Source organism: Papio anubis, chromosome 9 (assembly GCF_008728515.1).
Source record: "Papio anubis isolate 15944 chromosome 9, Panubis1.0, whole genome shotgun sequence".
NCBI lineage: Eukaryota > Metazoa > Chordata > Mammalia > Primates > Cercopithecidae > Papio > Papio anubis.
The window spans coordinates 6,742,797-6,811,963 of NC_044984.1; the positions used below are offsets into that span (position 1 = coordinate 6,742,797).

General features: G+C 48.6%; 3 protein-coding genes and 1 non-coding gene across 33 annotated transcripts; 2 read left to right on the top strand and 2 right to left on the bottom strand.

The window, feature by feature from the left end:
• Positions 1-558: 558 nt before the first annotated feature.
• On the bottom strand, positions 559-27,642 carry ZNF384 (zinc finger protein 384). Of its 22 annotated transcripts, none has more exons than XM_017945609.3 (13): positions 27,439-27,572; positions 26,198-26,257; positions 15,909-16,000; positions 15,588-15,658; positions 15,081-15,318; positions 14,798-14,845; positions 14,263-14,596; positions 13,305-13,397; positions 8,764-8,988; positions 7,901-8,083; positions 6,299-6,377; positions 4,594-4,752; positions 2,049-3,690 (listed from the first exon to the last, which is right to left on the bottom strand). In XM_017945609.3, exons 4-13 carry the CDS (start codon positions 15,651-15,653, stop codon positions 3,283-3,285), a joined length of 1,833 nt encoding a protein of 610 aa, XP_017801098.1. In that variant the 5' UTR covers positions 15,654-15,658; positions 15,909-16,000; positions 26,198-26,257; positions 27,439-27,572; the 3' UTR covers positions 2,049-3,282. The 22 variants fall into 22 exon arrangements, with proteins under 22 accessions (XP_021777654.1, XP_017801098.1, XP_009178326.1 ...); XM_009180062.2 differs by lacking the exon at positions 15,909-16,000 and adding an exon at positions 27,170-27,231; XM_009180059.2 differs by lacking the exon at positions 15,909-16,000 and adding an exon at positions 27,170-27,231 and having other exon boundaries at positions 26,198-26,630.
• Positions 27,643-30,167: 2,525 nt separating this feature from the next.
• On the bottom strand, positions 30,168-39,031 carry PIANP (PILR alpha associated neural protein). Of its 6 annotated transcripts, none has more exons than XM_009180075.4 (6): positions 38,693-39,031; positions 36,143-36,202; positions 35,384-35,889; positions 34,554-34,635; positions 33,523-33,744; positions 30,168-30,552 (listed from the first exon to the last, which is right to left on the bottom strand). In XM_009180075.4, exons 2-6 carry the CDS (start codon positions 36,157-36,159, stop codon positions 30,531-30,533), a joined length of 849 nt encoding a protein of 282 aa, XP_009178339.1. In that variant the 5' UTR covers positions 36,160-36,202; positions 38,693-39,031; the 3' UTR covers positions 30,168-30,530. The 6 variants fall into 6 exon arrangements, with proteins under 6 accessions (XP_009178339.1, XP_003905927.1, XP_003905928.1 ...); XM_003905878.4 differs by lacking the exon at positions 30,168-30,552 and adding an exon at positions 31,882-33,150 and having other exon boundaries at positions 38,693-39,030; XM_003905879.4 differs by lacking the exons at positions 30,168-30,552; positions 38,693-39,031 and adding exons at positions 31,882-33,150; positions 38,214-38,668.
• A 6,007-nt stretch (positions 39,032-45,038) lies between these two features.
• Positions 45,039-45,140, top strand: LOC116269015. The gene has a single exon (XR_004176341.1). It is a non-coding gene; the product is annotated as a U6 spliceosomal RNA (small nuclear RNA).
• A 12,238-nt stretch (positions 45,141-57,378) lies between these two features.
• COPS7A (COP9 signalosome subunit 7A) lies at positions 57,379-65,966 on the top strand. 4 transcript variants are annotated; one of them, XM_009180076.3, is made up of 8 exons: positions 57,379-58,317; positions 58,753-58,957; positions 62,009-62,084; positions 62,307-62,395; positions 63,338-63,540; positions 64,496-64,601; positions 64,763-64,914; positions 65,093-65,966. In XM_009180076.3, the coding sequence occupies exons 2-8, from the start codon at positions 58,796-58,798 to the stop codon at positions 65,130-65,132; spliced, it is 828 nt and encodes a 275-aa protein (XP_009178340.1). In that variant the 5' UTR covers positions 57,379-58,317; positions 58,753-58,795; the 3' UTR covers positions 65,133-65,966. The 4 variants fall into 4 exon arrangements, with proteins under 4 accessions (XP_009178340.1, XP_003905921.1, XP_003905922.1 ...); XM_003905872.3 differs by having other exon boundaries at positions 57,379-58,290; XM_003905873.3 differs by having other exon boundaries at positions 58,164-58,388.
• The last annotated feature ends 3,201 nt before the right edge of the window (positions 65,967-69,167 follow it).

A 69,167-nucleotide genomic window follows, 5' to 3' on the forward strand; every position in this document is an offset into this window, starting at 1 on the left:
ATCACTACAGGGCTAGTTGGCTAGCTAGTTGCCAGCCATCACTCTAGTTAGCTATGGTAGAGTGATTTCTATGGTTTTCATCAGAATGGAAAGCAGTCAAGGGTATGAGAGGCTGCCAACACACTAGGCAAATAGAACTCAAAGGCCATAACTTAATAGTGGTGTTAGTAAGATAGCATCTTAGAGATAGCTGCCATCCCTCACGCCTTTCATACCCTCACACATCCTTCATAAGAATTATCAATGTCTTATGTCAAGTTTTTAATGAGACAGACTTTCAGCTATATAATTTCTACCAAATACATGAAGAAGAGGAACTTCCAACCCGGGGCGGATTGGAAGTTGCTTTGTTTTGCTTTGAGATGGCTGCAGGAATGTATTTGAAACATTATCTGGACAGTAATAGCAGGCTAGAGAAAGGGGTCAGGGGCTGTAGAGTGGTGGGGGTATCAGGGCTGAGAGGATCTGTAGTCCGTAAACCCCAGGTTTACTAGTGTGCAGGTAGTAAGATACAGCAATAGAATCCAGGAAATTTTGCTCTCATTACAAGAGTCATGCTTTTCGGTAAGTAATTTAATCTCTGTGCCTGTTTTACTATACAGTGAGAATACTACCTACCTCATAGGGTTGTTGCAATAAGTTTTAATACTGGTGAAGTTAGGGCCATTAGAGCCTTTTCAAGAGCTGTTGAGAGTGGGAGGAAAAACAAGTAAATATCCAGGGAGCTAAGAAACACTGGCATATTTGGTCATATGTGATACATTCATTGGTATTACACAACATATTGATAGACCACCTTAGGTGCCCACACAGGATATCTAGCACTAAATTAAGTGCGCTTTATTTATCCCAGCCCAACTAGGTAACAAGTACTATTGGCCAGCAGTCCCAGAGAACCACCAGTTCTCGGGATGTGGGAGCTTGGTCACAACTTTCACGACTTTTTCAGTGCTTAAAGCAAGGTTTTCTTTTTTTTTTTTTTTTTCCAGACAGAATCTCACTCTGTGGCCCGGCCTGGAGTGCAGTGGTGCGATCCCAGATCACTGCAACCTCTGCCTCCCAGGTTCAAGTGATTCTTCTGCCTCAGCCTGTAGCTGGGACTACAGGCGTGTGCCACCACACCTGGCTAATTTTTGTATTTTTATTTTTTTGAGACAGTCTCACTCTGTCGCCCAGGCTGGAGTGCAGTAGCATGATCTTGGCTCACTGCAACCTCTGCCTCCTGGGTTCAAAAGATCCTCCTGCTTCAGCCTGAGTAGCTGAGATTGTAGATGCCCACCACTATGCCCAGATCATTTTTTTTTTTGTATTTTTAGTAGAGATGGGGTTTCACCATAACGGCCAGGCTGGTCTTGAACTCCTGACCTCAAGTGATCTGCCTGCCTCGGCCTTCCAAAATGCTGGGATTACAGGTGTGAGCCACCGCACCCAGCCTTAAAGCAAGCTTCTTAATTCTCAAAAAAGGTATCTTGAGAGTTATCTAGTCCAATCCCTTCACTAACAGTTGAAGAAGCACCCTGGTCAACACTGGTTGATGGTAGGCAAAGGGCTTAAGTCCAGGTTTCATGATCACATTCTACTCCACGGTACTACAGCTCTCCTGCATAAACCAATCTTGCACCCCTTAACCGGTTATGATTTCCACAAGTCAATAAACATACATATGGATACACTGCCAACTGCAAGCCCCTACTCCAGACTCAGGCAGGAGTGTGGATCCTTCCAAGAGGCTTCCATTTTTCTTCCATAGGGAGCTGAGCTGTTGGGTTAACACACAACCAAAGCCTTGCTCTCACCTATTTAGGAAATGCAATCCCCCGTGACAGAATGTGTATGTAGAAGTCCTCATCAACCAGGATTCACGGGAGACGTCATGAAACTGTACCCTTCCATGACTGGAGAACTGCACACATGGGACATCATCACACAGGCACTTGTTCATCACACACACACTCTGCTATTAATCAGTTTATAAATACTATTCTTGGACATTTCCCCAAATGCCTTTTCCGCATGCTCGCTCACATCAGTAGCTCCACTGCCTCTGATCCTTTTACATGAATTTATTTCTATACAATGTTCTAAAAACACCCCTTGGTTTGTACATAAGGTTTTTTCTTTTTTTTTTCTTCATTTTTAGATTGCTTTATAACAACTGGTTTTCCTGATTTTTTTTTAAAATTTCCTTTTCTCTGAAATCTGCCATGATTTAAAAAAAAAAAAAAAAAAGACAAAAAAAAAATGCTGTGGCTGGTGGACAGGGGTGGAGGGAGGGAAAAAAAGGACAAAAATAAACAAAACATCAAATATGAAAATTCTCAGAGATAATGCATTTATAAACACAGAAATGGTTACAACAAAGATGGCCGTGATGAGTGGGTATAATATATTTATATATATATATTTATATATAAATCCGTGTCCGGCATCTGACCGTGGCACCTAGGGAGCTAAGTCCAGTCCTTGTGTTTGCCTTGAACTCTCCCTTCTCCGCAACACCCCTGTTTTGGAGTTTCACAGATAACACAAAGCCTCCCACAGCTCCTTGGGGGGTGGGTTGGGGAGACTGAGAGTATAGGGTCTGTGTAGGCAGAGAAGGAGAGAGGCTCCAAGGAAATCCCTAAAACCATAACCCACACTTCTAAGCCACCTGTGACCAACTTGGGAATTTCTGGCCCCTTGGGGACCACATCTCAGCCCTTGCCCCCTTCAAATAAAAGGAGGTCTGTCCCCTACCCCAAATCTTCTACCAGCAGTCAACAGGAAGTGAAGTGAGACGATGCAGGGGAAGAAATGGCTCTCAGGGACTGAGGCAACTGAGAAACCTCTGTTCTTTTGCAGGCAAGAATAGAACAAGAGGCTGGTTGCATTTGGGGCTCCCTTTTCTCTGTTATCGGGGAGGGCCAGCCTCTAGTCTTCTATCAACCCAAACTTTGAGGATGAGGAGGGTAAGGATAGGGTAAGTGACCACACTGGACAAGCTTCTATGAGGTCATAGCAAATCCTTCCCTTGAGCACCAACCCCCAATTTTAAAAGCTTTGCTTGGGAGGGGAGGCTGCTGGATGACACCATCAGCTCAGTATTCCTTTGCAATCAGGAGGGCTGATGTTCCTTTTGAAGAGTTCAGAAAAAGGATGGTATCCTGTGAAGGAAAGCTGTGTCTGAGGCCCAAGGAGATGGAGCCAAGGCCTGTGAAGAGGACTTTTCCCACCAAGAGGAGTTGGAGAAAGAAGAAACCAGGACTACTTCTTCCTCTTCCCAGTGGGTGGCAGCACGGATCTCTAAGAGCTGGCCAGGTGCTCCACCTGGATGGTGCTGGTGGTGACAGTGAGGCAGATGTCCTTATGATGCTCCGCCGTCTTATAGGGGGTCAGGTCAAAGGAACACTGGGGTGGAGGGTTGGGGTTGCTGTCCCCACCACCCCCACCCTGGGGAGCTGCCCCAGGAGACTGGAAGTGTGGTGGTGGCTGTTGCTGCTGCTGCTGCTGCTGCTGCTGTGATGCCTGGGAGGCCTGGGCCTGGGCCTGGGCCTGGGCCTGAGCCTGAGCCTGAGCCTGGGCTTGCGCTTGAGCTTGAGCCTGGGCCTGCGCCTGGGCCTGGGCCACTGCTGCCGCCGCCGCTGCTGCCTGCACTTGTTGCTGAAGATCAGGAGGGTTGTGTTTGCGCATATGTTTCATAAGGTATGTTTCCTGAGGGAGATGGTAAAAAGAAGTTGAGGGATGAAGAAGAAGGAAAAGAGATTACTTGTAACTAGCACCCTAGGCTCTGATTCTGCTAGAGTTAAGGTTTATACTGGTTTTCTGGAGCCAAGACTGAGCAAAACTCAAGTAAGACTTTCAGTGGCTCACTACTGAGAAAAAAAAGAGAGGGGAACCTTTAGAAGTCAGTGAACATTCAACTGGCAAAGGAATGAGCTGCTATTTTTTTCGAAGATCCCTGAATGAAACAACCTTACAACCTTTCCTGGAGTCTCATAGAAAATATCTAACTGGGCCAGGTGTGGTGGCTCATGCCTGTAATCCCAGCACTTTGGGAGGCCAAGGCAGGTGGATCACTTGAGGTCAGGAGTTTGAGACCAGCCTGGGCAACATGGTGAAACCCCGTCTCTACTAAAAATACAAAAATTTACTGGGCGAGGGGACATGCACCTGTAATCCCAGCTACTCAGGAGGCTGAGGCAGGAGAATCGCTTGAACCCAGGAGGTGGAGGCTGCAGTGAGCCGAGATCACACCACTGCACTCCAGCCTGAGTGACAAGGCGAGACTCTGTCTCAAAAAAAAAAAAAAAAAAGAAGAAAATACCTAACTGAAATCTTGCTCCCCTCAAAATTTCAAGTGGCTTTATTTTGCCTTATGTTTAAGTAAAATGAAGAATTACAGTTTATCAATCTCTATAGGATTAGGGGATCAGGCATCCCCTAAATTCCTCGGCTATGGGTCTAATTAATTTCTGAACATTTACTTGTTCTGCTAAGTTGGAGCTAGGGAGGCAGGGTATTCGCTGCAACAGATCTCTACCCAGAAAATGGGATGAAGTGGACTGTACTCTTAGAGGACTATCAGGAAGGAAAGAGAAGAAATGGAGCACTCACTGATGTGTATGCCCGACTGCAGATAGTGCAGGTGTACACCTTGGCATGCTTCACTGTGTGCGTAGACAGGTGCACCTCTAGTGAGGCTGCATCCGTGTACGCCCGATGACAGTTGTGGCACTTGAAGGGTTTATCTTTGTTGTGTTGCCGTCTGTGGGACTGAGAAAATTGGGAGAAACCAGAATGAATACATTGTCCTCTTCCCTCCTGCCCCCTTGACCTTGATGGAAAGCAAAAAGGTAGGTGTCAGGCCTCCCAGCTTCTCTCTCCATCTGAAGAAAGTAGAAATTGTTTCAAATGAAACTTGAGAAGCTACAGGCTAAGGGTGGAAGCATACCTCATGTAGCACATACCAGGATCCCAAGACAGCTTATGCCCGTCTCACCAGTCCAGTAGTTCTTAAAGTGAGGCACGGGGATCTTTAGGGAACACTAAGATCTTCGCAGGGGGCCCACAGGATCAAAACTCTTTTTTCTTTTTTTTTAGATGGAGTCTCACTTTGTCGTTCAGGCTGGAGTGCAGTGGTGCAATCTTGGTTCACTGCAACCTCTGCTTCCTGGGTTCAAGCGATTCTCCTGCCTCACCCTGCAAGTAGCTGGGACTACAGGCACATGCCACCATGCCCGGCTAATTTTTTTTTTTGTATTTTTAGTAGAGACGAAGTTTCACCGTGTTGGCCAGGCTGGTCTCGAACTCCTGAGCTCAGGTGATCCGCCCGCCTCGGCCTCCCAAAGTGTTGAGATTGCAGGTGTGAGCCACTGCGCCCAGCCAAATCTTTTCAAAATAATAAGACAATGTTTGCCTTTGTCTCTCTTGAACCCGAGAAGTGGAAGCTGCAGTGAGCTGAGATCGTATCATTGCACTCCAGTCTAGGTGACAGAGCGAGCCTGTCTCAAACACACACACACACACACACACAAAATGAAAAACCTAACTGAAATCTTGCTTCCCTCAAAATTTCAAGTGGCTTCACTTTGCCATATGTTTTACATGTAACCTTTACAGAGGTTACATGATGTGTGACAACACAATAGGCCAGATGCAGCAGATATGAGAATCTACTCATCTTCTAGCTTAAGACATTAAAGATCCCTGTGCCAGGTGTGATGACTCATGCCTGCAATCCCAGCATTTTGGGGAGGCTGAGGCGGGAGGATGGCCTCTGTCCAGGAGTTCGAGACCAACCTAGGCAAGACAGCAAGACCCCCATCTCTACAAAAATTAAAAAACCAGCCAGGTGTGGTGGTGCATGCCTATAATCCCAGCTACTTGGGAGGCTGAGGTGAAAGGATCACTTGAGACCGGGAGGCTGAGGCTGCAGTGGGCCGTGATCACACCACTGCACTCAGCCTGGGTGACAGAGCAAGGTCCTGTCCCCAAAATTAAAAATAGACACCTGCAAAAACGTATAATCATGCCATTCTTCTCACTCAGTTGTTTTTGGAGGGTCTTGGAATATGTTATTCATGTTAACACACAATGGGTTTTTGTTCTTTCTAAACAAATTACCATTATAAATATTTTTCAGGTTTTTCAGTTTTACAGCCTCTATGTAGATAGCTATTATCCACATAAACAAAAACTCTTTGGGTCCCTTGATAATTTTTGAGTGTAAAAGAGTCCTGAAAACATTTGAGAACCACTATACTATTCAAATGGCCCCAAGTCTCAGACTCAAGGTCTGTGTGGAGGGTGGAACATTTACCTGCAGATTGGAGAGTTGTGTGAAGGCTTTCTCACAGCCTGGGTGTGCACATTTGTATGGTCTATCACCAGTGTGGATTCTGCACAGGATGAGAAGAAAGGGAAAGAATGTCAGCAAGACCACTTAGGAACTGGCTCAACAAGTTTTCTCCAGGTCAATCCTGCTCTCCTAAGGAGGCACATCAGATGGGCCTCCAAGAGGCACCAGCTTTCCTCTCTGATGTGGATCAGGTACTAACGCTTTGCTTCTGGTCAATGCCTGCATCACTCAGCTCAAGCTGAGGCTCCTCTCTGCTGGGGGAGGAGAGACTGAGGACTTGGCACCCAAGGGACAGGCAGCCCACAATTTGGCATACAACTCAGCTCCTACAGTAACTGTCCTAATGAACATTCAAGAACATAAGAAAAACACAATGGCAAGGAAAAAGAAAAGCCCAACGCGTCTTCCTTGGTCCCACCTTATAGCCAGAAACAGTCCCCTCAGCCTTGAGCATCACTTCCAGAGAATGTTATGGTATCAAAGAAAAGCAGAGTTACACTGATTGTGGAGAGTAGTAGTGATATGAATGGAAACTCATTAAAACTTCTAAGTGCTTTTTGCAGTCCAGCCCCCTAATGGCAGGAAATGCCTAGTTTAGTACCAATGTGACCTCTTTCCCCAACACCACAGGGCCCTCTGCTAAGATGAGCCAAGGACTTAAGGGTGCAGTGACACCTGCTCCTCATCAGCAACTTCAGAACCATCTCCATGACCAGGTGCTTTTCTGGACCTCTGGTATAAAATCTCAAAAACGTCACAGGACACGTCTCTTCTTTGTGAAGAATGCCTGATTCCTCCCCTCCTCTTCTCAAAGCAAGATGCCTGATCACTTTGAGATCATCACATCCACAAGAAGCCGGGTGAGACGGTCTATGGCCTGTAAGTCTGGACTCCAACTTGAGATAGCACCGAAGGAGATCATCACCTCTTCTAGTTGGCAGGTTCACTTCTTCCTAGTCACTCCAGATTCACGGGATAAACACTGGGCGGGCATCTTTACGAAGCATGAGGTTTTTCATTTTCTGTTTGCTGATTCTCTCTGAACACTTAGTACATGTTTTCTTTTGTTCTCTACTCTTGGCATCCCTCGGAGCCTTGCTTGTTGCTATGGGTGTCACCAGGCTGGTGCCCAGCTAATGTCTGATTTTATCTTCTGTTCATAATTGGTGCCCTAAGGGCTAGAGGTACGGTCTTCTCCACTCAAATGACTCTGTTTTGGCATCAAGGGGCAAATCTTGCAAGACGGGTACATGAGTATTTTCAGGGAGGAAAATAAGAGAAAAGTTGTTTCCACTCCAGGTACGTGTCTGTCTCCCATGGACCAGTGAATATCATACAGTCACTGCAGCTCCCCGATGTAGCTCTTGCCCCAGAGAGGCTCTCTCTGTGTCCACTTGAATCTCCAGTGGTGTTTGGTCTTCCTTCTCCCAGATGCCAGCCAGGTCTCTCCTCCAGCCAGGTCTCTCCCCCGCCCCCCGCATGCGGGTTGTTGTGTGTGTCCGGGGCGGGGGTGGGGAGGGCATGCCAGCGGGGCGGGGTCAGTAGCCCGCCACTCTCCCTTACCGTGTGTGCTGCTGGAGGTGGGAGAGCTGGCGGAAGGCCTTCTGGCAGTAGGAACAGTTGTAGGGCTTGGCCCCCGAGTGGATACGGAGGTGCTGGGCCAGGTAGGAGGTGTTGGCGAAGGTCTTGGAGCAGTGCGGGCACTTGTGGGGCTTGATGGTCTCCGTGTGCATCTTGGAGTGGATCCTGCCGGAGAGGAGAGGAGGGAAGGGGGGAGGAGGAAGCAGTTCGACACCAGGGGCTCAGCTCTCTGCTGGGTGAAATGATGTTGCTTGACGGATGAGAGCACCCCCTTCCTCCCTCCTCCCAAAAGCACTCCAGCCTGGATAGGCAAATGAAGAGGACACCCAGATCTAGGTTGTTGCTGATCGTAAGTCGGTGGCTAGAATGGCAGTGAGATGATGAAGAGCTGCAACCCATGGCTCCTGGTAACCTTAAAGTAGTCAATCTCATCAACCCTCCGCTTTTTCCTAAGGTTAACACACTCACCACAGATACCCTGCTTCCAAATAGTAATTTGAACAAAGACCAATACCGCCTGTTCCCCATGGACCTGAAGTTGAATGCACACCTTGGCTCTGAACTGAAGCATATAGTAAAAGCAGGCCTGCTCTGCAGAAGATTTCCAAACACAGACACAGAGAGAAACCACAAAAATTGTTCCAGACTTTGGAATTGGAGACCACAATTTTCAAGGCCCCCCAAAGAGCTAGGATATATAATTTCCACAGACAGTAATAGGAGGTTGAGGCTACCAATGGGCAAAGGTGAAAGGGAAAAAAAAAATACATGTGGAGGAGTAGGTGCAGGTAACATGGCCTTAGGGTTCACGGCCAGGTGGTGGGGTAAACCAAGAGCAGCCTTACCGGGTGTGCTGCTGAAGGTGGGAGAGCTGGCGGAAGGATTTCTCACAGAAGTTACAACTGTAGGGCTTAGCCCCTGAGTGTATACGGATGTGCTGGGCCAGGTAGGAGCTGTTGGCGAAGGTCTTGGAGCAATGTGGGCACTTGTGGGGCTTGGTCTCGGTGTGTGACTTGGAGTGGATCTGCATCTCCGACTTGGAGTAGAATGTCAGTGAGCACATCCGGCACCTGAGCCAAGTGAGGGCAATGGTTAGAACCCTTCCCATCAAGAAGGTGTGGCTGAACCCTCCCCTCTACGTCCAAGAGAAGCCCACCTATCTGAGCTCTCTCCTACTCCAACCTGAGAGTAGGGCTCTATGTATTCATCTTCATGGCCTAAGCGTCTAACATGGTGCCCAGCACATTATAAATATTCAATGAATGTTTGCTGAATGACTGGACTGCCTCGATGTGCAAAAATGTATTTCAACCAGATAAAAGAGAGTAACAGTATGAACTCCGGGCAGAAGCAAATTTTTTTTTTTTTTTTTTTTGAGACGGAGTCTCGCTGTGTCGCGTAGGCTGGAGTGCAGTGGCCGGATCTCAGCTCACTGCAAGCTCTGCCTCCAGGATTTACGTCATTCTCCTGCCTCAGCCTCCCGAGTAGCTGGGACTACAGGCGCCCGCCACCTCGCCCAGCGAGTTTTTTTGTACTTTTTAGTAGAGACGGGGTTTCACTGTGTTCGCCAGGATGGTCTCGATCTCCTGACCTCGTGATCCGCACGTCTCGGCCTCCCAAAGTGCTGGGATTACAGGCTTGAGCCACCGCGCCCGGCCTAGATGCAAATTTCAATGGGCCAGGAATATCAGTTAACTTGTTTTCCTTCTGCCTACAGCTTGATTTCAAACATTTAAGAATTCCTTTCTCTAATGTTCCTGTGTATGAAGTACATGCCTCTGTATTCCTCAAGACCCCTAGATGATAATGAGGAACAACTAACTAGATCCTCTCTTGCCTCCACAGATAATTTTCTTCCCTCAGATTGTCCCCTACTTCCTTTTTGGCAGTGATTTCTAGAGGGATGGGGGTGAGGAAGTATCAGAATTATTTGGAGGGGCTTTTTCAAACCATGTATGTCTGCTCTCCATCCTCTTATCTGATGTTCCATCCATCATCTACCCACCCCTTGCCCATAGCCCCTTGACAATCAAGTGAAAACCACTTTTGCAATGACCAAGGTAGCTGCTAGGGGAAGGTGCCATCCCTCAAGCATTTGGGAGAAAAATGTTTACAGAACACCTATCTTCGAAGCTAAACCTTTCCTCTTCCCTAGCACATGCAGCCAGTGTCAGCACTCTGGGTTGACATCAGCAGCACCCGATCATACTTTCACTCATCCCACGTTGGCAATCCTTTCCACTCTGGTATTGTCCACCAAATATCAAATAAGGAGGCCTCTGAGCAAGTTAAGCCACGACTATCCAAACTTTACTGAGGAAAAGCCATCTTTCATTTTCGTAAGCAATTCACCAGTGTAAAATGGGAGCTAGTAGAAAAGGCAGGCCGGGCGCGGTGGCTCACGCCTGTAATCCCAGCACTTTGGGAGGCCGAGGTGGGCGGATCACAAGGTCAGGAGATCGAGACCACGGTGAAACCTCGTCTCTACTAAAAATACAAAAAATTAGCCGGGCGCGGTTGTGGGCACCTGTAGTCCCAGCTACTCGGGAGGCTGAGGCAGGAGAATGGCGGGAACCCGGGAGGCGGAGCTTGCAGTGAGCTGAGATCCGGCCACTGCACTCCAGCCTGGGCGACAGAGCGAGACTCCGTCTCAAAAAAAAAAAAAAAAAAGAAAAGGCAATGGCAATTAGCACAAGTCCCTCTTCTTTGGGTTCTCCCTAACTTATCTTCTTAAGAGAGGCTTCAGGTGGTGTGGGGTGATGATTTCTGCACTTTTTTCACCTCAGGAGAATTTTTTAGTTACCAGATTATTGATCCCTGGCAGTTGTCTGAGATGCCCAATCATTGCAGGAGACGAGGAGGCTCTGTTTATAGTGAGCATAACCCAAAGGACACAAGCAGTGGGAATCGGGATGCCTGGCTTCTACTCGGGGTTCAGTTACAAACTTGCTCATTAATACACCTCAATTTTCCGGTGTGTAAAATGGAGAACTAAACTTTTGCCCCCAGAAGGGCCAGCAAACACCTAGGACAGTCAAAGGTAAGCCAAGTATTCTCCAGTAATAAAACTGCATTCATCTTAAGCCTTAGTGCTGACGGACGAGCTCATGCTAGTAAATATTTCACTAAGACTGAGGTTAGAAGCTGGACACATTGTCACTTGAAGGGCAACTGTACTAAAGTTGCAAACTAATTTCCTTTGATGCTACAATTTCTCAGACAGGTAAAACATATTTATTTTAACCCAAATAAAATCTCATCAATTTGTGTGTGAGGGTGTTCAATAAACAATTCTGCCCTTAACATTAAGGTTAATTTTAAAAAATAATAATAATAACCCACTTAATCAAAGTTCCCAATAAGAGAACTTACAAAACTTAAATTCATTTATAATGTGCTGGCAAGGGAATGAGCAATCTCAGAATACACTAGGTATAATAATGATGATGAGCACAATGATAATAGTTGCCATTTGTTGTTAGGCCTGACAGTGCCAGGCACTAGGTTAGGCACTTCAGACACACAGTTTCTACTTCTCACAACCTGGCAAGTCTTACCCATGTTTTACAGAAAGGAACACAAAGACTCAGTAATTTGCCAAAGGGCAGTTATTCACTACAAAGCCATGATGCCAGCCTACTTTAAGATTCCTAACACCAGAGGTATTCAAGCAGAGATTGGAATCATCTGCCAGGAAGGGACTGACCAAGGAGATCATTAAAATATTTCCAAGTTGAAAATCCTATGACGTCAAATAAGAGCGTCCTCTAATGCAAGGTGCTGGGTGGTTGGAAAGAAATTTAATTTCGGAGAGTTGTGGCAGTCAGCAGAGGATAGAAAAGCCAGCATCCATATCACTGGGTGCATTCCTCCAGGGGCACCATTCACATCCAGCACAATGAGAACGGGGCCCCTCGGAAGCATACAATGCAATGGCCTTATTATAATGATTACAATGGCCACTGAATTATCACCCATGCTTCCTAAAATGCTCAAAACAATTTCAGATATTCTGACTTTGCCTCAAAACATTTCTACAAGGTAGATGAAGGCATGGTTGATCTTCCCATTTTATATATGGGAATGAAGAGTGGGAGATATGTTGACTTGCCCAGAGTAACAGAACCCAATTCCCCCAATACCCAGTCAAATGCTACTGACCACTGAAATGTATATGGCTGACCCACACATGCATCAAAATAGAAATTCATTGTGATTAAAAAGATTTCTTTTGCCAGGCACAGTGGCTCACGCCTGTAATCCCAGTACTTTGGGAGGCCGAGGCAGGCAGATCACCTGAGGTCAGGAGTCTGAGACCAGCCTGGCCAACATGGTGAAACCCTGTTTCTACTAAAAATACAAAAGAATTAGCTGGGCATGGTGGCGACCCTGTAGTCCCAGCTACTTGGGAGGCTGAGGCACAAGAATCACTTGAACCCGGGTGGTGGAAGTTAGAGTGAGTTGAGATTGTGCCACGGCACTCTAGCCTGGGCGACAGAGTGAGACTCCGTCTCAAAAAAAAAAAAAAAATTCTTTGGAACGTCAAGAGTTCTGAGTTTCTGAAGAAATTCTGTTTACCTAGGATACAGTAAGTCTCCCTTCAATTTCAGAGTTCTTTGTAGTCACCTGGGTGGAGGGTCATTCAGGAATTTCAAAAATACTGAATGTGTGGAAAGTCCTATGAGGCTTTCTTCCAACTGTATATTCACATTTCTTTTAATGTACGCAGTTTGGAAAGTCCAGAGATAGCTTTAATGTGGGTCCCAGTGGAGAAAGGGCAGAAGGAGAGGACCCTGGATCCATTAGAAGGGCTCTCTCTATAGGATGTTAAAGGATCCTTCCACTACTTCTACAAATTGTATATAGATGTATCTCCATGTCACAATGGCCTCACTTTAAACAAACACATAAGAATCCAGATTTCTATATGATAACTTAAAAGGGATTTTAATTTTATGAACTGATATATAAAAGAATGCCTTTAAATGAATCAAACTTGTCAGGTACCTTTATAATATGATATGATGGAAACATTTTCCAGGAACACTTTTATTGTATAAAGTGGGGTACACCTGTAATAATAAAGCTGCAATGAACTTTTGGATTATGAGCTGGAATTCTGCAGTGCTCAATTCTGCATAGCAACACTCCTCTCATTTTCACTTATAAAGAGCGATTTAAACACTCTGTAGGCTACTCTCCACAGTAGAACTATACAACACAAATAAAAATAAATGCTAAGTAACTATTTCTTAACTTTCTTTTGAAGTTCCCAACATTTCAAATCTTATCTGATATATACTCCCAACAAATGGGAGGCATAAACAGAATTATCCCCATTTTACAGATGAGGAAACTGAGGCCCAGAGAGGGGAAAAGGACTTGCCCAGGGTCACACAGCAAATTCGTGGTGGAGCCGGGAACTGAATCCATGAGCCCAAGGCTCTGTCCATTTCCTGTGCCGCAGTTCCCTTCGCTCCTAAAATGGGAACAACATTGCCCATCTGGGTACACTAAGGAACTAAGGACAGACCCAGACTCCCAGCCATGCACATCTGCCCGTCTATATCAAAGCTGTGACAGTAGTTATCCCACTCTATACAGTGCTACCAAACTCCCCAAACCCACTAGGGCATGTGACAGTTCTCAAAGGGATTAAAAGATATTCAACTTTCAAAGGGCAAGGAGTTTACTTACGTAATTATTTTTATATAGTATCACATGCAAATATGCATATAATGCTTTTTGATAAAGGCAAACTTAGAGGAAGTGGAGAATCAAAATGACTTTCATAAATCAGAAAGCGAGCAAAGTCATTCTATAAGTATACACTCCAAAGGGGGAGGCATCCTATTCCTCCTGCCTTCTTATGAAAGCCCCTCCCATCATCCCAACCATGCAGGGTGAGGCAGGCTCAGTGTTCAAATATGACCCAGGAACTGGTGAATGGCACATAGGTTAGGTGCTTACCAGAAAAGATTCTTAGAAAAATAGGAATGAAATATGTAGAAAGCAAAAAGGAGCTACAGACAAGAGTCTCAAACCCAGCATAAAGCCGCATTACAAGAGAGAGATTCTACTTTGTTACTAAAAAATAAGTCAGTGTTAACGACCCCCAAAACAAGGGTTAAAAAAAGGAAAGGGTGAAATGGGTCTCTGCATCCTAACAGGATGCTAGCAGCTCTGCCTCCTATCCTATGACGGGACACCTGACATGCAAGTGGCTCAGAGCTGGGAAGCTGTCAGAGTGTAGCACCTGACTGGGGCAGAACACAATGAGGGTACAGGGAGAATCACCAAGCTAGGCATCCTTGCCTCATCCTGCCCCTGGCTCTGAGTCTTACCTGTAGGTCTTGCCGTCTTTCTGATGGTCATCATCATCCTCAGGGGAGAGGACATAAGGGTCATTCATCTCAGGCAGCCCTGATTCCAGCATCCGCTTCTTCTTCCGGCCCCGGGGCGGCTTAGGAGCCACACTGCCACCTCCACCACCACCTCCACCTCCTTCCTCGGTTAGGGTCGATGCTACCTTCTTGGAGAGGTCAGGGACAACCTGCAGGGCTTGTGAGCCAGGGGGAAGAGCTGAGACAATCATGGGAGCCGAAATGGGGAAGGTCTGAGCTGATGATGCTGTGGTCACAAGAGAGCCTGAGGGGGACGTGATTACCAAACCCGGACCTAGGATTGGGAGAAAAAGGAGATGGCGTCATGTTGTTCAGTTCTGATCCTAACCCTATTTCATTTCCCCCACATCATTGTCTAATTAACCCCTCACCCCCCGCCAACCCAACCCAGAGTACATAGGAAACCCCAAACCCTGTAGAAAAATAATGGTCTCCTAACCCTTGTCCCCACCCCCCTGGTAACAGTGAGATTTACCCCTTGATTGACTCCCTTCTCTTCTCCACCTCTGAGAACAGGAGACTCCTTGATTCAGAGAAGGAAAGAATGTCACCTCCTCAAAGGCAGGGACCGCATCTTCTACTTCTTTGTATCCCCCACAATGCCTAGCACATTGCTAGGCACACAGTAGGCACTTAATAAAAATGTGATTGAGTAATCAAACACATATCCCACTCCCCATGTCCGTGGAGCCCCCCAGCCTGGGGTACTGATCATGGAGGATCAACACCTCAGATTGGAGAATAGCAGAGTTGCTCACCAGCAGTCATCAGTCCTGTAGACGGCACAGGGACCACCGTGATATTCTGGGTAACGGATGCTTGGCTGTGTGGGGTCAGCTGGTCTGACTTGGACTCTGTGTCCATACTGATGCCCGAGGGCAGGGACACTGAGGCAGGCACTGTCAGCAAGGTGGGGTAGTGAGGTGGAGCCAGACCACAGCCCTTCTCTGGCAACAGCTGATCCTTCATCTTGTTGATGAACATTGTGTTCTCAATCTAAGAGAAAAGGAAGGGGAAGGGAGCACCCTCTTCAGACTGAGCTTGATTCTGCTTGCTGGTGAGCACATTTCAGTGTCCGTCCGCCTTAGGGATCAAGGATGAGTACTTCATACCTTTGGCCTTCTAGAGAGAAGCCAAGGCAGAAACACTAGATAATGCTCAGCGGTGGGGGACGAAGGAAAACAGCACGTGGTGGACCTTCAGTCTCCACAGTAACAGAACTTGCTACTGAGAGTTGGGGAGAGCAAGAAAGCAACACCACTTACCTGACCTGAGACTGTGGGGATAGAAGGCCAGAAGTATGGGTTAGAATTGAAGTGAGATTCTTCCATTCTACCTGAAGAAAAAATGAGAGAACACATCACATTCCGGAATTACTCTGAAAAAGCTAAGCAATGGAGAAGGGGAACTGAAAGGTTCCTGGTCTCCTCTGGCACCTGATCACATGGTTGGGGACTGGCAGTCAAAACCTTAGTGTCTAGCACATTAGTCCCTTGGTCAGAGCCACTTGTCACTGTATCCCCATCCAACAGAGGCTATCCTACTTAATGACTGTGAAAGAACTTATACGTATCGCATTTACTCACACAATGTTATTCATGCCCCCTGAAGAAAAACTGGTATTACTCTCCTTTGCCGGCAAAAAGAAACTGAGGTCATGAGAGGGGAGATGATGTACCTAAGGTCACAGAAAACAAATCACTGACTGACTTGAAAACGGCCAGGTACTAGTACCTATCATTATTCCTTTCTCTTATTCTTCAAAACTATACTCCTTAAAATAAAAATTTTATGTTTTATTTTTCCTGTTTTTGAGACAGGGTCTTACTGTCACCTAGGCTACGCTGTAGGGGCACAATCATAGCTCACTCCAGCCTCAATCTCCCGGGCTCAGCCTCCTAGGGAGCTGGGACTACAGGCCGTGTAACGCTATGCCGGACTAATTTCTTTTCTTTCTTTTTTTTTTTTTAAAGTAGTGACAGGGTTTTTCCATGTTGCCCAGGCTGGTCTTGAACTCCTAGGCTCAAGGGATCAGCCCACCTTGGCCTCCCAAAGTGCTGGGATTACCGGAATGAACCACTGTGCCCAGCCAATAAAAATTTCAAGAGTTCCGGCCAGGCGCGGTGGCTCACGCCTGTAATCCCAGTACTCTGGGAGGCTGAGGCAAGCAGATCATGAGGTCAGAAGATTGAGACCATCCTGGCTGACACAGTAAAACCCCGTCTCTACTAAAAATACAAAAAATTAGCCAGGCGTGGTGGTGGGCGCCTGTAGTCCCAGCTACTCAGGAGGCTGAGGCAGGAGAATAGTGTGAACCCGGGAGGCAGAGCTTGCAGTGAGCCGAGATCGCACCACTGCACTCCAGCCTGGGTGACTGAGTAAGACTCCGTCTCAAAAAAAAAAGAAAACATTTTTCAAGAGTTCCAACCAATACGTCTACAGTTCTATGTGGTCTGAAAAGGTTCTAGGCCAGAACATAAAATGACTAAGAAAATTAAAAGATGAAGACTGGGTGTAGTGGCTCACACCTGTAATCCCAGCACTCCGGAAGGCTGAGGTAGGTGGATCATTTGATGTCAGGAGTTTGAGACCAGGTTGACCAACCTGGTGAAACCCCATTTCTACTAAAAATAAAAAATTAGCTGGGTGTGGTGGTGCATGCCTGTGATCCCAGTTATTTGGGGAGGCTGAGGCAGGAGAATCGCTTGAACTGGGAGGCGGAGGTTTCAGTGAGCTGAGATCGTGCCACTGCACTCCAGCCTGGGGAACAAGAGCGAAACCCCATTTAAAAAAAAAAAAATCAGAATCAAAGCATATTTTGAGTACCACCTACTATCAAGATCACACCCCACCAATCCCACTAAGGTCTAAGAACATCCATGGTGCGACACTGGGTACCACACATGCAGTGCTGAGCAGTGAGAATCAAAGAATTACTAGTTTTAAAAGTGTTCTGGCACTAGCAGTATCCCAGGTTTCCAAAGCGTTTCAGAATAGGCATAATAGAGGGCCTGTTTTGTAAATATAGTGTATATTTTGGTCAAAACTCACCAAACTACACAGTTAAAAGCTTTGTGTTTTATTGTATGTAAATTATATATGCATAAAATATAAAACATATAAATCTCACTAATATTCTTCAGTTTACTAACCTCAATTCCTAATGTGAAATTGAAGTTCTAGGAGTGAATTGGGTTAAATATTTTAACAAAAACACATTTCAAAAATTAATTTTGTGTTTTGTGTTTTTATATTTAAATTTGACTATACTTGAATAGACATTCTATTGGCTTTGTATTTTTTTCACCCTTCACTATTCTCAAGTCAAAATATTTTTAGTAACACTCACTACACCATATAGCAAGAGTGCTAGACTCCTGCTTTATATTTCTCAAAAACTATGCTTCCGGCCGGGCGCAGTGACTAACGCCTGTAATCCTAGCATTTTGGGAGGCCAAGGCGGGCTGATTCCCCTGAGGTCAGGAGTTCAAGACCAGCCTGGCCAACATGGTGAAACCCCATCTCTACTAAAAGTACAAAAAATTAGCCAGGCATGGTGGCGGGTGCCTGTAATCCCAGCTACTCGGGAGGCTAAGGCAAGAGAATTGCTTGAACCCAGGAGGCAGAGGTTGCAGTGAGCCAAGACTACGCCACTGCCTGGGCAACAAGAGTGAAACACCATCTCAAAAAAAAAAAAAAGGAAAAGAAACCTTTGTGAGAAATAAACAGCAAGAAAAGTAACCCCTCAGAATCATGCCAACAAGCAACAGATAGGTACAGAACACAGGCATCCCACCACCCAGTTTCACAGTCTGATCACTTCACCTACCAAGGTTTAACTGGCAGTATGTTGGTCAAGAGTAGCTTCCCAAAATCCTGAACCAGCAAAGACAGAGCCCCACAAAAAGCAAAGAAGAGAGTGTGAGACTGATGAAATGGAGAAATGAGGAACAACAACAAAAAAAAAACAGTATTACCAGGCTGCTACTCTGAGCAAAGCACAACTAAGGTGCAGGTGGGGAAGACCCGTGACAGGCAAGTTAGACCCACTGAGGATACACTGGAGGCAGACACTAGAGATACTGAGAGCTAAAAGGAAGGCTGGCACAGAAACTCAGTTTTAAATACTAAGGAAACAGGGAAGGATCTTCAACAAAGGCGCTGAAACTGAAAATCACTCTAACATAACTCTGTTCCTTATTCTTTTATAGAAAACATCACTTTTTTTGTTCTATTAAACAACACCCTCAATTTTCATAAAATCTATAAAGGAAAAAACTGAATTTCAGCCTTTTTAAAAAGTAGCAAGGGTGTAATGTACCAAATCTGTGACTACAACAGTTTCACATAAATAGGCTCACTATTAATAAGGACCAAAGATCAAGTATACATCAATTCTGTTTTCTGAGTTATAAAACACAATAAAATTAATCAGTCTCTGATACAGGTACTAACTTGGCCCTTCCAGCCATAGCTTTATAAAGGGGTCTTATAGCTGGGTGTGGTGGCTCATGCTTGTAATCCCAACACTTTGGGAGGCCTAGGCAGGAGGATCACTTGAGGTCTGGAGTTTGAGACCAGCGTGAGCAATATATTTGAGACCGTGTCTCTAAAAAAAAATTGAAAAAAAAAAAAAAAAGTGGATGTGGTTGTGTATACCCATAATCCTAGGTATTTAGAAGGCTGAGGTGGGAAAACTGCTTGAGCCCAGGAGTTCAAGACTGCAGTGAGCTATGAACACACTACCGTACTCCAACCTGGGTAACAGAGCAACACCCCATCTCTTAAAAAACATGCAAGCTGGCTGGGCACGGTGGCTCAAGCCTGTAATCCCAGCACTTTGGGAGGCCGAGACATGCGGATCACAAGGTCAGGAGATCGAGACCATCCAGGCTAACACGGTGAAACCCCGTCTCTACTAAAAAATACAAAAAACTAGTCGGGCGTGGTGGCGATCGCCTGTAGTCTCAGCTACTCGGGAGGCTGAGGCAAGAGAATGGCGTAAACCCGGGAGGCGGAGCTTGCAGTGAGCTGAGATCTGGCCACTGCACTCCAGCCTGGGCAACAGAGTGAGACTCTGTCTCAAAAAAAAAAAAAAAAAAAAAAAACATGCAAGTTGCGGTGGCTCACATCTGTAATCCCAGCACTTTGGGAGGCTGAGGTGGACAGATTGCTTGAGTCCACCCGCATGGGCAACATGGTGAAACCCTATCTCTACAAAAAATACAAACATTAGCCAGGCATGGTGGCGGGTGCATGTAATCCCAGCTACTTGGGAGGCTAAGGCAGGAGAATCATTTAAGCCCGAGAAGCAGAGGCTGCAGTCAGCAGAGATTGAGCCACTGCACTCCAGCCTGGGAAACAGAGAGAAACCCTGTCTCAAAAACAAACAAACAAACAACAAAACAAAGCAAAGATGGGGGTCTCAGGTTATCTTCAGCCAACAGAATCAAGATAACAATCGGATCACAGTTTAAGAGAATCCAATCTTGCCAAACTTTTTGGAAAGCAGCAATCACATCTTTTACATCTGTATCTTATAAACATCCCCAACATATGACTTTATCACCCAAGACACAATTACATATTTAATGAATTGAACAACAGTAGACTACATACATATAGATTTTGCAGACAATGCTAGGGGTTCAAGTCTTATCCACAATCCATGTCTAACCTTCTAGTGGAGGGAAATGAAACAGACCAGAACTAAGAGTGGTGATAAATGGTGGGAATGAAGTAGAGAATTAGGATGGAGAGAATGGGTGCGGTGGCTCATGCCTGTAATTCCAGCACTTTGGGAGGTCGAGGCGGGTGGATCACTTGAGGTCAGGACTTTGAGACCAGCCTGGCCAACATGATGAAACCCCATCTCTACTAAAAATACAAAAATTAGCCAGGCATGGTGGCACACGTCTGTAATCCCAGCTACTCAGGAGGCTGAGGCAGGAGACTTGCTTGAACCTGGGAGGTGGAGGCTGCAGCAAGCTGAGATCTCACCACTGCACTGTAGCCTGGGCAACAGAGCAAGACTCTGTCTCAAAAAAAAAAAAAAAAAAAAAAAAAAAAGATCAAAAATAATAATTAAGAGAGAGAGTAAAAGAAACAAAGGGCCAATGTATAATTTTCCCCAGAGAATCAAGGAAGTTGGCTGGGTGTGGTGGCTCGTGCCTGTAATACTAACACTTCGGGAGGGCAGGGTAGGTAGGTCACCTGAGCTCAGGAGTTCAAGACTAGCCTGGCCAACATGGCAAAACCCCATCTCTAATAAAAATACAAAAATTAGCAAGGTGTGGTGGCAGGCACCTCTAGTCCCAGCTACTTGGGAGGCTGAGGCAGGAGAATCACCTGAGTGCAGTAAGTTGCGATTGCACCACCACAGTCCAGCCTGGGTGACAGATCAAGAACCTGTCTCAAAGGGAAAAAAAAAAAAGAACCAAGGAAGTAAATGCACTACGGATGTGAAAACATAGGAAGGAGGAGGCTCAGCACGGTTACTTATGCCTGTAATCCCAGCACTTCGGGAGGCCAAGGCGGGTGGATCACGAGGTCAGGAGTTCAAGACCAGTCTGGCCAATATGGTGAAACCTTGTCTCTACTGAAAGTACAAATATCAGCCAGGCATGGTGGCAGACGCCTGTAGTCCCAGCTACTCAAGAGGCTGAGACGGGAGAATAGCTTGAACCTGGGAGGTGGAGGTTGCAATGAGCCAAGATCGCACCACTGCACTCCAGCCTGGGCAACAGAACAAGACTCTGTCTCAAAAAAAAAAAAAAAAGTGGTGGACAGTATCACCACTATCATTATCATTAAAACTTATTAAGCACTCTATTGTGCTCCAAGGCAGCCGCTTCTTTTTTTTTGTGAGACGGAGTCTCTTCGTCGCCCAGCCTGGAGTGCAGGGTATCGATCTCAGCTCACTGCAAGCTCCGGCCTGGGTTTACATTTTCATTCTTTCCCTGCCTCAGCCTCCCGAAAGTAGCTGGGACTTTACAGGGCACTCAGCTGACCTCTACCAAGCGGTTTTGTATTTTTAGTAGAGATCGGGTTTCCACCGTGGTGCTAGCCAGGATGTCTCGGGATCTCCTGACTCGCGGATCCCACTGCCTCGCCTCCCAAAGTGCTGGGATTACAGGCTTGAGCCAATCGCTACCGGCTCTTTTTTTTGAGACGGAGTCTCGCTTGTCACCAGCTGAGTGCAGTGGCTGATCTCAGCTCACTGCAAGCTCCTGGTTCACGCTTATTCTTCTGCCTCTAGCCTCCCGAGTAGTTAGGACTATAGGCCTCCCCACCCCACCGCCAGTTTTGCATTTTTTTTAGTAGAGACGTGGGTTTCACTGCAGCTAGCCAGATGGTCTCGATCTCCTGACCTCGTGATCCGCCTGTCTTGGCCTCCCAAAGTGCTGGGATTACAGGCGTGAGCCACCGCGCCCGGCCTCAAGGCAGCGTTCTAAGCACTTTACAACTATTACATCATTTAGTCCCTGCAACAATGAGGTAGGTACTGTAATTCCCATTTGAAATGAGGAAACTGGAGGCACAGAGTCCAACAGTAAATAGCAAAGCAGGAATGTGAATCCAGGCACCAAAGAGCAAGTTAAGGAAAGGGGTTCTACAAGGAACCAAAACCATACAACTGTAGTACACACTTTCTGATGTTATGGCTTGATTCAGGAAATAAAATTTAGAATATTTCCAGGAATGAACTATGTATTTTCCAGCTAGTTCTCAAAAAATGTTTTCAAAATTGAAGTTTCTGATAACAGCAAAATGACATGCGGTTCAAGGTCATATTCCCTATTCTGTGAAACCTGCCTTAGCTACCAAGATAACTTATTTTAAGATGACAGAGCCTGAATGAAGAGGCCAGACGTCACAAAGGGAAATAAATAAAAAGCCCCTCCACTTCCTTGGATACCTAGTTGATTGCTCTGCTTTGGTTCTTAAGAGAACCACAGTTGGTCCAAGGACAAGACAAGACACTACATATGCGTTACGGGCTTCTGAGAAATAGGTCAGTCCAAAAGGGGGACCACAGAGAGTACTGCTCATCCAACTAGAAGCCACCTTTACCAGCAAAATGACACCTGAGAAATGCCATGCCACTGTGCCACTGATGAGGCTGACTTAATCATCTGTGTACTCCTGAAATGAGATCAATGGAGAGCTAAGAATCAAAACTATTGCCAGAATACAAGGTAAATGGCGCCCACTAGAGTTGTGTAACAGGGCGCTCTGGTGCCAGACCTGCTTACTGTCTGTTTTACCACTTTATCTTTTGTGGAGGAAATTTCTCCAATCCATCCCAACATCCAAGCAGGCACATATCAACATTCTTATCACCCAAAGAAGCCCCCTGATGTTACACAGAAAACTCATGTCTACACAGTGCCAGTTTTCATGATTATGCCAATATATTTAAAGAAAGCACTTTGGGAGGCCAAAGTAGGAGGATCACTTGAGCCCAGGAATTCAAGAACAGTCTGGGCAAAATAGGGAGACCTTGTATCTACAAAAAATCAAACGTCTCTACAAAAAATTTAAAAAGCAGCTGGGCATGGTGGCTCACGCCTGTAATCCCAGCTACTTGGGAGGCTGAGGCAGGAGGATAGCTTGAGCCCAGGAGGTCGAGGCTGCAGTGAGCCATTATCACGCATTGCACTCCCGTCTGGCCAACAGAGTGAGACCCTGTCTCAAAAAAAAAGAAGAAAAAAAGAAAAAGAGAATAAAAAGAAAAAACAAAAGAGAAGGAAAGATATAACTGGTAGAAAGAAAAATGCTGGCAGGTTGAAAATCTGGGTTCTCATATCAACTTTACTATTGCACCAAGCCTCAACTGTTCTGTTAATAAGAAGGGACATTTACTGCTGGGCGAGGTGGCTCATGCCTGTAATCCTAGCACTTTGGGAGGCCAAGGCGGGTGGATTGCCTGAGCTTAGGAGTTCAAGACCAGCCTGGGCAACACGGTGAAATCCTGTCTCTACTAAAATACAAAAAATTAGCCGGGCGTGGTGGCGTGCGCCTGTAATCCCAGCTACTCAGGAGGCTGAGACAGGAAAATCGCCTGAACCTGGGAGGAGGAGGGGTTGTAGTGAGCAGAGATCACACCATTGCACTGCAGCCTGGGCGACAGAGCGAGACTCAGTCTCAAAAAAAAAAAAAAAAAAAGGCCGAGCTTGGTGGCTCATGCCTGTAATCCCAGCACCCCAGCACTCTGGGAGGTTGAGGTAGGCAGATCACGAGGTCAGGAGATCGAGACCATCCTGGCTAACACTGTGAAACCTCGTCTCTACTAAAAATATAAAAAATTAGCCAGGTGAAGTGGTGGGCGCCTGTAGTCCCAGCTACTCGGGAGGCTGAGGCAGAAGAATGGCGTGAACCTGGGAGGTAGAGTTTGCAGTGAGCCGAGATTGCGCCACTGTACTCCAGCCTGGGTGACAGAGCGAGACTCCGTCTCAAAAAAAAAAAAGAAGGGAGGTTTACTATAAGTTGGAGGATAATTTTCTCTTCAGAGACACAAGAACTGCATATTCCTTCTCCAATCTCAAAAGAAATCTCAGAAACCTTCAGGAGATACAGAAGACAGACATTATCAAGTATTAATAACAGTCATGAAACACAGCAGGACTTGAACTCTCAGACCAGAGCTTTGTCTGTCTGACCACATCCTTCCATAATGCTACCAACCAGCCAGGGATAAAGATGACACGGCTTCCAGCAGGTGTTTTTGGCAGATAGGGAAAAGACCACCATCTCTTTCCCAGAACCCACTAATTGTTTTTTACTGTTGTTTTTTCAAATAAAGCATGACTTCCTTTTCCCAAGAAAATAGCATTCCCTTAACACAACCAACTCTTAGAAAATCATGAAATACATTCATCAACTTCAGTAGCTAGAGCATGGCCTTGGGAATCAAGATTTGTGAATTCATTTTTTTTTTTTTTTTTGAGACGGAGTTTCACTTTGTTGCCCAGGCTGGAGTGCGCAGTGGCACAATCTCAGCTCACTGCAACCTCCACCTCCTAGGTTCAAGCAATTCTCCTGCCTCAGTCTCCCGAGTAGCTGGGATTACAGGCACTTGCCAACACACCTGGCTAATTTTTGTATTTCTAGTAGAGATGGGATTTTGCCATGTTGGCCAGGCTGGTCTCGAACTCCTGACGTCAGGTGATTCAGTCTCCTCAGCCTCCCAAAGTGCTGGGATTACAGGCATAAGCCACTGTGACCGGCCAAGACTTGTGAATTCGAATTCTAGGTCCTATATCAGTGGATGACTCTTAACTATTTAAGTGGAAGAATTAACCATTTCACGAGGTTTCTATTAGGATGGAGAATGGAAGAGGATGAGGCCTTTATAAGTAAGTTTGTAAGGCATATGGTGATGGGATAAAGGCAGCACAAAAAAGAAAGAATTAAATACCCCAAGTGCTTCTGAAAGGAAGAGTTACAGAAATACTTTCACAAGATGAGGACTATTAGCGCCAATTAGTGAAAATTATATGAGGACTACATAATTACAAAGGATCTACCCAAAAGTAACAAATCTATAGCCTCCAGTTTAGTAATCATCTACAAGTAACATCAACAAGATGGAAAAAAAAGAACTTGAATTCAACTACAGAAAGAACTTAGACACTATTGAGAAACCATTCCAAAACCATACAACTGCAAAAAGTTACCTTAGTTCAAGACTTGAAATGAAGAAACACAGAGAAAGTTTTTTTTTTTTTTTCTTTTTTCCTCAATAAGGAAACAAAATCTCTTTCTCTCAGGTTCTAAAGACATTCAAGAAGGGCCATCCCAGTAAGATGTGTGAGGCTTTCCTGCTACTATCCATAAACTCTTCCAAGTACAAGTAACTCAGAACAAATGCACCCCAATGTTACTGGGAAACACCATCACACCATGCACAGACTAAACAGGGCTGCTACCACCACACAGCTGGCAACCTGGGCCAACAGCTTCTACCCTAGGCACCACTGGACCACTATACCCTGCATTCCGTGGGAGGAACAGCACTGCGGTTCTCCTTGCCCTGTCTGTTCCACTATAAATGATGGATCTGGGGAATGTGAGGTCACAATAAATAAGACTGGAGAAGAGATATGTACCCAATATTTAATCAACAACTTGGCTCAGAAACCCACAGGGCATTTTATCAATCAACCTGGAACTGGTTTTTAAAAGATACCTCTGGGATCATAAGCTCCGAACTCAAACTCTTTAGGTTGACTCACTGCCATTTTCAGGCCACCCAAAACTCTTCCAGACCTACTTCTGGAGTCTACTCCATACAGTTTTATCCACTTCACTCCAAACTACCCATGAAGCAGTTTGTTTTCTTGTTTTGTTTTGTTTTTCCCTGAAAATTTCATCTTGCCACACCAAACTCAAATAATCCTGTGTCACAGATTCTAATCACTCCACAGACCCACTTCTAACACTCCACTGGAGTATTGGTGATAGGAGCTCCATTCTAAACTCTGCCCTGCTTGTTCCAGATACAGGAAAGCAATTCCATAAGGACTATATTGGCACTTAGGGTCTTTGTGTCCCAAAGCAGAATAAAAATCTCTCCTTTGGACACAAGGGAACATTATTCAGTGGCTTCACCTGAGCATTTCACATTTCATTCCTGATGAGCATTAGAGGGAATGGAAAGTGATATGGTACAGTACCAACTTTTTACACAAAAACTTCCTGGGGACCCTCAAGAGATAATAGAAGCTGATTTTTCTCCCACAACAAACCTCAGCATTACAATTGCTATTACTTTAAGTATTCCATCACATTGTGAAACACACACACGCCCCATTTGGTTGTGATCCCTTCTCCCCCAAAACCAGAAAAGCCATTAACCCAAAAATTATCTTACCCTCTCTCTCTCTTCCTCCTGCCGTCTTATTCCTTCTCCTTTCCAGGGCTCCTGAACTTTCTGTAAACAAATTGTCTAGGTTACAGGGGCCAGGCAGGGTGCAGCCAACACAGAACTGTGGAGAACCTCAGGAATTATTTGTCAGCAGTCAGTCTGGAAGGCAGGCAGACCCCCCAACCAGCAATCCAAAGATGGGTGGATATAATAACAGGAGTGTAGTGCAACCCTCTATGTGGATACGAGGGAAATAAATCCAATTCCCAGAAACTAAGACGAACTCTTATCACCAGCGTGTGGATTCCACTCCTAGGCTCAGAGACTGGTCCTCGTTCGTTCCCAGGCCACAGGTAACCAGGGGTCAGAGAACAGAAGAGATGGAGGAGGAGGAGGGTCTCTGCCCCAGAGGAGTGGCTTCAGAAGGCAAAGCTGAGGGCTGGGGGATGCACAAGCCCTTGTGTCAGGCACAGTGCCAGTTCAGGCCCAGTCACTTCCTCTAGCCTTCCCCCCACTTCTTCGAGGACTTCGCCCCCTGCCTACCCAAGGCCTTGTGCCAAAAAGTACCTCCCACAGCCTGCACCGTGGTCTATCTACTGGAGACCCCAGCTGTCCCCCCAAAACCTTCGCTCCCCTGAGACAGTTCCTGGGAGCCTTCTCCTGATGTCGTCCCCTACCCCTTTCTCAAAGACCCTTCCTTGGGACGTCCCTCCTTCCCCTCCAGGGAGCTGAACTCTGCCACCCACCAGACAGGCACCCGCCCCCTAAACCCCCCCATTCCTCCCCATCGCCCGCTCCTCCACAACCACTTCCGGTTCCGGGACGGACACCACACACACACACACACACACACACACACACACACACACACACACAGAGTCACATCGTGGACCCCCCCTTCCCCGCCCGCCCAGGGAAAAGGGGAGGGGGAGGAGCAGGGAGCTTGGCGCGCGCCGGCTGCAGCGGCGCGAGACTCACCCGGCGGCGACGGCTGCGGCGGCGCCAGAGCCTGAGCCAGAGCGCGGGAGGGGCGGCGTTTGCTGGGAAAGGAGGGAGCCGAGTTGGGTGGGAGGACCAGGAGGGGGCGAGGGAGGGGAGAAAGCGCGAGGCGCAGAGCGCGGGCACGCACTTCTGGCGCGAGACAGACCCACACACTCACACGCAGGGAACGCGCGCGAGACACCCGCAGGGCGGGGGCGCGAGGCAGTGGGTGGCCCCCCGCCCCGCCGCCCTCCCCTTGCACTCACCCGGAAGTGGTGCTGCAGCTCGTGCTCCCGCGAACCCCAATTCCTCCACGCCCCCCTCCCTCCCTCCCCCCAACAGGCTCAGAGAAGAGCTCTGCGGAGAGAAGGCGGGAGCGCCGGAAACGAAAAGGGGGGAGGGAGGGAAATAGCAATGTAGGGGGGGCGCTAATGGAGAAAGAGGGGCGTGCAAAAGCCGAGTCACTTCCGGGAGTGGCTGGAACACATCCGGCGCCGCTAGTCTGCGAGATATTCAGGGCAGAAGTTACGGTAACTCGGGGCGGAAGTAGCTTCTGCCCCGCGACCGGGTAGAGGGGATGTGACGCTATAGCGGAAGTGAAGGCGGGTTCCGCTAAGGGCAAAAGCTGAAACCGGAGGATTGCGGCCCTCGGCTTCCGGAAGGGACTTCTGGGGAAGTTGGGGGCCGAGGGTGGGGGGGTGGAAACGCGACAGGTTCATCAATTATCCATCAAGGTAGGAGAGGAGGTGTGGGTTCTTCAGATGCTAGGACTCCGTTTCTCTTCCCTCTGGGTGGAATAAGCTGATGTAGGAAATTACCATTATTTTTTCTGATACCCCCAAGAATGTCTCCATGCTTTGAATATGCGGGAAAGGACTAGGACATGTCTATATTTTTCTGAGGTCCCTACTTAGGTCCAGTTAGAACCTCTCCCAGCCATCAAAATCTCCCTCTCTGACACTCCCTTACTCTCTTTACTTTGGTCTTTTCTTGTTGCCCATACCCACATCTCTATCCCCTTACCCTCTTTTACTTTTAAATATAGCACTCATTATTGCCTGATTGTTTGCTGTCCACCTCTCCCCACTAAAATATCGGCTATAGGACAGCAAGGACCGAATTGTTCGTTGCTGTATCCTCACATCGTGGCAGTTAAGTGGTCTGTAAACTCTTGTTGTATAAATGTACTGTAGTTCATTATGAATCCCCAATATGAATCCTTTCAGGAAGCCTTCCCTGATTGCTCCACCCTGTAATGATCCCCTGAATTCCCATAGCATTTAATACGTACCTTTTATTGATATTTTAACTATTTCATACATGTTCCCAGCAAGATTGTCAGCTCTTCATGGAAGGAAATACGTTGCTTTGCTAAGCACGTAGTCAATGCTGAATATGTTGTTTGAATAAGTGAATGCTGTTACAAGCGTGCACCCTGACTTGGCCAGAATCCCTCTGGGCTCAGCTCTAAGCAGAACTGAGGTATGTCTACTAACGGTAAGAGCCCCTTGCTGAGAAAAATAATTTTTTTTTTTTTTTTTTTTTTTTTTTTTTTAAGAGAGTCTCACCCTATCACCCAGGCTGGATTGCATTGCTGCCATCTCAGTTCACTGCAACCTCTGCCTCCTGGGTTCAAGCGATTCTCCTGCCTCAGCCTCCCGAGCAGCTGGGATGACAGTCGCCCATCACCACGCCTGGCTAATTTTTTTTATCTTTAGTGGAGACAGGGTTTCACCATATTGGCCAGGCTGGTCTCGAACTCCTTACCTCAACTGATATACCTGCCTCGGCCTCCCAAAGTGCTGGGATTACAGGCATGAGCCACCACGTGCAGCAAAAAATAACTTTAACGGAAATAATTATAATGCCCATTTTACAAATGATGAAAATTATCCTCTAAAGGTAAGTGATTTTTTTCCCCCAAGGTCAAAGCAAGAAGGTAACAAAGTACACCTTTAAATATTTAAATGTTTAAATAGATGATGCATTTCTTTGTTTGTAATTGTAGTTTGTATCTTTTTTAAAGTGTCTTCCCTTTATCACATTTTTGGGCTCACCACTCAGTCTCTGTTGATGGAGAGTAAGGATTTTAAGGGCTCAGATGTGACCAGACCTATTGCTGTGTGGGTCAGAGATTGCTGATTCAAGAAACCTTGACATCAGGGGCTCGTATTGAAAGGTGGGAACAGGAAATCATAGTAATAGCTATACGTCCTGGTTCTCCTCCTGCTCTTTTCCTATTTACGTTAACTGGGCACTTCCTAGGCCTCAGTGTCTCCGTCAGCCCTGTTCTTGCCCTTGCTATAAGAAGAAAGTTTCCCAGCTACTTGGAAGGTTGAGACAGGAGAATCACTTGAACCTGGGAGGCGGAGGTCGCGGTGAGCCAAGATCATGCCATTGCACTCCAGCCTGGGCAACAAGAACTGAACTCCATCTCAAAAAAAAAAAAAAAAAAAAAAAAAAAAAAAAAGCAAGTTTCAAGTGCTCTAAACTCCTTAGGGAAAAGCTTTAGAACAATAAATGTGGGGCGTAGGGGGAGGAGGGCTGTTAATTTTAGCCTGGGGTTCTCCAGCTGGCATACTGTTCCCATCTTGAATCACTTCCACACCCTGAGCTGTGCCTGGGAGATCCCTCCCTCCTCCTGGGGGCTTCCCCATTCCCTGGTTTGGTCTGAGCCACAATGGCAAGCATTCCAGAAAAATGCTAAGAGAAGCCTGGCTGAGTCATTTGATGCACAGCTTAGGAGGCAAAGAAAGGATGGTGATGAGAGACACTGGTTCCAGTGGTGCCTGTGATGTGTGACCTCGAAGAACCTTCCAGTTCCCAAAAGGGCAGCATGGCCATTGTTTTGTTCTTGGTTAGCGACTCTGCTGCAGGTTTCTGAGGACCTCCCAAAGCCCCACAGTCTCTGTTTCAACTACAGGAGAGAGAAAAGTTAGGGTTTGTTCCTCAGGGCCTCATGACTCTTCATGGCTAACATGACAGTGCAATATCGTTTGGGAGAATTATTTTAATACAGTTCAGTGTCTGGAACAGTCTCCTTCCTCCTCTGTCTCTCCTGCCATCTGACTTTCCATGGGGAAAGGAGGACATTTAGGGAGAGGGAACAGGTGAGGATTTCCAGTATCTTGCTGGTGTATTTTAATTTATTTAAATTTAGAGAAACAGCGGTCTAATCAGGCAGTAATTAATTCCCTCTTCATTAGGGGCCTTCATGTGTGCCTTTTGCATATGGATGAGCCACGGGTCACACTGTCCCTTTGAAGAGAGATCCTTGCTGAAGGTGAGAGCCCAGTGTGCTCTCCGGCACTTGAGCTCCTTCCCCTTCTGTGCCAATGCTTCTCTTTTCTCCCCACCCTCACCTGACAAGGACTAGATTCCTGTGGGGAAAGAAGGAAAGGTTAATGAAGCTTCCTATCCCACCCTCCTTGGATCTGGATCCCTCCCTCACGGCCCACAGCATGTACCATCCATGCCTCATCCTGTACCCTCAGGTTTCATCCAGCCCGCTCCCTCCCATCAGCCGCCTGCTGGGATATCTTCATGCCCCAATGAGTTGACTCCTCAGAAGCTTGTTTGCCTGGCACCTCTGCTTTGAGTTGGTTCATCAATCCTTGGCCCCGCTCTGCTTCTTTCCTCTGTAGCAGTCCTTTCCTTAGGGAGTGTGACGCCCTGAATGCACACACTGCTGTAGTCCTGACAGATACGCTGCCTCCTCCTGGCACTCACCATTCTGTGCTGCACAGGCTCAGCTCCACTTCCCTCAGCTCACAGTACAGCTCCCAACACCTAAAGCACACGCCTACCAACACAGACATTCCTAGCCTGGCTTGAAAGACAAACGCATGGGGCATATCCAGTCTAGGGCAGCCCGGGCCACCCTTTTGTACACTACAACATCCCTGTCCTCCCTGAGGCCACCCCATTTCCAGGGAGCAAGTGGGGCACAGATTGGGGGAGGGGGGAGAGATGGGACCTGGGTGGTTACCATAGCAATAGAGCCTAGCAACAGCTGAGAGGCTGATGTGTGGGTTTTCACAGGGCTGTTACAAGAGCCAAACCTAGAATTGGGGACTCAGAGGTGACTGATCTCAACTGGGCAGCCTGCATTCCCTCCCCAAACACACCCCTTGATCCCACCCCCACACCCCTGCAGTGCCTCTCTCTGAGAGGGCAGAGTAGGGAAAGCTAATGAGTTAACCACAGGGCTTCTGATTCTGCACAGCTTTTGGGGGGCAGCTGTGGGTGGGGGCAGGTTAGGGAGCAAAGCTGAAAATAAACCAAGCAGGGCAGCTTCTTTCAGATGGCTCCCGCTCATCTTTTCTGCATTGCTCCATTTTTCTCTTCTCTTCCCCATTCTCCCTCCATCTGTCTTATCAGCTCTCTCTTCCACCTTGATCCACCTCCTATCCTTCCATGTAACTTTCCTTTTCTTCTGTCTCCCTTCTTTTGGTCTTTCTTGACCCTCCCTGGCAAGGAACAAGTGAGCCACGATTTCTATTCTAGTTTCTCTTGTGCGACTGCCCATCAGGACGGCTCCCTTCCATTTTGTCCCGAGTTAAAGCCCCAGTTGGCCCCCAGCTCCAGGTCAGAGGAGGGCAGGTGACTTAGGTCTAGAGGGGGTCCCCACCTCATCCTGTACCTCCTCCTGGCTGTCCACCCCCTCTCCTCCTCTCTACGGGGGTCAGAAGGCAGAACCAGGGGACTTGAGTATCTTGCAAAGGCTTTATTTGAAAATTTTGAAACTTACATCCCACAGTAATTCAAGATGATCAACCACAAGAAGAAGGAGATAATACAAAAATATATATCACAGCATAGGAGCCAGGGAAGAGGGGAAGAAGGAAGGTGGAAAACCAGTGAGAAGGAGGGAAGAACCTGAGGAGGGGGAAAGGGCAGGGAGGCAAAAGGAAGGAGAGTGGAAGGAAGGAGGGAAGAAAGGAGGGGATAGGAGGGAGTCTGGGAAGAGAAGGGGTAGATTTGGAGGCAGAGCTCCTGATGGCCTTGAACCAGCTGACTCCGGTCCCTGGCAGCCTCGGTGGAGTTAGGGAGGCCCAAAGGCAGACTGGGAAGGGAGGACTGGCTCAGGGGGCTCTGAAGTCCAGAAAACGGCACACACACAGACAGCCAGGACAGACAAGACAAAAGGGACTGTAGGAGAAAGGGAAGGGCAAACGGGAGTCCCTTTCTCATGTAGTGCAGCAGGCGACTCCCCAAAACCCATCTGTCAGAAAACAGATTTTAGCAGTGGGGTGGGGGTGAAGTCTGGGGCCTCACTACCCCCATTCCCAAGGGGGAGCCCTCAGGGTGATGCCGGCACCCTTGGAGTGGGATGGGGAGACAGAGAAACAAATGGTGAGGAATGGGACGAGACCATGACAGATGAGGGCACAAAGAGCCCCCAGCTCACCTCCCACCCACCTCTGGAGCAGCATGCAGGGGCTGCGGAAACGAGGTGAGTGGGTGTTCATGAAGGAGAGTGTGAGCACGCCACACAACACCACAACATCAGGCCGGGAAGTGCATGAGAGGTAAAGTGTGCAGGAAACACTGACCACCGAGTGAGCTGAGCACAGAATGTGGGAAGGAAAAGTGCAAATGTGAGACAAGAGAGAACATGAGAGTCAGCTGAGCGGAGCAGTGTGGACAGGGAGAGGGTGCAGGAGCATGTGCAAATGGCCTGTGAAGGTGGAGGTGAGTGCACAAGGCTTTCATGTGAGTGCACAAGGGTGGGGACAGGGACCCAAAGTCACAGATATGTGAGGCCCCCACCTGCAGGAGGGCGAGCAGATAGGATTGCCTGTGGGGCTGGGGAGTGTTCCGGGGTGGTGTGCAAGGGCAGGAGCCAGGAGCCCCCGTGGCCCCAGCTCCCCACAGCTGCCCCACCCTCAGTGGGGATGGGGGCTGTGCCGGCCCCTTGGCCTCCTGCTTGGCTGCACCCCAACATTGGGGGGCATCACAGATTCACCAGGGGAATCCTGAGAGGAAGAGGGAAAGGGCACAGTCAGGAACCAAGGGGTAGGCCAGACTAGAAGGGGAAGTTCAAGACAAAGAGAGGGAATCGGGGTTAAGAGGGCAGAGTTGTCTTAGACAAGGTGACACGAGAAAAAACCAAAGAGGGCAGAGTTGGAGTTATGGGCAGCAGAGAATAGGACACAGATCCTGAGAGACTGGGAGAAGGACGGCTGCCTCCCAGAGAGGAGCTGGTCCAGCCCCCTTGGGAGGGCCAGGAGCTGTGGGAGGCCACGCCTGCCTCCTCACCACCCACCCAGAGGGCACCCCCACCCCAGCTCTGAAGACCTAAGTTGCCTTCCCTCTTTGCCCTCCCATCCCATTGCCCCTGCCCTCACCGGTTCAACTGGAAGGCTGGAGCCCCCTTGGGGTGGGGCATCCCAGGCCGGGGTCCCCCTCGGGGCTCCTCATGGTCAGGGGTGGGGGTAGGCGAGTCCCCGAAGGCCCCCAGCACAGTGACTCCGGCTGGGGACAGGTCTGTCAGCGGCTGTTGGCTCTCCTCTTGCCTCAGGGCACCTTGCTGCCCTGAGGGTCTGCGCCGCTTCTGGCTGCGGTCCCAGCTGGGGCACAGAGGGAAAGAGGTTCTCTTGCACACTCAAGTAGCCCCCATCCTGGGCCTGCACCAGTGGTCACCCCTAGCCTTGCCCAGTCACTCCCAACATCTTACAGCAGAGAAACTGGCCAAAACAGTTCCCTCTACTAAATCCCCTTGGACTCTGTGCCCATAAAACCACTTCCCCTGCCCTCTGGGGGGGGCTTGGAAATCTAAACCTCCTTACCCTCTAAACCTGATCCAGATCCACAGAATTAGTATCCCCTCCCCACCACCACAGTGTCCTCCCCTCTGCATGCCCAGAAGAGTCATTTCTCTCCTCGGCAGACAACTAGCAGGTTTAGTTCTAGTTCAAAGCAAGCTAATGACTTGGACACCTGAGTCTAATGATTCAGTAAAGTGTGAAGGACTGAGTGATGCATTATTAAATGTGTGCAAAGAAAGCTCTGGATTTTCTCACTCCCCCCAGGCAACCCTAAGAAGGGCTCTGCAGACTGGATCAGCTTTCTCTGTGTTGGAGGAAATAGGGGCAAGGGAGGCCTACCAAAGCCCCAAATGCACAGAAATAATTCCCCTGTCTTCTCTTATCCTTGTATTTCCCTGGGAGACAGAATCTGCCCTGATTTCTCACCAGAAATTTGTCTTCCCCCAGCCAAATCCTTATTATCTTTTCCCAAGTTCTTGTCTTCATCCAACATTTCCCACCATTTCCCACCCACCCCCCAGCAAAAGTGCTGCCCCTGCCCCTCCTGGCTAGAGCCTCGACTGCCAAACATTCCATCCCCATCTGCCAGCACCCTCCTCCTCTCAGCTTACCAGAACTTGAAGATGATGCCAGTGGCCACGAGAACAATGATGATGGAGATGGTAATTGTGACATAAAGCTGGGGGTCCACACCTGATTGGGGTGGGAAGAAAGTTTTAGGGAGCCCCAAGGTGGTAGGAGCCAAGAGGGGCTGGGGGCTCGGCTGGGGGCTGGAGTGGCATTGCTGTGTGGAGCCACGCTGCCGACTCTGTCTGCCCCTCTGGAGCCTCCCTCTTTATTGTTATCACCAGCGTTCCCCTGAGTTTTCAGCTCTTTTCCTCCACTTTCCCAAATGTATTTCACCAAATCCTGTGTGTGTGTGTGACGAGGATGAGGCTCTGTGATCAGAAAGAACCTACCGCTATGCCTAGAAACTATGGGGTGGAGACGTCTCTGCCGTGGCCCAACTCCCAAACCACGGGCCCTGTTCCTGTCCGCACTCCCTGAGCCAAGACGCCTCCCGGGTAGTGTCCTTCATCCATGGCATTCTCTGCCCAGAATCCTCCCACTCTGTTTTCAAGGGCCAGCTCAAATGTCAATTCTCTGAAGGTGTCCTGATCCCCAAGCAGGAGGGGACTCTCACTTCTCTTTTTTCCTAAATCATGCTGCAAGTGCCTCTATTTAAGCATTTATTACGTTGACTCCTCTCCGAGTACTTTCATATCTGTCTGCTCCAGTGGACCTGAACTCCGACAGGGTGTCTCTGTCGCTGCGTCCTGTGCCAGTATAGTGCCTGACACATTTGTTGGAGGAGCTAACAGACAAGGCCTCTATTTCTGCCCCTTGGAGGCTTCACCCAGCCTCCCCATCCATCATATCCCTCCCAGCCTTTCCCACTCACCTTCCCCACGGCCCCCGAACAGGAACGGCCGCAGGGTGGCAGGTGCCTCTCCAAGGATAAGCCCATCTCCATCACCCCGCATGGAGTCTGAGTTGGGGTGTGGGGTTGCGAGCCCATGAGGGGCTGCAAAACCATAGTCCAGAAATCCGGGATTGGCAGAGTTGGGGTCCCCTCCATCCTCTCGAGACACGGTGGGACCCCACACAATAGCCCAGGGGTACTGGGATGAGGGCGGCCCCTCCTCAAAGCCTGATGGGGTGGCTGGGGGTGCAGTGCCAGGCAGGACTTGCCGACGTGATCTTGGGACCCGAGGGGATCGGCTTGGTGGAGGTGCCCGCTCCCACACGCACACATGACGTGGGGCCGAGGGGCCTCCCCGGGCACACGGGGGGCGGGCTGGGGCTGGTGGGGTTCGAGGGGAGGAGGAAGAGCCCTGAGCAGGCGGTGGGAGGGGCAGCAACAGCAGTGGCCAGAGAGGGAGGAGGTGGGACAGCAGCAGCGCAGGCCTGCAAGAAGGGAGAGAACGTGGCTGAGACACAGGCCTACTGTGGGCCTACGTGTGGGAAGGACAGGCTCACGCCAGAAACCTCCAGGTTTCCCTGTGAAAGCAGGTGGGCCTTGGGAAGATTCTCGCCTCATTTCCCATCTTCCAAGGGAGGATGGCCCTCAGGAGGGAAGGCCCTGGATGGGTCTAGGAAGGAAGGAGTCATGACCCCAGGGAATGTGGTCTCCAAGCTCCCTCTGCTGGGCCAAACTTACCACATCCTGGACTCCATGTCTGAGGTCTTCCTCAGCTGTGACCCAGATTTTCAGCCTTTACTGGGAGAAAAAGGGGGCCATCACACCCCAGCCCTGCCCTGTGTACTTCCCCAGCTAATTCATCCACCAATTCTACCCGCATCTGCCCTCCCAGGCCACCCAGCTGCCAGCTATGCTGCTGCACCCAGGATCCACTGCTTCTTAGCATCCTTTTGGGGCAAAAACTGTAGCCTGGTTGCCTGACCAGACCCCAGCCCCATCTACAACTTCTCAGGTCCCTATTACCTCTCCACCCCAGGGTCTACTCTGGCTTCTCTGGCTTCCTTTCTTCTCACTTCCTCTGCCCACAGCTCCAGGCTTTTCTTGGATCTTAATTTAGAGCCAAGAACCTTGTGATTCCTTGAGCACCTACCGCTAGGGAGGGAGTCTGAGGGTAGGGGGAGGGATGGGGAAGTCAATCTGAGCAAGCGAGTGAGTGTGTGTGCGTGCAGGGGGGCCCTTCCAGCCCTCCCACCCCACTGGCAGTGCCAGGCATTTGTCTTATGATTAGCCCCAGGAGTCTGCATCTTCAGGAGAAAGGAAGAGATGGAGGGATGGAAGGAAAGAGACAGAGAGAGGTGAGTGGGAGAAAAACTACAGAATATAATTTTTGCTCTTAATGTTTAATCATCCAAGTGCATAGGTACCCTCTGAAGGGAGGTGGAGTCAGGAAGAAGCCACCCCCTCAAATGTGGCTCTCCTGGGTAAAGAATCCTGGGAAAATCGGGATGGTTGGTTTTGAAAGAGAAAGGGTATGTTCTCAGAGCTGCGGGTGGTGGATCCAGGAGGGGCAGCCTCCCCAGAGGGAGTGAGGACAGGACACCCGGTGTCCTCTAGATTCTGGGTCTAAATCTGCCCAATGGGCCGGATGCAGTGGCTCACGCCTGTAATCCCAGCACTTTGGGAGGCCAAAGCAGGTGGATCACCTGAGATCAGGAGTTCAAGACCAGCCTGGCCAACATAGTGAAACCCCGTGTCTACTAAAAATACAAAAATTAGCCGGGGGTGGTGGTGGGCGCCTGCAATCCCAGGTATTCAGAGGGCTAAGGCAGGAGAATCCCTTGAACCTGGGAGGCAAAGATTGCAGTGAGCAGAGATCACGCCATTGCACTCCAGTCTGGGCGACAAGAGCAAGACTCCGACTCAAAAAATAAAAATAAATAAATAATCTGCCCATTGAGTCTTCCCAGAGAACAACAGGGAAACAAGATGGGACAGTCACGGGAAGGGAGTGGGGAAGTAGGCAGTGGGAGAGATGGGCAGGGGTGAAGGGCTGGGAGATGGAAGGGTGGTTAAGAGTGAGAGAGGAGAGAGGTGAAGAGGAAGCTGGCCTGGAGTGCAGGGTGAGAGAGAGCAGGCAGACCTGAAAAAGAGTGGACTGGGAAGAGAGGAGGAGAGTGGGTGCAGAAGACCCGAACTGTGGAGGATGCCGAAAGGAGGAAAGGATGAGAGAAAAGGTCAGGGAGGGGAAACGGAGAGGATGAAGGGTTCACAGGTGCAGGGGAAGAAGGGGCAGGAGGAGAAGGAGAGAGCGGTCCAGGCAGGACAGCCAGAGGAGTGGAGCGTAAGGGAATGGGAAAAAAGGGGGAAGAGCCCAGGATGGGGAGAAAGGAAGTGGGAAAGGAGAGAACATAAATGCTGAAGAAAAAATGACATGAGGAAGGGGCTGGGAAACGAGGCGGGAGCAGCAAAGATGGAGGAGTTGGGAATTGCTCCCCCAAATGTAAAGGGATATGGAGATACGGAAAGACATAGGGATAGGGGCATGGTGGGAAGAAGGGAGAGAGGGGAAGGGAAGAAAGCTAGAGGGAGGGAGCGAGGCGTGTAGAGCGAACCAGTGAAGCGGAGAAGGGCTCCCAGGCGCATCTGTGGCCAGCTGACTCCAAGACTATCGCCGCTCGGCCTGTGCATCCCCCCCAACCAGCGCCAACCCAGCCCCTGGGCCCCGCACAGCTTCAGCCGCCCCCTCCAGGAAGCCCGCAGTCCCCGGGCTGGCGCGCCACCCCCACCCCTCTCCCAGCTCCTCACCGACCTGTTGTGCGCAGGAGACGAGCTGGGGGTGGGGCGGGAGCCTCGGGGTGCGGGAGCCGGCCCCCAGCCCCAGCGTGGCCCCCATCCCACCCATCCCGCAGGCCCGCACTCTCCGCACAGGGCTGGAGAGTGGCAAGAGTCGGGGGAGACGAAGAAAAGGAGGTCGGCGAAGGGACTCCGAGGCAGGGAGCGCCGAGAGCGGACTAGGGACCCGAGGCAGGAGACTGCGCGGAGCCGCCCGCCGAGCCGAGGCTGGATGGAGGCAGCCGCGGGGACGGGGACCGCTGCGCCAGGGAGGGCGGGAGCGAGCCAGGACCGCAGAGGGATGGAGAGCCCTTCGGGGAAGGGGCGCTGGGAGGCTGGAGGCCTTGTCCCGGGCGAGGGACCGCGTCGGGAGGGGCAGGAGGCGAAGGGCGCGGAGCCGGGAAGGGCAGGGCCGGACTCCCCGCGGGTGGGGGCGTGGGGGTCCCTCTCACTCACCTGCATGGTTGGCGCGGCGGCGCGACGACTGCGGGCGCTCGGGCCTGAGCGGGGCTGGGGGGTCGCAGGAGCGGGCGGAGTGCGGGGCATGGTCGGGAGGTTTGGCCCGCGGCAGGGCGCTGGAGCGGGTGGGGGGCGGGCGCCCGGGGCGCGGTGCGGCGGCGGCGGCGGCGGGAGATGCTCGCCTCGGCTCCGCTCGGCTTGGCTCGGCTGGGCTCGGCGCGGCGGCCGGGACCGCTCCGTCTCCGCCTCCCCCTCCCGCCGGAGGCCACGCACGGTTTAACCCTCCTGCTGCCGCGCTGCAGGAGTCAAACCCGGCTATGTCCCAGGTGGAGGGCTGAAGAGGGTGGCGGGGTCCAGCGACCGTCCGGTTCCCTGGGTTCTGATGGCAGTCTGCTCACCTCCTTCACCCCAACTCCAGGGACACCCACGGTCGCCTCAATCAGTTTCTGAGATTCTGAGTCACTCAATGCTCTGCATTCCCAACTTTGTTCTTTTGTATTCTGGTTTGTAGAGATGGGGACTCGCTGTGTTGCCCAGCCTGGTCTTGAACGCCTGGGCTCAAGCTATCCTTCCCGCTCAGCTTCCCGAAGTGCTGGGATTACAGTCACCACTGCCTGTCCCCCAACTTTGTTTTGTCCGCTGTGGAAGGTGCCCGAGGTCAAGGCTGGGGACAAGGGGTGGAGGGAAGGACTGGGGAGGAAGGACCTTGCACCATCTTTGGATTATCCCCACAGCTTGATCCCCTATTTCACTCTGGCTCTGCTACCATGCATTAAGTGGATCACGTCGAAATTCCTGGGCTTTTCCAGCACTGGAATACCCAGACTCCGTACGGTGACTTATAAGAACCTATATGACCTGGCTCCTAGGTGGCTCTCTGATTTCCTTTCCTAAAGATTTCTATTGCCGGTCGCGGTGGCTCACTCCTGTAATCCCAGCACTTTGAGAGGCCGAGGCGGGTGGATCACGAGGTCAGGAGATCGAGACCACGGTGAAACCCCGTCTCTACTAAATACAAAAAATTAGCCTGGCGTGGTGGTGGGTGCCTGTAATCACACCTACTAACGAGGCTGAGGCAGAATTACTTGAACCTGGGAGGCGGAGGTTGCAGTGAGCCGAGATCACGCCACTGCACTCCAGCCTGGGCGACAGAGCGAGACTCCACCTCAAAAAAAAAAAAAAAAAAAAAAAAAAAGGTGGCTGTTCCTGGATGGAGACAAGCTTAACCTGCCTCAGGGCCTTTGCACTTGCTGTTCCCTCTGTCTGGAATACTTTTCCCTGGCTTTTCACAATGACTCACTGTTTTCATTCCAGTCTCACCTAGATCCAACACCTTCTGGGAGGCCTTGCCTAATGTGGCTATCAAAAGTAGCCTCTCCTGCCCCTTCTCCCACCACCTGGACACCATCCCTCTCTACCACACTACCTTGTTTTTCCTCTGGGCACTTCTAGGACACCACACTCTCCTCATTTCCCTCCAACCTCACTGGCTGTTCTTAGTCTTCCTCGGGTGACTTCTAAATGTTGGAGCCTCCTAGGGCTTAGTCCTTGGCCATTCTCTCTTTCCACATTCTCTGTCCAGTGATCTCATCCAGTCCCAGGGCTTAAATACTATGTAAATGTCAGTGAGTCCTAAATTTATATCCAGAGTGCCAGACTCATTTATCCAACAGCCTACTTGACATCTCCACTTGGATGTCTAATAGCCATGCAAAGCTAATGTGACTAAAATAGATGTCTTGAATTCCCTCACCCCCAATCCATTTTTCTCCCAGTGATCCCCATCTTGGGGCTTGACAACTACTAGTTGTTCAGGCTAAAAATCTAGGAAACATCCCTCCTTTCCCCTTTTTTTCACTGATTCTGTCCCTGTATCTAATTCACCAACAAGTCCTGTGGGCTCTGCGTCCAAAATATATCCCAAATTCATCTCCTTCTCTCTATCTTTATTGCTACAGTCCTGTTCTAAGCCCTCATGTCTCATCCAGATTATCATAATAGCTTTCTCACTGGTCCCTGCTTCTGCCCTTGTCTTTACAAACTAGTTTTTGCAATATTGATAATATTTTAAAAATCAAAACCATGTCATGCTCTTCCGTGCTTAAAATATTCGAGTGGCTTTTCATTACACTTGGAATAAATCTGAACTCCTTGTAAGGAGAAGCCCACCACCCTGTACCCACCTCATACACAGTGCTCCTGCTGGATCAGACTACTTGCTGTTCTGTAACATCAGAAGTCATTCTCTTAGCATCCCTGCACTTTTTTTTTTTTTTTTTTTTTTTTTGAGACAGGGTGTCTCTCTGTTGCCCAGGCTGGAGTGCAATGGCATGATCTCAGTTTACTGCAACCTCCGCCTCCCAGGCTCAAGCAATTCTCCTGCCTCAGCTGCCCAAGTAGCTGGGATTACAGATGCTCCCCACTACTGCCCCGCTAATTTTTGTATTTTTACTAGAGACGGGGTTTCACCATGTTGGCCAGGCTGGTCTCGAACTCCTGACCTCAGATGATCTTCCCACCTCGGCCTCCCAAAATGCTGGTATTACAGGCGTGAGTCGCCACACCCGGCCCAACTCATCACTTTCTGAAATGATCTAATATGTGTTTACTATTTACTGTCTGCTCCCTCCTGCCCCCCCAAACATTAGAGAGCCAAGATCTTATTTGTCTTGTTGACTGCGTATCCCTACTCCTACTGCACTGCCTTGGCATGTAGTAGATGCTCAACATGTACCACTTAATGAACTTCTCCTGGGACCCCTGCCCACTCTGAACTCTTTTAGTTCTCTCCCCTGCTGTCCTCCTGCCTCTCCTCTCTAGCTGCCTGCCCCCCACTGATCTCTGTCCTATGCCAAATGCTTCAGGTTGAGCCTGTGCTCATGGCTCATGTCCACACCCCTTCAGATTCTCCCCCTACATTTGCTGCATTGTGAACCGTCGTCAGCTTGGAGCTCCTGCCTCCTGGAAGGAAGGAAGCCTGCTGTTCTGACCAACATCTGCAGCAGCTGCCCTCTTGCTCGCCTGTCCCTGACAGCCGTTCATTTGAGGTCGGAACAGCAGTGAGTGAGCCGTCCTCCTAGCGTCTCCCATTGGTGGGGGAAAGACAACGCACACTGGATGTGAACCTGGCCAAGGGGCCATGTGAGTCAGGTGCGCAACTCCTACCACATCCTGGGCTCCTTAAGCCCCAGAACATCCTGAGGATATGCTCCAGGTGAACTTGTGTCACTGGCATGGACCAAGCTTATCAAGTGAATATTCATGCTCAGTGTAAGTGCTTTTGACACTGAGGACCTTGGGTCATTAATTATTTCTATTATTCTTGATTCATTCATTCCATTTTTTTTTTTTTTTTTTTTTGAGACAGGGTCTCACTCTGTCACCCAGGCTGGAGTGTAGTGGCACAATCACGGCTCACAGAAGCCTTGACCTCCTGGGCTCAAGCAGTCCTCCCACCTCAGCCCCCAAGTATCTGGGACTACAGGTGTGTGCCACCATGCCAGGCTAATTTGTGGGTTTTTTGTTTTTTTTTTTTGCAGAGATGAGATTTTGCCACGTTGTCCAGGCTGGTCATACAAATATGGTCATTTAAATGCCAGTGACATGCCAGGTACTGTGCCGTGGCTGGGGATACAGTGGAGAGCAAGAATGAAGTCATCTCTGTCTTGGTGGAGCTTACAGTCTGGTAGGGAGGCAGTGAAAGGGGCAGTGATAAATGTGACTTCAGATGAGTTTGAGGACCCGCCCACACTCCACAGTCTCTGTACATCCTTGTCCTGTTTCTGGCTCTGCTGGTATCTTCATCACTATCTCTGGGCTCATTTTTAATTAATTAATTTATTTTCAGAGATGGAGTTTCACCGTGTTGGCCGGGCTGGTCTCGAACTCCTGAGCTCAAGTAATCCTCCCACCTTGGCCTCCCAAAGTGCGGGAATTACAGGTGAGCCACCTTCACCTGGCTCATTTAGGGTGAATTTCTGTCTGTTTTCTGTCCTCAAATATCCAATATTCTTCTTCTGAACTCTTCTCTCTCTCAGCTGATGATCTTGCTTGCTGCTTTTCTGAGAAAATAGAAACAAGCAGGAGAAAACTTCCCCATTCCCACCAGCACACCCCAGCCCCACTGCACCTACTGTGGGGGATCTCAAACACTGCCACCCACCCAAAGTCATCACTCCTGCAAATGTCCCTCCTTCTCCTGCAGCATCACTCTCCTCCTGTCTACTTGATCATTGCCGGCAGCCCACAAACACGCTGTAATTCCTCCCAGCTTAAAACATCCTTCTCAACTGGCTGGCTGGGCCCAGCCTCTGCCCTTCTCTGCTTCCCTTTACAGGAAAGCTTTCCCAGAAGATGCTCTCTATTCACCGTCTCCTCTACTTCTCCAATTCCTTCTCTCTTGTATCAGCTTTAATCTAAACTCTTTAACTTTTGTAATTCACTTTTTTTTCTTTTTGAGACAGGATCTCACTGGGTTGCCCATGCTGGAGTGCAGTGGCATGATCATAGTTCACTGCTGCCTGGAACTGCTGGGCTCAAGCAAATCCTGCCTTAGCCTCCAGAGTGGCTGGGACTACAGGTGTGCACCACCAGCCTAGCTAATTTTTTAATTATTATTTGATAGAGGTGGGGGATCTCGCTATGTTGTCTAGGCTGGTCTCCAACTTCTGGCCTCAACTCAGCACCTTAGCCTCTCAAAGTGCTAGGATTATAGGCATAAGCCACTGCCCCCAGCCCCTGTTTTTATTTTATTTTATTTTTGAGATGGAGTCTTGCTCTGTTGCCCAGGCTGGAGTGCAGTGGCATGATCTCAGCTCGCTGCAACCTCCGCTTCCCAGGTTCAAGCAATTCTTCTGCCTCAGCCTCCCAAGTAGCTGGGACTACAGGCACGAGCCACCAGTCCCAGCTAATTTTTGTATTTTTAGTAGAGACAGTGTTTCTCCATGTTGGTCAGGCTGGTCTGGAACTCCTGACTTCCGGCGATCCACCCATCTCGGCCTCCCAAAGTGTTGGGATTACAGGCTTGAGCCACTGTGCCCAGCCTATTTTATTTTATCTTGAGACAGAGTTTCACTCTTGTTGCCCAGACTGCAGTGCAGTAGCGCTATCTCTGCTCACTGCAACCTCCTGGCTCCTGGATTCAAGTGATTCTCCTTCCTCAGCCTCCCAAGTACCTGAGACGATAGGCGTGCGCCACCACACCCAGCTAATTTTTGTATTTTTGGTAGAGACAGGGTTTCACTATGTTGGCCAGGCAGTTCTTCAACTCCTGACCTCAGGTGATCCACCCGGCTCAGCCTCCCAAAGTGCTGGGATTACAGGCGTGAGCCACCATGCCTGGCCCCCTGTTTTTAAAATATAGTTTTCAGCTGGGCGCAGTGGCTCACGCCTGTAATCCCAGCACTTTGGAAGGCCGAGGCGAGTGGATCATGAGGTCAGGAGTTCAAGACCAGCCTGGCCAATATGGTGAAAGTCCGTCTCTACTAAAAATACAAAAATGAGCTGGGCATACTGGTGAGTGCTTGTAATCCCACCTATTTGGGAGGCTGAGGCAGGAGAATCGCTTGAACCCAGGAAGCAGAGGTTGCAGTGAGCCAAGATTGTGCCACTGCATTCCAGCCTGGGTGATAGGAAGACTACGTCTCAAAAAAAAAAAACTTAAAAAAAAATTTTTTTAAATAAAAATTGGCCGGGTGCAGTGGCTCATGCCTGTAATCCCAGCACTTTGGGAGGGTGAGGCAGGTGGATCATGAGGTCAGGAGATCGAGACCATCCTGGCGAACACGGTGAAACCCCGTCTCTACTAAAAATACAAAAAATTAGCTGTTCGTGGTGGCAGGTGCCTGTAATCCCAGCTACTCGGGAGGTTCAGGCAGGAGAATCGCTTGAACCTAGGAGGTGGAGGTTGCAGTGAGCTGAGATTGCACCACTGCACTCCGGCCTGGGTGACAGAGCGAGACTCCGTCACACACACACACACACAAATAAACAAACAAACAAACAAACAAATAAAAATAAAAGAAAATAAAAATGGACGGGCATAGTGGCTCACGCCTGTAATCCTAGCACTTTAGGAGGCTGAGGCGAGTGGATCACCTGAGGTTAGGAGTCGAGACCAGCCTGGCTAATGTGGGGAAACCCCATCTCTACTAAAAATACAAAAAAAAAAATTAGCCGGGTGTGGTAGCAGGTGCCTGTGATCCCTCTACTTGGGAGGCTGAGGCAGGATAATCGCTTGAACCAGGGAGGTGGAGGTTGCAGTGAGCTGAGATCGCAAGACTGCACTCCAGACTGGGCGAGAGCAAGACTCCATCTAAAAAAAAACGAAAACAAAAAACTACTACTGCTCACTTTGGCAACATATATACTAACACTGGAATGACAGAGATTAGCATGGCCCCTCTACAAGGATGACACGCACATTCATGACGGGTTCCATTTTGTTGTAAATCAAAAAAATAAATAGGGCAGGCACAGTAGCTCACACCTGTAATGCCAGCACTTTGGGAGGCCAAAGTGGGAGGATCGCTTGACCTCAGGAGTTTAAGACCAGTCTGGGCAACATAGCAAGATGTCATCTCCATGAAAATTTTTAAAAATTAGGCCAGGTGCGGTGGCTCACACCTGTAATCTCAACAATTTGGGAGGCCAAGGCGGGCAGATCACCTGAGGTCAGGAGTTCAAGACTAGCCTGGCCAACATGGTGAAAACCCATCTCTACTAAAAATACAAAAATTAGCCAGGCATGGTGGTGGGTGCCTGTAATTCTAGCTACTTGGAAAGCTGAGGCAGGAAGATCGCTTGAACCCGGGAGGTAGAGGTTGCAGTGAGCTGAGATTGTGCCATTGCAACTCCGGCCTGGGCGACAAGAGTGAAACTCTGTTTTTTTTGTTTTGTTTTTTGTTTTTTTAATGTAATCCCAGCTACTCAGGAGGCAGAGGTGGGAGAATCACTTGAGCTCAGGAGTTTGAGGCTGTAGTGAGCTATGATTGCACCACTGCCCTCCAGTCTGGGAGACAGAGCGAGACACTGTCTACAAAAATAAAAATTAGGCTGGGCATGGCGGCTCACGCCTATAACCCTTAGGGAGACCAAGGTGGGCGGATCATGAGGTGAAGAGTTTGAAACCAATCTGACCAACATGGTGAAACCCCATCTCTACTAAAAATACAAAAATTAGCTGGGCATAGTGCACGTGATTGCAATCCCAGCTATTCGGGAGGCTGAGGCAGGAGAATTGCTTGAACCCAGGAAGCAGAGGTTGCAGTGAGCTGAGATTGCGCCACTGCATTCCAGCCTGGGTGACAGCCAGACTCTGTCTTAAAAAAAATTTTTTTTTAATTAAAAAATAAAGAAAATAAAAATGGATGGGCGTGGTGGCTGATGCCTGTAATCCCAGCACTTTAAGAGGCTGAGGCAGGTGGATCACGAGGTCAAGAGTTCAAGACCAGCCTGCCCAACATGGTGAAACTCCGTCTGTACTAAAAATACCAAAATTAGCTGGCTGTGGTGGTGTGCACCTGTAATCCCAGCTACTCAGGAGGCTGAGGCAGGAGAATTGCTTGAACCCGGAAGGCGGAGGTTGCAGTGAGCCAAGATCGTGCCATTGCACTCCAGCCTGGGTGACAGAGCAAGATTCCATCTCAAAAATATATAAATAAATAAAGAGATTAGCCTGGGCAACATAGCGTCTATAAAATAATAATTTCAAAAATTAGCTGGGCTGATTTCACACGCCCATAGTCCCAGCTACTCAGGAGGGGAGGCTGAGGCAGGAGGATCCCCATGAGCCTAGGAGTTCTAGGCAGCAGTGAACTATGATTTCAACACTGCACTCCAGCGTAGGTGACAGAGCTAGACTCTATCTCTAAAAAATAACTGGCTGCGCATGGTGGCTTATACCTGTAATCCCAGGACTTTGGGAGGCTGAGGCAGAAGGGTCATTTGAGCACAGGAGTTCAAGACCAGCCTGGGCAGACCCTGTCTCTGCAAAAAAAAAAAAAAAAAAAAAAATATCCGCATGTGGTGGCACATGCCTGTGTTCCAATCTGTTTGGGAGGTTGAGGTGGGAGGATCTCTTTGGCCCCAAAAGTTGAGGCTGCAGTGAGCTATGATTGCACCATTGCTCTTCAACCTGGGTGACAGAGCGAGACTGTCTCAAAACATAAATAAATAAGGCCAGGTGCAGTGGCTCACACTTGTAATCCCAGCCCTTTGAGAGGCTGAGGTGGGTGGATTGCCTGAACCCAGGAGTTGGAGACCAGCTTGGGCAATGTGGCAAAACCCCGTCTCTACAAAAAATACAAAAATTAGCCTGGCATGGTGGCACGCACCTGTAATCCTAGCTACTTGGAGGCTGAGGTGGGAGGACCACTTGAGCATGCAAGGTTGAGTCTGTAGTGAGTCGAGATTGCACCACTGCATTCCAGCCTGGGCCACAGAGCCAGACCTTGTCTCAATAAATAAATAAATAAATAAATAAATAAATAAATAAATAGATAAATAAATAAAATGGCCGGGCGCGGTGGGTCACGCCTGTAATCCCAGCACTTTGGGAGGCCGAGGCGGGCGGATCACGAGGTCAGGAGATCGAGACCATCCTGGCGAACACGGTGAAACCCCGTCTCTACTGAAAATACAAAAAAAATTAGCCGGGCGTGGTGACGAGCGCCTGTGATCCCAGCTTCTGGGGAGGCTGAGGCAGGAGAATGGCGTGAACCCAGGAGGCAGAGCTTGCGGTGAGCCGAGATCGCGCCACTGCACTCCAGCCTGGGCGGCAGAGTGAGACTCCGTCTCAAAAATAAATAAATAAATAAATAAATAAATAAATAAATAAAATGACATTATATGTAGCCTTCTAGCACTGTTTACTTGCTTTTTCACTCACTATTACACTTCCAGGATTTAGCCATATTGTTCCATGTGGCTGCAGTTCATATGTTTTCACTGGAAGGTAAAGAGCTACTGAGTGAATATACCAAATATAGCATACTTTGTCTATTCTCCTGTAGACACATTTATGAATTGCTTTTTTTTTTTTTTTTTTTTTTTACTACTATAAACATTGTTACTGGCCAGGCACGGTGGCTCACGCCTGTAATCCCAACACTTTGGGAGGCCGAGGCGGCTGGATCACGAGGTCAAGAGATCCAGACCATCCGGGCCAACATGGTGAAACCCCATCTCTACAAAAAAAAAAATGCAACAATGAGCTGGGCGTGTTGGTGCGGGCCTGTAGTCCCAGCTACTCGGGAGGCTGAAGCAGGAGAATCGCTTGAACTCAGGAGGCAGAGGTTGCAGTGAGCCAAGATCGTGCCACTGCACTCTAGCCTGGTGACAGAGTGAGACTCTGTCTCAAAAAAAAGCCTGTGGCTGTAAACATTATTGTATTTGTCTCTTATGTATGTACAAGAGTTTCTCTAAGGTATATACCTGGAAGTGAGACTGCTAGGTTGTGAGGTATAAGAAAAATCAGATTTGGCTGGGCACGGTGGCTCACGCCCCTAATCCCAGCACTTTGGAGGCTGAGGTGGGTGGATTACTTGCAGTCAGGAATTCAAGATTAGCCTGGCCAACATGATGAAACCCCATCTCTACTAAAAATACAAAAAAACTTAGCCAGGCATGGTGGCATATGCCTGTAATCCCAGCTACTCAGGAGGCTGAGGCAGGAGAATTGCTTGAACTTGGAGGCAGAGGTTGCAGCGAGCCGAGATTGCAACACTGCACTCCACCCTGGGTGACACAGCGAGACCCCGTCTAAAAAAAAAAAAAAGAAATCAGCTTTGAGAGAGAATGCCAAATTGTTTTCAATTTTCATCACATTTTTAAGGTTTTGTTTATTCATTTATTTTTGAGGTGGAGTCTTGCCCTGTCGCCTAGGCTGGAGTACAGTGGCACAATCTTAGTTCACCGAAGCCTCTGCCTCCTGGGTTCAAGCGATTCTCCTGCCTCAGCCTCCTGAGTAGCTGGGATTACAGGCGTGTGCCACCACGCCTGGCTACTTTTTGTAATTTTAGTAGAGATAGGGTTTCCCCATGTTGGCCAGGCTGGTCTCGAACTCCTGAACTCAGGTGATCTGCCTGCCTCGGCCTCCCAAAGTGTTCGGATTACAAGCGTGAGCCGCTGTGCCTGACCAGTTTTCATCTGTATTTGAATACTGATTGATCTACATTCTCTCCAACACTTGTATTTTTAGACTTCTTAATTTTTGCCAATCTAGTGGGTATACAATAGTATTTTCGTGTGGATTTTTTTGGCATTTCTCTAATTACTAGTGCAGTTGAGCATCTTTTTGTATGCTTATTAGCCTTTTTAATTTCCTCTTCTGGGAAGTGCCTGATCATTTGAGTTGCTTGTGTTTTTTTTTTTATTGATTTGTAGTTTTGTTTTGTTTTGTTTTTGTTTTTTTTGAGACAGAGTCTTGCTCTGTTGCCCAGGCTGGAGTGCAATGACACAGTCTCGGCTCACTGCAACCTCCATCTCCCAGGTTCAAGCGATTCTCCTGCCTCAGCCTCCTGAGTAGCTGGGATTACAGGCACCCACCTCACCATGCCTGGCTAATTTTTGTGTTTTTAGTAGAGATGGTTTTCACCACGCCTGGCTGTAGGGCTGGTCTCAACTGACCTCAGGTGATCTACTCCGCCTCGGCCTCCCAAAGTGGCTGGGATTACAGCACCACCATGCCTGGCTTGGAATTTGTAGTTTTTGTGTTTTTGTTTTTTTTTTTTTTTTGTTTTTTTGAGACAGTCTCGCTCTGTTGCCCAGGCTAGAGTGCAATGGCATGATGTCGGCTCACTGCAACCTCCGCCTCCTGGGTTCAGATAATTCTCCTGGCTCAGCCTCCTGAGTAGCTGGGACTGCAGGCATGCATCACCATGCCCGGCTAATTTTGTATTTTCAGTAGAGACGGGGTTTTGCCATGTTGGCCAGGCTGGTCTTGAGCTCTTGACATCAAGTGATCCGCCTGCCTCGGCCTCCCGAAGTGCTGGGATTACAGGTGTGAGCCACCGCACCTGGCCAGATTTGTAGTTTTTTATATATATATTCTGGCTACTATCTTTTGCCAGTTATATATATTGCAAATATCTGTTCCTTTTTGAAGGTATTTGTGATCCTCCTCTCACTTTTTTCTTGATGTATTTTAATTATCAGAAGTTCTTAATTTTCATATGGTATATTTATCAACCTCTTATTTTGTGATTATGCTTTTTGTATGTTGAATTTGTTTTATTTTATTATACATATATATATATTTGTTGTTGTTGTTGTTGTTGAGAAGAAGTCTCTGTTGCTCAGGCTGGAGTACAATGGCGCAATCTCAGCTCACTGCAACCTCCATCTGCCGGGTTCAAGCGATTCTCCTGTGTCAGCCTCCCGAGTAGCTGGCATTACAGTCGCAGGCCACCACGCCCGGCTAACTTTTTTGCATTTTTAGTAGAGACAGAGTTTTGCCATGTTGGCCAGGCTGGTCTGGAACTCCTGAACCTCAAGTGATCCACCTGCCTTGGGCTCCCAAAGTGCTAGGAATACAGACGTGAGCCACTGCACCCGACCTGTATCTTGAACTTAAAAATCATTCTCGGCCGAGCATGGTGGCTCACGCCTGTAATCCCAGCACTTTGGGAGGCAGAGGTGGGCGGATCACGAGGTCAGGAGATCGAGACCATCCTGGCTAACACAGTGAAACCCCGTCTCCACTAAACATACAAAAAATTAGCCGGGTGTGGTGGCAGGAGCCTGTAGTCCCAGTTACTTGGGAGGCTGAGACAGGAGAATGGCATGAACCCGGAAGGCGGAGCTTGCAGTGAGCTGAGATTGTGCCACTGCACTCCAGCCTGGGCTACTGAGTGCGACTCTGTCTCAAAAAAATTAAAATAAATAATAAAAATCATTCTCAGGTTGGCTGCAGTGGCTCATGCCTGTAATCCCAGCACTTTGGGAGGCCAAGGCATGTTACAAGCTGAAAGAATGAGGGGCTGCCTTTGCCCACAGAAGCAGGGCGCTCTTCTTTTTCCCCTGGACCCTTCTTTTAAAAGTTTCTTTTGTCTTAACTTTTCATTTCTATGTTCGTCCCTTCCTTCAGTCTTGTAATGTTGGTCTCAAGTAGTAACAGTAGTAACTGTTGTAATGACGGTCTCAAGTAGTATTTATGGCAGTCAGCCACAAAGGCAGGAGGATTGCGTGAGCTCAGGAATTTGAGATCAGCCTAAGCAAAATTGGGAGACTTCAACTCTACAAAAAATACAAAAAACAGCTGGAAGTGTTTTTTGTAGGAGAATCATCTGAACCCAGGAGGCAGAGGTTGCAGTGAGCCGGTGTGTGGTGGCACACACTGATAGTCCCAGCTACTCAGGAGGCTGAGGTGAGAGGAGCCTGAGGCTCAGGAGGAGCTACTCAGGAGGCCTGAGCCTGGCAGGTTGAGGCTGCAGTGAGCAGAGATCGTGCCTCCACACTTCAGCCTAGACGACAGAGTGAGACCCTGTCTCAAAAAACAAAAACAAACACCACCACCAAAATTACCCACAAGACTCTCTATCCTCCTCCTAGTCAGAACATTTTTGTGTTCATTTTTTTGTTTATGTTCGAAACAGGGTCTCTGTCACCCAGGCTGGAGTGCAGTGGGGCCATCTTGGCGCACTGCAATCTCTGCCTCCCAGGTTCAAGCTAATTTTTTGTATTTTCCGTAGAGACAGGGTTTCACTGTTGGCCAGGCTGGTCTTGAACTCCTGACCTCAAGTGATCTGCCCACCTCGTCCGCCCAGTGCTGGGATTACAGGCAGGAGCCACAGCGCCCCGCCTGTTCCTGGTTTTGTTTTTTGTTTTGTTTTGTTTTGTTTTGTTGAGACGGAATCTCGCTCTGTCACGCAGGCTGGAGTGCAGTGGCATGATCTTGGCTCACTGTAAGCTCCGCCTCCCAGGTTCAAGTGATTCTCCTGCCGCAGCCTCTCGAGTAGCTGGCATTACAGACACCTGCCACCACACCCAGCTAAATTTTTTTGTTTTTGTTTTTGTTTTTGTTTTTGTTTTGAGACGGAGTTTTGCTCTTGTTGCCTAGGCTGGAGTGCAATGGCGTGATCTCAGCTCACTGCAGCCTCCTCCTCCTGGGTTCAAGGGATTCTCCTTCCTTAGCCTCCTAAGTAGCTGGATTACAGGTGCGTGCCACCATGCCAGGCTAAGTTTTTGTATTTTTAGTAGAGACAGGGTTTCGCCATGTTGGCCAGGCTGGTCTCGAACTCCTGACCTCAGGTGATCTGCCCGCCTCGGCCTCCCAAAGTGCTGGGATTACATGTGTGAGCCACCGCACCCGACCATTTTTGCATTTTTAGTAGAGATGGGGGGTTTCACCATATTGGCTAGGCTGGTCTCCAACTCCTGACCTCATGATCAGGAGTGATCATGCACCACCATGCCTGGGTAATTTTACTTTTTAGTAGAGATGGAGTTTCAACATGCTGGTCAGGCTGGTCTCAAATCCTCATAGGTGATCCACCTGCCTCGGCCTCCTAGAGTGCTGGGATTACAAGCGTGAGCCACTGTGCCTGGCAATTTTCCTTTCATTCTCTCTTTTTCTTTTCTTTTTTTTCTTTTCTCTCTTTTTTTTTTTTTTTTTTTGAGACAGGGTCTTGCCGTATTGCCCAGGCTGAACTTGAATTGCTAGACTTGAGTGATCCTCCCACCTTAGCTCCTGATTAGATGGGACTAAAATTTCCCTTTCTATTACTGCCCTTTTCTGATTTTGTTATCAAAGTAATTCTGGCCCCATAGAATAAGTTGAGGAGTGCACTCTCTTCCTATTTTTTTTTTTTTTTTTTTTTTTTGAGACGGAGTCTTGCTCTGTCGCCCAGGCTGGAGTGCAGTGGCCGGATCTCAGCTCACTGCAAGCTCCGCCTCCCGGGTTCACGCCATTCTCCTGCCTCAGCCTCCCGAGTAGCTGGGACTACAGGCGCCCGCCACCTCACCCGGCTAGTTTTTTGTATTTTTTAGTAGAGACGGGGTTTCACCGTGTCAGCCAGGATGGTCTCGATCTCCTGACCTCGTGATCCGCCCGTCTCGGCCTCCCAAAGTGCTGGGATTACAGGCTTGAGCCACCGAGCCCGGCTCTCTTCCTATTTTCTGGAATAGTTTGTATAAAATTAATATGATCTGCACTTTGAAAGTTTGGTGCTATTTGCCTTATGTCTATTTTTTTTTTAAATAAAAAATGTTTCGGCGGGCCTTAGTGACTCATGCCTCTAATCCCAGCACTTCGGAAGGCAGAAGCAGGTGGGTCGTCTGTCAGGAGTTTGAGACCGGCCTGACCAACATATTGAAACCCTGTCTCTGCTAAAAATACAAAATTAGCCAGGTGTGGTGGTGCATGCCTGTAATCCCAGCTAGGGAGGCTGAGGCAGGAGACTCGCTTGAACTTGGGAGGCGGAGGTTGCAGTGAGCCAAGATAGTGCCATTTTACTCCAGCCTGGCCAACAAGAGTGAAACTCCATCTCAAAAGAAAAAAAAAAAAAATTTCTGGCCAGGCATGGTGGTTCACACCTATAATCCCAGCACTTTGGGAGGCCAAGGTGGGTGGATCACCTGAGGTCAGGCGTTCAAGACCAGCCTGACCAACACAGCGAAACCCCATCTCTACTAAAAATACAAAAATTAGCCGGGCAAGGTGGTGGGTACCTGTAATCCCAGCTACTTGGGGGCTGAGGCAGGAGAATCACTTGAACCTGGGAGGTGGAGGTTGCAGTGAGCCGAGATCATAACACTGCACTCCAGCCCGGGCAACAGAGTGACTCTCCATCTCCAAGGAAAAAAAAAAAAAAAAAAAGAAAGACAAACAATTTCCAGCTGGGCTTGGTGGCTCACGCCTGTAATCCCAGCACTTTGGGAGGCTGAGGCAGGTGGATCACAGGGTCAGGAGTTCGAGACCAGCCTGGCCAAAACCCCATCTCTACTAAAAATACAAAAAGTGAGCCGGGCATGGTGGTGGGCGCCTGTAGTCCCAGCTACTCGGGAGGCTGAGGCAGCAGAATCGCTGGAACCCGGGAGGCGGAGGTTGCAGTGAGCTGAGATCAGACCACTGCACCCCAGCCTGGGTGACAGAGCAAGACTCTGTCTCAAAAAATAACAAAAAGCACAAAACAAAAAATTTCCCCCTATTTTAAAATAGAGACAGGATCTTGCTATGTTGCCCATGCTGGTCTTCAACTCCTGAGTTCAAAAGAGCCACCTACCTCAGCCTCCCAAAGTGCTGGGATTACATGCGTTAGCCACTGTGCCTGACTTATGATGTCATTCTTGACTTTCTTTTCTTCTCATACCTCACATCTAATCAATTTGCAAATTCTGTTCACTTTACCTTTAAGTTAAATACAGAAACCAGGCCAGATACGGTGGCTCATGCCTGTAATCCAACACTTTGGGAGGCTGAGGCGGGTGGGTCACCTGAAGTCAAGTGTTTGAGACCAGCCTGGGCAACATGGTAAAACCCTGTCTCTACTAAAAATACAAAAATTCGCCGGATATGGTGGCGCACACCTGTAGTCTCAGCTACTTGGGAGGCTGAGGCAGGAGAATCACTTGAATCTGGGAAGCAGAGGTTGCAGTGAGCTGAGATGGCACCACTGCACTCCAGCTTGGGAGACAGAATGAGACTCCATCTCAAAAGTAAATAAATATAATAAGTATACATACATACAGAATCCAGCTACTTCTCTTTGCATCCACTGCTAATATCACGGTCTAAGTTATCACCGTCTCTTGCCTGCATCACTGCTGTGGGCTTCTAATTGGTCTAATTGGTTCTGCCCATGCAGCCATTTTAATATGCTAGACATGTGAGTCAGATGGTGTCACTCCTCTGCTCAAATCCTCCACTGGTGCCCATTTCACTTTAAGCAAGAGCCAAAGTCCCTACAGTTGCCCACAAGAGATGATCTGGACGCCCTGCTCTCTCTCTACCTTGCCTCCTCACCCCTTTCTCAATCAGGTCCAGCCACACAGGCCCCCTTGGTGCTCCTCAAACACATCCAGTATGTCTCCATCACGTGGCCTTTGCACTGCTAGTTTGCTCTGCTTGTGAAATTCTCATACAAATCCATCCAACTGGCTCCTTATCATCTTATCAAGGAGGCCCTCCTAAGGACCTTAAATAACAAATGTCTCCTGCATTCCCCATCCCCCTTACCTTGTTTTTGTTTTTCTTCATATTTATCACCTTGTAACTATTTATTTAAGACCCGAGTTCTACCACAAGAATACAAGTAGCAAGAGGGCAGGGATTTTGTCTACCTCTCCAGGAGCTAGAGCAATAATAGGTACCTTTTGACTCAATGATAAATATGTTGTTACATGTCTGACTCCTTGGATGTCAGTCAGCTTTTCCAGCTTTATTTCAGTGCATCTTTTCTATAATTAGCATGAAAAACAGCAGCTGACACACACCCTTGTATATAACTGCCACTTAGTAACGAATGAACTAATGTTATCTCTAGAACTCTGCTTATATTTACTTAGTTTCCATCATCTTCTTGGGACACCTTTATTTTTCTTCCCACTTTCCCCTCTTCTTTTCCCATTTCTGCTCGTTTTTCTTATCTTTCTCACATTTCCTCCTGCTCCTCCTTTTCTCTCTCTAATCCTACTTCTTTAGTCCATTTCCTCTCCTTTCTCTAAACTCTCTTTTATCTCCTTACTCAGTTCTCTCATGTCCTCCTCTCACTCCTCTTTCTCCTATAGAACCAAAGACATCAGAACCCAAATTGGCCTTACATCTAATCTCTCTTGGCTGCTATGGAAGAGGAGATACCACAAAACGGCGTGATTTGCTTTAAGGTCACAGCTAGTTTAAGGCCAAATCAGGACTAAATCTCAGGTTATCTCTTTCTTTGTCCTCTCTTCTCTCTCGCTCTTTCCTTTCTGCTTTTTTCCCGCTTCTCTTTCTTTTTTAAAATTTTATTTATTTATTTTTGAGACGGAGTCTCGCTCTGTTGCCCAGGCCGGAGTGCAGAGACAGGGTCTTGGCTCACTGCAACCTCTATCCCCTTCTCCTCCCACAGGGTTCAAGCAATTCTCCTGCCTTAGCCTCCTGAGTAGCTGGGATTATAGGGGTCTGCCACCACACTCCACTAATTTTTTATTTTTTTTTTTAGTAGAGATGAGGTTTCACCATGTTGGCCAGTCTGGTCTCGAACTCCTGGCCTCGAGTGATCCGCCCATCTTGGCCTCCCAAAATGCTGGGATTACAGTCCTGAGCCACCACACCTGGCTCTCTTCTCTTTCTCAATACAGTGTTAGAATCAGACAAACTTGAATTAAATCTCAGTTCCATCACAGACCGGTAACCTTCAACAAACTATTTAATTTCTGTGTTCCTAAGAAGTTCCTAACTCTGTGTTCCTCACAGGTGAATTGAGACACACTAATATGCACCTCATAGGGTTGCAAAAATCGAATAAAAATTTGAACAATCGGCCAGATGCGGTGGCTCGCGCCTGCAATCCCGGCACTTTGGGAGACGGAGGCAGGTGGATCATGAAATCAGGAGATCAGGACCATCCCAGCTAATATGGTGAAACCACATCTCTACTAAAAATACAAAAATTAGCTGGGCATGGTGGCACGTCCCTGTAATCCCAGCTACTCGGGAGGCTGAGGCAGGAGAATCGCTTGAACCCGAGAGGTGGAGGTTGCAGTGAGTCGAGATCGCACCACTGCACTCCAGCCTGGGCGATTGAGCGAGACTCTGTCTAAATAAATAAATAAATTAATTAATTAATTAATTTGAACAATCGAGGCTGCAGTGAGCTGTGATCACATCACTGCATGCCACCCTGGGCAACAGAGTGAAACCATGCCTCTAAAAAAAAAAAAAGTAAAAAATGAACAAATAAAGCACTTGGTGCAAAATAGAACAAATATGGGTTGTTTTCTCATTCTTTCATCTTACATGTTTTTCCCTTCTCTCTTTAAAAATAAGCTTGGACCCCATCTCTACTAAAAATACAAAAATTAACCGGGGATGGTGGCGCACGCCTATAATTCCAGCTACTCGTGAGGCCGAAGCAGGAGAATCATTTGAGCCCAAGAGGCAGAGGTTCAGTGGGCCAAGACTGTGCCATTGTACTCCAGCCTGGGTGGCAAGAGCGAAATCCTGGCTCAAAAAAAATAAAAAATAAAAAATAAAAGATAAGATAAGCTTCGGCGGGGAGGGGTGGATGCAAAAAAAAAAAATAAGTTTGGACTCATTAATTCCCTGGTTCCTTCAAAGTTTTAATATTTTATTATGCCTTTGATTCCTTCTCACTTTTGTTTCACCTTTTCCATTCATTTCTTCTTCTCCTCTTCCTCCTTTCCCTTTCCTTTCTGTGTTTCTGCTTATTTTCTATTACAAACCAAAATATGTGGACCATAAACTGCATCTGCAGTTCCTTTACCCCTAACAGACTACGAGTTCTATTTCTCTTTATCTTTCTCTTTTTCACTTTCTTGTCTTTCCATTACTTATAAGTTTCTTAATTTTCCTGAGTCTCAGTTTTTCCATCTGGAAAGTGGAGATAACAATTACTAGATTGTTGTATCAGATGAATTAAGTAATGCTCGTAGCTTAACACAAAGGCCAAGATGTCATTAACTTTACCCTCACTTGACCTTCTGCAAGCCTGCTGTGAAATATAAAACACTATATAAATGTTAGTTGTTTTTGTTTCTATTAAAGTATGTTGAAGTAGAAAGATGGTTTTGAGTTTGAAAAGCTCCAGATAAATCCTTGGATTTTTATGAGTCTCAATTTCCTTTTCTGTAAAATGAGAGTAACATAGGGGTTTTTCCGCCCCAAGAAACTAAGAGTCCATGTACTGAAAGCATCATTCTACAAGTATTAATACATATATAGTAATCATGGTAGAGGGTGTCCTGAAGTCACACTGGGAATATTTGTGAGGATTCAACGGAATAAAATTTTAAAAGATGTCTGACCAATAGTAAGCACTCAATACATGTTAGCAATTATTATCTTTTACTCTTCTCACTTCTTTTCTCCTGCTCTTCAAAAAAGTGAGTGGTTGAACGACCTAGGTGATCTCTGCTGCTAAACTTCTATTATTGATTATTGTTTACTTCCTCTCTGCCCCTTACTCCCCCATCCCGTTTGTTTCCCGCTTCTTCACTCATTCCATTACAGCTTTTCTCTTGCCTCAGGCACCCAGGGCAGTCCTGATCTCCAGCTCTCCAGCGGCTTAGAACAAACACAGAGTCGGCCGAGACCAGGGACCCGCCAAAGACATCTGTGTTTAGTGGCTAGCGCTCTTCCACTAATAAAGTTTTATTGAAATACAGTATTTAAAAAGGCGCCCGTCATTCTTCCCCCGGCGACCAATCGGAGAGTAGAATGCTTGCGTCCCTCACTGGAGCTTCAGCGGTTGGAACGCGGGGGCGGGGCATGTCCTGCCGAAATTTGCGCCCTTAGAGCGGAAGTACGGCCGGAAGCCCGCCATAGAGTTTAGTGGCCAGAGCGACTCTTCAGGGAGGTGGCAGGAAAGGCTTGGAACAGCTGCCGGAGGTGACGGAGCGGCGGCCCCGCCCGGTGCGCTGGAGGGCGAAGCTTCCAGGTAGCGGCCCGCAGAGCCTGACCCAGGGTACGACGAAGCAGTCGGCGGGAGCCCACGGTCGCTGGGCGGTGTCTTTAAGGGAGGGGGCGGAGCCACGTGTAAGCTTCATTGGGGTGAGGTCACGTGGTTGTGGGCGCGTGCGGGGCAGGAGTGGAGAACTGAGGGAGCGTCGTCGTTAGTGTGGATACAATGCGACACCCCTTTCTCCGTTGCATCCTGTCTTGGGGTTCAGTGGCGGTGCACATGATGGGGCTTGGGGTTAGGCTCAGGGGAGGGGGTGGGTGTGGCAGCCTTGTGAAGTGGCTGACTTTAGGATTCGTAGATCAGAATTCTAGACCGCTCCATGTCTGATTCCTCACCGCAGAACCGACTTAGTACCTATACAATCCAGTCCTTCAGCCTTGTGCTTCCCATCCTACCAGCCATCGGGGATCTCTAGCTTCACATTCTCTTTCCTTGCAGCTCTGGACATCCTGAGCCCAGGTGCCCCCAGCTCAGTGCAGTCATGAGTGCGGAAGTGAAGGTGACAGGGCAGAACCAGGAGCAATTTCTGCTCCTAGCCAAGTCGGCCAAGGGGGCAGCGCTGGCCACACTCATCCATCAGGTGCTGGAGGCCCCTGGTGTCTACGTGTTTGGAGAACTGCTGGACATGCCCAATGTTAGAGAGGTGGGTTGCTGGCTTGAATAGTCCACAGAGAAGCCTGGGCAAAGGTTTGAATTTGAGAATGGGTGGGCAGGGCTTAATTTGTGATCCCATACCATTCAGTTGAACAAGAAAACAGTGATGATTAAATGCCAACTTGCAAAAGTAACCAGTAAACAAGCAAACCAGCTTTCCTTTGGAGATAAAGGATCTGTAAAGTCCACTATTTTTCATTTTAAGCAAAAGAGCATGTTATTCAGAATAGGAAACCTGATTTCCAACCCGTCTCCACCAGTGTAATAGCTGTTAATTCTCATGTCACCTTGATCAGGTCACTTTTGTTTTAGGGCCTCAGCTCTCTTTTTTAAAAATGGAGACAATACTGCCCCCTCTGTTGTGGGAATAAAGTGAGATTATGGGAAAGTGTAAAGTCTGGTACAAGTGGGTAGTGAACATGTTAAATTAGCATGCCCTGTTCTTCCCTATGTGCAGCATATGCTAATCTGTTCAAGGTAGCTAAGGGAGAACGTGTCTTTTTCCCAAAGACACATGGCAAACGCTAGGAACACAGCAGAGAGAACCATTCACACAAAAGTGGCAGAGTTAATTTACAGAGGAGGCAGCCTGAGTCCTGACATGCTGACAGTGATATGTGGGTAAACTGAGCTAAGTTATGTGGGGCCTGTGGTTTAACCTTTTGGATCACTCTGTGATATGGTGAAAACTGGCTGACTTTTCCCTGCTTTCATCTGCAGTGGAACTAAAGAGTATCCATCAAGGTGATGAAAAAGAAGCACTTGGCCGGGTGCGGTGGCTCACGCCTGTAATCCCAGCACTTTGGAAGGCCAAGGCAGGTGGATCACCTGAGGTCAGGAGGTGAAACCAATATGGCAGAACCCTGTCTCTATTAAAAATACAAACAGGGCTGGGCGCAGTGGCTCACGCCTGTAATCCCAGCACTTTGGGAGGCTGAGGCAGGTGGATCACAAGGTCAGGAGATTGAGACCATCCTGATGGTCTAACACGGTGAAACCCCATCTCTACTAAAAATACAAAAAATTAGCTGAGGCCGGGCGCAGTGGCTCAAGCCTGTAATCCCAGCACTTTGGGAGGCCGAGAGGGGCGGATCATGAGGTCAGGAGATCGAGACCATCCTGGCTAACACGGTGACACTCCGTCTCTACTAAAAATAGAAAAAACTAGCCGGACGAGGTGGCGGGCGCCTGTAGTCCCAGCTACTCGGGAGGCTGAGGCAGGAGAATGGCGTAAAAAAACCCGGGAGGCGGAGCTTGCAGTGAGCTGAGATCCGGCCACTGCACTCCAGCCTGGGCCACAGAGCTAGACTACGTCTCAAAAAAAAAAAAAAGATTAGCTGAGCATGGTGGTCGGGCGCCTGTAGTTGTAGCTACTCCGGAGGCTAAGGCAGGAGAATGGCGTGAACCCGGGAGGCGGAGGTTGCAGTGAGTTGAGATGGCGCCACTGCACTCCAGAGCAAGACTCTGCCCCAAAAAAAAAAAAAACAAAAAACAGGGTCGGGCTTGGTGGCTCATGCCTGTTCCCAGCACTTTGGGAGGCTGAGGTGGGTGGATCATGAGGTCAGGAGTTCAAGACCAGCCTGGCCAAGGTAGTGAAACCCTGTCTCTACTAAAAATACAAAAATTAGCTGGGCGCGGTGGCAGGAGCCTGTAATCCCAGCTACTTGGGAGGCCGAGGCAGGAGGATCACTTGAACCCGGGAGGCAGAGGTTGCAGTCAGCCGAGGTTGCGCCACTGCACTCCAGCCTGGGCGACAGAGTGAGACTCTGTCTCAAAAAAAACAAAAAAACAAACAAAAAAAAGCTCATGTATCCCAGAAGTTAAAGTATAATTTAAAAAAAAAAAGGGTGGCAGAGGTTGCAGTGAGCCGAGATCGCACCACTGCACTCCAGCCTGGGTGACAGTGCGAGACACCGTCTCAGAAAAAGAAAAAGAAGCACTTATTGAGTGGCTGTTTACTGCCCTTTTTATGGTCTGGGAATACAAGAAAAGTATCAGAAGAGATAAGATGAATGGATATAAATCTGAATTATTTATTTATTTAGCGAGTATTTCTTCTGAGGCAATTACTGCATAGCTCTGTGGGATACCAGAGACTGGGTCTATAATCTTGTTGAAAGATATTCTTAGGTAGCAACCTTCTGCAAGGATTGATTAAGTGCCAGAATGAAGCTGAGCACAGTGGCTCATGCCTGTAGCCCCAGCACTTTGGGAGGCTGAGGCAGGTGGTAGATCACCTGAGGTCAGGAGTTCGAGACCAGCCTGGCCAACATGGCGAAACCCTGTGTCTACTAAAAATACATATATTAGCCCAGTGTGGTGGTGCATGCCTGTAATCCCACCTGCTTGGGAGGGTGAGGCAGGAGAATCACTTGAACTCAGGAGGCGGAGGTTTCAGTGAACCAAGATCACGCCACTGCATTCCAACCTGGGCGACAGAGCGAGACTCCGTCTCAAAAAAAAAAAAAAAAAAAAAAAATGCCAGAATGAGTGATCCATGATAGGAGAGGAAATCTGGGTGGACTGGACTGGGTGATGCAAGACAGTGTCCTGGTCAGGTGGGTCTGAAGCAGAGACCACAAATTTAGATGTCTTTCTAGGCTGTGCAGCTGTCAGAGATGAGTGAGGCTGAGGCAGGAATCTGTTGAATTGGGGAGTACTGCACACTGCCCAGACATATTCCAATTTAGAAATATCAAACACTCTGAGGGCCAGACAACACAATTTGCGGTGTCTGGTGCGTGTGTCTGTTCGACTGAAAACTGAATGTCTTCAACTCTGAATTTAGGGTAGGAATTGGATGGTGTATGGAGCAAGAGGGCATTGTGGATTGGGAGAATAGTGTAAGCAAAGGCCTGAAGGTGGAAATGCGCCCTTCCTGTGGGAAGCGTGATCAGAGAGGCAGAGAATTGCTTTTGATGAGCCAGGAGAGTTAACATTGGCTGGGAAAGATGGAACAAAAAGTGGAGTTCCACACAGGGTAAGGCTGGGAGGGTGGAGAGGAAGACTTGGGTCACCTCCTTTGTCTTCATTCTTGCAGCTGGCTGAGAGTGACTTTGCCTCCACCTTCCGGCTGCTCACAGTGTTTGCTTATGGGACATACGCTGACTACTTAGGTAACCAGAGGGTGTGGTGCTCTGGAGTAATGGAGATGGGAGAAGGGCAATTTCTGGAGGGACTCAGAAGAAATTCCCGGGATATCCCACTTAGATCCCCTGGGCACGTAGGGTCAGTGTCAAGACCTGAATTGGCATTGAACATGGGAGGGGAGGGAAGGAGGCTAGGGCTTCCAAGAAAACTGATATCAGGATTCCTTACACTTTGTCATTTTTCCCTAGCTGAAGCCCGGAATCTTCCTCCACTAACAGAGGCTCAGAAGAATAAGCTTCGACACCTCTCAGTTGTCACCCTGGCTGCTAAAGTAAAGGTGAGTGGCAGTCCCCCAGTCCTACGGTCTTGCGCATCCTTTTTTGTATGTCCCTGGGAGTCCACACTAGGACAGCCTTTGTCTGGACCATGGCTGCTTCCTGCCCTCCCCTTGTCCAAGGTCTGTATATAAACTCCATTAGCAACTGTTTAGGCTGATAGTATTCTTAGTTTTCTGTGTTGTTTTTATTTTTTAATCAATCTAAGTTCTAAATAAACATCTTTTGTGTATTTGGTCAAAATAGCAACTAGGATGTTGTTCAGGTGTTGTTCAACAATACCTTCTTCCCTACTGCAGGAAACCAGACTCTCTCTTGATGAAGTGCTAGGCTTCTCTTTGTTAGGATGAGAAATATATATCCCAGAAGTATCTGTATATTCCCATTCTTAATGGCTGTTTTTTGTCTAATATCACCACCCACCTCCCCAGCCTGCCCAGTCTGCAGCTCGCAATAGTTACTTGACTCTCAGTTGTCCTCGGGATTTAATTTAAACCAGGCTCTCTACTGAGAGACACCTCCAAAGGAATGCCTGTTGCAAGTAGGCAGAGTATAAATGATAAACAGTAACTCCAGACCTCTCCCACTTCCGCTTTCTCCCCTATGTCAAGCTGATCTTGACTGAGGACCGGGTGATACCCTGAACTGTGGCCAAAGGAGTGACACCTAGGCAGATGTCATTTTCTCCCTCTGTGGTGTGGCAGGGGTGAGGGTGTTAGGGGAGCATTTTGTATTTTATTTAAGATTGTGCTTCTAATGATGCTGTTTTTGAAGTGGGAATACTTTTGTTTATTTTGCTTTAGAACCAGCCTCTTAGAGGAAGTGATTTAGGAATGGGAGTGGAGGGCAGGTGGGCTGGGGCAGGGGGAAAAGGAGGGAAGATTTTTGGAAGCCCTTTTCTGTGCGGAACCTCACAAATCCTGACCTGATCTCCGCGGCCCCAGTGTATCCCATATGCAGTGTTGCTGGAGGCGCTTGCCCTGCGTAATGTGCGGCAGCTGGAAGACCTTGTGATTGAGGCTGTGTATGCTGACGTGCTTCGTGGCTCCCTGGACCAGCGCAACCAGCGGCTCGAGGTTGACTACAGCATCGGGCGGGACATCCAGCGCCAGGACCTCAATGCCATTGCCCGAACCCTGCAGGAATGGTGAGAACCGTATCCTGGCACTGTCCCCTTCCTTGTCACCCTGAGAAAGAGAAAGGTGCTTCAGGGTGAGAGAGGGCAAGAGCTGGGCTGGTCTGTAGAGGTGGAACCCAGGAGGATGAAGGGAAATGAATTTATCCCTCCAAAGGCTTCTGGGGAATGCAGGAGTGGGGAGACCTTGGGAGGCGGCAGAAGTCAGCGTCCTTGATACAGCAATTGGGGGAGGGAAAGGCAGTGGTACAACTGAGGGGATCCTAACCAGTAAGGTTGGTCGCCTATCTTAGGCTGGATTCTGTCGATTGGTCTATAACTACCATTGTCCACAGGCCATGGACGTTTTCCTCTTTTTTATTTTCTTTGTGTCCCCATCTAACTTCAGGGTTTCTGTATTCATTAAGTCACCTCTTTTGCTCTTTAGCATCTCCTACCCTATTTTGTTTTTAGTTCCTACTCCCATCTTGCACATTACTCCAGGCGCTTCCTTATCGCTCTCTGACCACACTGAGTGTCCATCCCACTGCTAGGAGTGTTATCACAGGTAGTTTCTAGGTGCCCTGGTGAGGGTTCCCAACTCAGACTCAAAATGCCCGAAGCTGTGTTCTGGCTCTGTTGCTCAGGTTGGAGTGCAGTGGCACCAGCTTGACTCACTGCAGCCTCCAACCTCCAGGGCTCAAGCCACCCTCCACCTCAGTCCCTCGAGTAGCATGGGACTACAGGCTCGTGCCACCACATCCGGCTAATTTTTGTATTTTTTGTAGAGACGGGTTTTTACCGTATCGCTCAGGCCGGTCTTGAACTCCTGAGCTTAAGCAATCTGCCTATCTTGGCCTCCCAAAATGCTGGGATTACGGCGGTGAGCCACTGCGCCCTGCCTCTAGGGTTCTTTTTGAGTCCGTTTTCTGCAAGTCTGTGATCGTAGCCCTTGTCTGCTGACACTTCTCTCCCCTGACTCCCGCAGGTGTGTGGGCTGTGAGGTTGTGCTGTCAGGCATTGAGGAGCAGGTGAGCCGTGCAAACCAGCACAAGGAGCAGCAACTGGGCCTAAAGCAGCAGATTGAGAGTGAGGTGAGCAGTCAAGGGAGCGGGCAGACCCAAGCTCCCCCAGCCTGGGCCACTTGTCCTTTGCAGAGAGGATTTGGACAGTGGCTATAGCAGACAACCAGATGAGCAGGGGCTGGAAGGTTCTGGAACCTTCCTTGCTATCCCCATTCCTTTCATCCTGGTAGGTTGCCAACCTTAAAAAAACCATTAAAGTTACGACGGCAGCAGCAGCCGCGGCCACATCTCAGGACCCTGAGCAACACCTGACTGAGCTGAGGGAACCAGCTCCTGGCACCAACCAGCGTCAGCCCAGCAAGAAAGCCTCAAAGGGCAAGGGGTGAGCCAGGGTAGCAGGAACTGCTCACTTCCAGGGTGCCCTGCTTTTACCCCAGGGACCTCTCTGTCCTCATTTCCTTCAGTTACTTGCATGGGAGTAGGGAGTGGGGGGAACCTCCAGAGGTTAGGGGATTCCCTGCATTCTCTTTCTCTCTCTTTCTCTCTCTTCTCCTTGCCAGGCTCCGAGGGAGTGCCAAGATTTGGTCCAAGTCGAATTGAAAGGACTGTCGTTTCCCTGGGGATATGGGGTCCCAGCTGCCTGCCTGCCTCTTAGGAGTCCTCAGAGAGCCTTCCTGTGCCCCTGGCCAGCTGATAATCCTAGGTTCATGACCCTTCACTTCCCCTAACCCCAAACATAGATCACACCTTCTCTAGGGAGGAGGCAAATGCAGGTTATGTTTTTGTTGGTACTTTTTGTTTTTTGTGACTTCATGTGTTCCATTACTCCCCGCTGCCATCCTGTCTCCCCTGTTTCCTTAAGAGCTCAGCATCTGTCCCTGTTCATTAAATGTCACTGAGTAGGTGGGTAGCCCTGATAAGGGTTGCTGTGTTTCAAGCATAACCCACAGGCGTCTTTTCTACCACCTCATCCCTGCATGCCTGATCCCCAATTCCTATAGCTTACCCCCCACCTATTGAGCAGCCTCTGAAGAGCCGTAGGGCCCCCACCTTTACTCACACCCTGAGAATTCTGGGAGCCAGTCTGCCATTCCAGGAGCCACTGGACATGTTCATCCTAGAATCCTGTCACACTACAGTCGTTTCTTTTCCTCTCTCTGGCCCTTGGGTCCTGGGATTGCTGCTGCTTCAACCCCAGAGCCTAAGAATGGCAGCCGTTTCTTAACATGTTGAGAGATGGGTCTTTCTTGGCCCTGGCCATTTTGGGAAGCTTGATGGCAATCCTGGAAGGGTTTAATCTCCTTTTGTGAGTTTGGTGGGGAAGGGAAGGGTATATAGATTGTATTAAAAAAAAAAAGGTATATATGCATATATCTATATATAACATGACACAGAAATAAATCTATGAGAAATCTATCTACAAACTACCCTGAACCAGGTATCTTCTGTGTTTGATATTTGTGGATGGGAAGAAGACTTATTCCCAGTTCACTCTAAAAGAAACAGTACTGGAAAATGAAGAGACCCAGATACTATTTGCTGAGTCTCTGGCTGAGGCCTAGATCTCAAGCTGTATGCCTTTGGACAGGTTGCTCAGCATCCATTCAGAAGTAATGGATATGGCTGGGCGCAGTGGCTCACACCTGTAATCCCAATATGTTGGGAGGCCAGGGTGGGCATGTCACTTGAGGTCAGGAGTGTGAGACCAGCCTGGCCAACATGGTGAAACCCCGTCTCCTAAAAATACAAAAAAAATTAGCTGGGTGTGGTGGTGCATACCCACAATCCCCTAAGGAGGCTGAGGCAGGAGAATCGCTTGAACCTGGGAGGTGAAGGTTGCAGTTGCAGTGAGCCAAGATCATGCACGCCAGCCTGAATGACAGAATGAGACTCCATCTCAAAAAAAAAAAAAAAAAAAAAAAAAAGGGATGGGTGTGGTGGCTCATGCCTGTAATCCTGGCACTTTGGGAGGCCAAGGCAGGTGGATCATGAGGTCAGGAGATTGAGACCATCCTGGCTAACATGGTGAAACCCTGTCTCTACTAAAAATACAAAAAAAGGCCGGGCGCGGTGGCTCAAGCCTGTAATCCCAGCACTTTGGGAGGCCGAGATGGGCGGATCACGAGGTCAGGAGATCGAGACCATCCTGGCTAACACGGTGAAACCCCGTCTCTACTAAAAAAATACGAAAAAACTAGCCAGGCGTGGTGGCGGGCGCCTGTAGTCCCAGCTACTCGGGAGGCTGAGGCAGGAGAATGGCATAAACCTGAGAGGCGGAGCTTGCAGTGAGCTGAGATCCGGCCCCTGCACTCCAGCCTGGGCAACAGAGTGAGACTCCGTCTCAAAAAAAAAAAAATACAAAAAAATTAGCCAGGTGAGGTAGTGAGCATTTGTAGTCCCAGGTACTGGGGAGGCTGAGGCAGGAGAATGGCGTGAACCTGGGAGGCGGAGCTTGCAGTGAGCCGAGATGGCACCACTGCACTCCAGCCTGGGCGACAGAGTGAGACTCCGTCTCAAAAGGAAAAAAAAAAAAAGGCTCTGGACATGCAAATGGTGGCCACTGTTTCTGCTCTCAGGGAACTTGAGTTCAGTCTATGTCCTCCCACCTCATAGAATTATAAGGGAAAGAGTTGATAATGAACTTGAATTTTCACATTGGAACCACACAGAACTGTCAGATCTGTGGCAAGAAGAAGCCATTGGACTCCTGCCCTCTGTCCACTAGAGTTCTCTAGGAAGTGTGCTAGAAGGATCGGAATCCTTGGCCTAGCTAGAGTGCTGCCATGGACTCCCTAGATTTGGAGAACTCTGGTGTGAGGGACAGCTGAGCCTTCGTTTGCATGTGAAGTGGTTGCCTTCTGAGGGTCCTGGGGTTGACAGCTGCTCCCCAGAGCTTGTGATGTTCTTTAGGTGGAGATTTAGGACAGACCACCCTTCGTTGGTCCTAAAGCTATCAGTCATGGAATTAGAAAGTGGGAGTGGGGGCTGGGCACAGTGGCTCATGCCTGTAATCCCAGCACTTTAGGAGGCCGAGGCGGGCAGATCACGAGGTCAAGAGATCAAGACCTTCCTGGCCAACATGGTAAAACCCATCTCTACTAAAAATACAAAAATTAGCCGGGCATGGTGGCGCTTACCTGTAATCCCAGTTACTCGGAAGGCTGAGGCAGGAGAATTGCTTGAACCCAGGAGGCAGAGGTTGCAGTGAGCCAAGATGGTGCCACTGCACTGCAGCCTGCTGACAGAGCGAGACTCCGTCTCAAAAAAAAAAGTGGGAGTGAGATTCTGTGTTTCTTTTGTGTGTGTGTGTGTGTGTGTGTGTGTGTGTGTGTGTGTATGTTTTCGAGACAGAGTTTCACTCTTGTTGCCCAGGCTGGAGTGCAATGGCACGATCTTGGCTCACTGCAACCTCCATCTCCTGGGTTCAAGTGATTCTCCTGCCTCAGCCTCCCAAGTAGCTGGGATTACAGGCATGCCCCACCACACTTGGCTAATTTTTGTATTTGTAGTAGAGACGGGGTTTCTCCATGTTGGTCAGGCTGGTTTCGAACTCCCGACCTCAGGTGATCCGCCTGCTTCAGCCTCCTAAAGTGCTGGGATTACAGGCGTGAGCCACCACGCCCGGCCAGATGCTAGGTTTTTGATTACAAATTGGCTAGGTAAGCTTGTCTTGAGCGGGGCAGTGACTTAATGAGACCAGTCTAAGGTGCCCCATTTCAGGAGTTGAAACTCGGCTTCTCAGCTTTTCCCTAGACAAGCAAGAGTTGATTCTCAGTCTCTGCCTCTGAAATAACCCCTTCTTCCCACACCCTCTAGTGTGTAAAAGTTGCTAACCCTTGGTGCTTTGAGCCTGTCCTGCCACCCCTGCCCATGCTCCAATTTTCCTTTGGAACTTAGTGTCGCCTTTACCTGTAAGCTGGTCCCAGCTAATGGTGCCATAACTTCCCAGGCCTCCCTTACTCTATCCTTTAAGAATGGCTCTCAAGTCCAATGTGGGCTAGGCTGGGACTGCCTGACTTCACCCAAAGAGGGAGGGGAAAGCATTCACATCCCAAGGTTATGGGACAAAGACAAATGCCATTTGCCTTCGATTTACAGAAAGAAGTGTCTTGGCTGTGAAGGCCTGGGGAAAGGACAGTAAATTATTTGGGAGGTGGTGAGGATCCGTTTTTGACCCAGAAATGTGGTTTAAGATTTAGGGATTCCATGTGTAACCAGGCCCAGGGCACCAGGAGAATTTTCCTAACCAAGAATCTTGTCTTCCACTTGCACGCTCACACATATGCTGATCCTTACTGGCTAGCAATCTTGGATGATTTTAGGGCTAGTCACAACAGTTAGTTATCTATTACTATGTAATAAATTACCCTAAAACCATGCCTTAAAACAACATGTAAGTATGATCTCAGTTTCTATGGGTAAGGAATCGGCACAGCTGACTTAGCTTTCTGCTTAGGTTTCTCACAAGACTGGAGTCAAGGTGTTAGCTAGGGCCATAGTCCTCTCAGGGTTCAAATGGGAAGGATTTGCTTCCCGGCTCACTCAGTGGTTGTCAGCAGGATTCATTACTTCACAGCTGGTTGGACTGAGGACCTCATTTCCTGACTGACTGTTGGCCAGAGGCCACCCAGGTAG

Bases quoted from the DNA above. Each gene is read 5' to 3' on its own strand.
- ZNF384 (XM_009180063.2), bottom strand. From the start codon at position 15,653: ATGGAAGAATCTCACTTCAATTCTAACCCATACTTCTGGCCTTCTATC. The intron at 14,597-14,797 runs GTAAATCTCACT...TCCCAATCCTAG, and splicing joins AGAAGGGAGTCAATCAAGGG to GTCCGGGTTTGGTAATCACG. The intron at 4,753-6,298 runs GTAAATGTTCCA...CAATTTTCTCAG, and splicing joins CACAACTCTCCAATCTGCAG to TCCCACAGACGGCAACACAA.
- PIANP (XM_009180075.4), bottom strand. The intron at 33,745-34,553 runs GTAAGCTGAGAG...TCTGTGCCCCAG, and splicing joins GGCATCATCTTCAAGTTCTG to CTGGGACCGCAGCCAGAAGC. The intron at 30,553-33,522 runs GTGAGGGCAGGG...CTTTCCCCACAG, and splicing joins CCAGCCTTCCAGTTGAACCG to GAATCTAGTCCTTGTCAGGT.
- COPS7A (XM_009180076.3), top strand. From the start codon at position 58,796: ATGAGTGCGGAAGTGAAGGTGACAGGGCAGAACCAGGAGCAATTTCTG. The intron at 64,602-64,762 runs GTGAGCAGTCAA...TCATCCTGGTAG, and splicing joins AGCAGCAGATTGAGAGTGAG to GTTGCCAACCTTAAAAAAAC. The intron at 64,915-65,092 runs GTGAGCCAGGGT...TCTCCTTGCCAG, and splicing joins AAAGCCTCAAAGGGCAAGGG to GCTCCGAGGGAGTGCCAAGA.